The following is a 72,089-nucleotide window of genomic DNA, read 5'->3' as shown; positions in this document are numbered from 1 at the left end:
ATCCCTATCCAGCTGAATTCCTGGGACCAGACAAAATTTAGGTTTCCTACTCCCCTACCATCTTGCTCCTGCCCCCCTGCAGTCCTGCAGGCAATATTCTATTTCCTTGAGTATTGGTTCCAAAGTATCACTTTGAGATACTTCATCAAACTATACATGAATTATTTGACACCTTTATACATTTACATCATACTTCAGTAAAGATTTACTTAAAATAAAATAAATTCTAATTAAGACTTTCTTTGAGAATGAGCTTTGTGAAGTCCCTCCTTCTAAAGGAAGTATTTCTGGGAGCTCACTGAGATAACATTAACAAAGAGTACAAAATTGGAACTCAAGATACCAAGGTTCTAGCCCCACTCTGACATAAGTAGTTCTTTTACTAGAACAGTCATGTAACATGCCTGGTCTTTGTGTCTCCTTTGGTAAAAGAGGGTAATGAAGCTAATTTTTAACATTCCTCTGAATTCTAAAAGTCTCATGGTTCCAGTGATTTCCCCTAATCAGATGTATACTAGTTGCTAAGCCATATGAGGCATACTCTTTCCTTCTAACCTAGTTATAGTAAAATCCAGATTATAGAAGGGGAAATAATGTTAAGAAAAGCTTATTATACGGTATGTTGGCAAAGGACTCATTTACCAAAGCACAAGATATGTCTGAGACACATGAAATACAAAGATGAATTTTTTCTTCCTTCTCATATGACCTTTTAAAATCAGAAATATTATTTATAGGATGCCCCCTCCATGCTATTTATGTGCAACACATTCCTGACCTTTGCAAATGCAAGGCGTGGAACTCTGAATGTGACTTTTAAAAATCAATTAATAAAGACTACAAAGATATTTACCCATGTAGTTAAAAAGAAAAGTTTCTGGAAAAACTTTTTAAAGCAGCCAGATAAACAACCTAATAAATGGAAAAGGTCATGTTGACTATAGAACAGACTCCCTTTCTAATTTTTCTAAATAATCATTGCAGTCTGGCTGTTGTCTGATAAGAGAGTTAATTATCCCATATTTCATTTTTAAAAGCAACCTAAGATCTCAATTAAATGCTCAAGATGGGAAAAAAGTGCCATTTTTGTTATTTTCATCCATTTTCTTTGTGACATGAACATGACAATTTGGTGAGAGAAAAATACTTCCCCTCCTCGTTCCCTTCTGAAGTCCATGCCCCCTGCTGGGGTGCTCCTCTGAGCTCTAACTCTTGCTGGAGCCCTCACACAATTGGAGAAAAGAGCTAATTAATTTCACTACTGTCGTAAGTTTTCACAATGGGATTATTGTCTGTCACTGCAGTGTTCTGAAGACCAGGTTATTACTCCTCACACATACAGTGACTTGCCCTTTCAAATCTCAAATCTTTGAGCCAGTTTCTTGAGACCCAGTAATGGGTGTGAAATGAATTTTACACTTTGCCAACTTACCTCACACATTTGCTTTTCAGCCTAATTCCTCTAGAAATACTACTAATAAAGAGATATTCAAAGACGATTAGACTTTCAGCAACTGGCTTACCTCTCTCTCAGATTGTAGGACACAGAACATATTCACACAGTCCTAAATTCAAGAGAATGCAGCCCTTTTGTTCCTTTCTTTTCATACAAATCCCTCATTAATTTTCTGTTCCTCCCTCTTCTTCCTAATCCCATTTTTCTTTGCCTTATCAACATGTCCGGTCCTAAGTGTTTTCAGTCTAAATATTGCAAAAATGAGCCTAGACGGAAAAGACTTCTGCCACAGTTACTCCAAATTTCCCTTACTAGGGTCATTGCAACTAGAAGGCAATTTTGGCAATTTCTGCCATGGGGGTGCAGATTCCAATATTTAACATTGCAGTTTTCATTTCACTTTTTTTTTTTGGAGCCTGAATAGATTTGAAAACTGGGATGAACAATATTAAGCCAACAATAGGCAAATAAAATATCCAATGAGTGTCTGAGTAGGAATTTCTCAGGGCTTTCCATCTTATTTCTATGGGAAAAAAGACTCAGTGATACTGAATTTAAAAGAAGTGTTTCAGAAGTTTTATTGAAGTTCATATTGTCACACAATAGAAAAGCACTCTGGCCAAGAGTTTAATGCTGCTTTTAAAATATAACTTATTTACATACTATACAGTTGACTATATCCCTCTTTTGTTCTGAGGAGGCAAATTAATACTCAGAGACTGAGTGTGTCTCTGCCACCAATTTATTTAATGCAGATTCACTGCAAGAATTTCAAAAGCTAATAGCATACAGGATGTCTTTTAATAAGCCAATAAAGAAATAACATATTTCAAGTCGATGATAGATTAATCACACTATTGTTCCAGGAAAGAAGAGAGAAAAGGAACAAAGTCCAAATTTAGTTGAGGTGTACATTTACACTAGTTGGTACCTAGAGAGAAGGTTAGCCAATGAAGAGCTGATGTCCTGCTGCCTGTACAAAAATAAAAGTCCCCTGTTGCTAGAGCATGTTGTTAGGAAACAATGGGCAAGTTGACCTGGGGGCCCACTGAAAGGCTTTTGTCACTGCTGGTAAAAGATTCACCTTTGCTATGGCAGGAGCTAATGCCCCAAGATCTTTGGAGAGCTACTTTAGATCAGCAAAGTGCTGCCTGGACCAAATGGAACATTTTGTACAGTCTTCACAAACTCTCAGTAATTATGATCTAAATGTCCCCACATCAGAGTTGCTTCTTCATATGTTTTTATTGGTAAGCTCCAGGTGGGCCACCTTAGGAGCTGGGCTACTAAGTTCTTATCAGTGAAAACAGATGAGATGATGACATCCTGACACAATTTACTTCACTATTATATCAAAACAACTTTACTTCTAAAAACAACCTCATTTTTTTCTTTGTCATAAATCTGTAGATTAAAACAACTTCACTTAAGTCACAAACAAGTGGATTTGAAATCACATCAAGCCAATACACAGCAATCCCTATCTTAATTCTCATGCTAATGAGAAACGAAAGCAGATTTTACTTGAAATCCACAGACATCCATAGTTCCATAACCAATTATATGACTAGAAAATGTTAGCAAAATATAACACTAAGATAACTATAGATGATGTAACTTGTAATAAACTGGATTTTGAGGTTTTGAAAAACAAGCCAGTTTTTTGTCAAAGTTATATTTTGGTCAAGGACTATGACATTTATAGAAAAAAAAAAACTTCCAGGAAGAAATGGAAAACTACTGGTGGCCAAACCTTACACAGAACAAATCATTCAAGAATGTAAACCAATCCTTCCTTCACTGAAGCATGAAAAGTGAGTGAAGTCCAGTCTTTTTGTGCCCTTGAAGTCACTAGCTATATTGGTTCCTAGGATATCAGTGTGTCTGACAGGTTTCTACTAAATTTGAAGTTGCTTTAAGATGCCAAGTCCTAATAAGCAGATGTTGGAATGAGAACAGGTAAGTGAATCTGCATACAGACCAGGATGAGGCTAAAAGCTACATGGAGACCCATGCTCACTAGTCAAAGATCAAGACAATTAATTCCTCAAACATGCTTGATGGCCTGGGTGTCTGATAGAAATCACTGTAGTAATGAGTACCAATCAACTATTTCAAGAGTAAAATGAGTTGAAGTAGCTGACCAGCACTGTGTGAATTACAGTGAAATCAAATAGAGTATAATTCTGTCATTAAGATCCCCACAGCCAACCCCATGGGTTTTCTTTCATCCCTGAAGGTCTGTTTTATGTTACATAGGTACTGCCTGAGTTTGAGTTTCATCTTCTTTTATTTCCATTGTCCATCCTCTGAGAGAGGCACTAATGAGCTATAAAAATAGCCAAGAGGCAGACAAAAAAAGGGTGGAGAAATGAAGGACAAGAATAATCTGCAAACTAAAAAATTACTCCCACAAATCTCAAGAGTTGGTTAATGATTCAGTGAAATGATGAGATCATCTCCAAAAATAGTGTTTGTTTTCACATACTGAAGATTAGAAGGAATTCTTTAAGGTCTTTGCCCCCCAAAACTCCCGTGTTTTATATAACTTTGATTTTGGTTTCTCTTACAAAGGAAAGTTCTCCATAAAAGAAGGGCTAAGTCTAGCTTGAAAATCTGTCAGATTTTCTGACAGATCTAAATTGCCTAAGGATTAAAATGTGTAGGATATTGTGTACTAGACTGGAGATAAAGACATTACAAAGAGCTTAACTAAATGTTGACTGAAATATGGGAAACCTGAACAAGAAGAGTAAAAATTAGACTGGAAAAAGAATATTTTCAAGATTACATTATATAATTAGCCAATGTTGGGCACTGTCACAGATGTTATCTAATTCAATCTTCTAAACAATCTAGTGGGCTCACTGCTGTTGTTATCCTTACGCACTTGACAAATTGAAACTAAGTAAACAACCAATTTGCTCAACATCACAATTAAAATGTATTAGAAAGAGACATCTGACAACAGAGCCCCTACTCCTTTTATTTCAGAATTAAGAACAAATAAAGAAGGGTGTAGTTGAGGAGGAGGCAGACGGCAAAGGCAAGGTGAGTTTCCCTGTACATTTTAGTTATTTTGTCTAACAAAATAAACTGGAAAAATCCTTTGCACAGTGAATTAGTTTTTATTAAAATTAATTCACAAAAATTAAAAACCAGATTAAAAATGGGCTGACGACTTGAATAAATATTTCTTCAAAGAACACATACAGTGGCCAACCAATACATGAAAAATGCTCAACGTCACTAATTAGCAGGGAAATGCAAATCAAAACCACAATGCAATATCACACCTATTAGGATGGCTATTATCAAGAAAACCAAAAGATAACAAGTACTGATAAGCATATAGAGAAATTTGAAGGCTTGTACACTGTTGGTGGGAAGGAAAATGGTATAGCTGCTATGGGAAACACAATGAAAGTTCCTCAAAAAATTTTATAGATTTGAGGCACTTGGGTTGCTCAGTCAGTTGGGTGTCCAACTCTTGATTTCAGCTCAGGTTGTAATCTCAGGGTTGTGATCTCAGGGACGTGGAATTGAGCCCCATGTAGGGTTCCACTCTGAGCATGGAGCGTGCTTGGGATTCTCTCTCCCTCTCCCTCTGCCTCTCCCCCCTAGCTGGTGCATGCTTGCTCTCTCAAAAAAAAAAAAAAATTATAGAATTCCCATATGAACCTCTTCAGGGTATTTATCTAAAAGAACTGAAATTAAGATCTCAAAGAGATATTAGCACTCCTATCTCATTGCAGCATTATTTACAATAGCCAGGATTCATGAACAATTTAACTGTCCATTGACAGATGAATAAATAAAGAAAACAGGTATATTCATACAATAGACTATATATTTGTATATATTTAGCCTTAAAAAGAGTATTTAGTATTGGGGCTTCTGGGTGCTCAGTCTGTTAAGCCTTTGACTCTTGATTTTGGCTTGGGACATGATCTCAGGGTCATGGGATGGTGCCCTGCTTCAGGATCCACACTCAGCAGAGAGTGCTTGAGATTCTCTCCCTCTCCCTCTGCCTCTCCCCCCTGCTCACATGCACATGCTCTCTCTCTCTCTCTCTCTTTCTGTCTAAAATAAATAAATACGTCTTTAAAAAGAACAGAGAAAAAAAGAATATTTAGCCTCAAAAAAGAAGAAAATTCTGCAATATGGGACAGCATGGATGGAACTTTAGACATTATGCTGAGTAAAATAAGCCACAGAAAGACAAATACTGCACTATTCCACTTACATGAGGTATGTAAATTAGTCAAATTCATAGATTCATAGAGTGGAGTGGTGGTTACCAGGGGCTAAGGGAAGAGGAAAATGAGGAGTTACTAATCAACAAACATAAAGTTTCAGTTAAACAAGTTGAATAAACTCTAGAGATCTGATGCACAACATTGTACCTATAGTCAACAATAATGTACTGTTACACTTAAAAATTTAAGATAGTAAATTTCATATTGTGTTCTTACCATAACAAAACAAAATATGCTTACATTCAGAAAAAAAGCTTTCTGCAAGTGGAAATTACATTAAATTTTTGTTACACATGAGGAAGATTTTGTCATTTGTGTGTATTATCATTATTATTAATTATTACTATTATTATTAGGCTGCCTTGTAAAGTATCTGCACAAAGTATTTGCTAATTAATGAGAAGACAGAAACTAGGTAATGTCTGCAAGAAAAGATCTTTCTTAAAATCCCCTGAGGAATTAGCCAAATTACTCTTTATGTCATGGTACTCTGTCATGCTTAGAACTTCCACAGAATTCTGCTGACTTGCATTTTGGATAGGGCACCATAGCACTACTTTTCTTGTACTTCAAAAGCTCAGATTATTCTCAAAAGAAAGGACGCAACATGTAGGCATATTTGGCAGTGTAACATTCTGTTTAGAATGATTTTATATAAAAACAGTGTTTTATATCAATGAACTAGCACACATACCTTTCTTAATATAGAAATAAATTTCATGTTCTCACCTGTCTCAATCCCACTCCAAATTTTAGCTATATAACTAACACACTGAAATTAATTTTACTGCCCATTTAATGTAATGTAAAAGGCCATTTAATTTGGTATCATATAAGCCAAAGCCTAAATGATTCAATCGTTTTCATTTGAAATTCATTTCATTTGAATTCACTTGAATTCATTTTCATTCATTCATTCATTTGAATCATGTTCATTTAAAAATCATATTCATCTGAATAGATATATTGTTGTCAACAATGAGCTCTGAAATCTTTTCTGATCATGAACTCTTATCAATAAAAGTGTTTTGAACACATATAAATCTATGTATAACATTCACATACAAAGAGTCCTTTTCCAATGGCCTCCCAAATTGTTTAACTTCATGACCTAAACAAAGAAATCAAAGCACAAAAATCTAGAAGCTTTTCTCTAAGTAAACTAAAATTAAATGAATATTCTGGCTTCTGGGATTGTGATCTAGGCAACATGGTCCCAATATTGTCATTATTGTTTACCAAACACCTTAAAGTGATGCCTAACCAGCAAAAGACAAACTCAATATGCCAGCCTCAAACCAGCTTTTTGTTTTAATCATATACAGGACAACCAAGAAGTATTAAATGTTTAAGAAGCACCTTGAATATAAAAGAGGAATTTCAAACTTAAAAAAAAAAAGACTCAAAGAGACAGGGACAATTCAGGGAACCGAAGAGAACTTAAAAAAATCAATACCTCAGAGTCACTTAATAAGATAAAGTATAAATAGAATGAGAACAGCATGTTTGTTCAGTGAATAAGAAAAAAATTCTGGAAATTAAAATGATGATTGCAGAAATTAACATAAATCCAATAGTAAAATTGAAGATGAAGAAGAAATGCAAAATAATTATGGCTGTATATTACTTGACTGATTAAATTTAAAAAATATGAGGAAAAATAAAATACACACATAATTGAAATAGTCTACCTTCTGATTCTAGAAATTCTAGAAAGCAAGAATAAAGAAAATGTGGAAAAGGAAACCATAAAATAGATAATATAAGAGCATTTCCTAGAATCGAAAGACCCAAACCTTCATAATTAAAGGCCTACAACTACCCAGTTTAATGACCAAACAAACATACAAATACCAAGTAGAAGATATATAATTATAAAATTTCAGAATACTGATAATAAGAAGATCTGAAATGCTTCCAAAGAGGAAAGAAAAGAGTTTATTTAAAAGGAACAAACACTAGACTGCTATAAGTTTTCTCATCAACAATAAATGTTATAAGATAATGAAGACAATTTCTTTATCCATTCTTTTATTGATGGACATTTAGATTATTTCTATATTTTTGGCTATTATGAATAATGCTGCAAAGAATATGGGAGGGCATATATCTCTTTGAGATCCTGATTTTAACTTTTTTGGATATATACTTCTGTGGGATTGCTGGATCTTATGTTAATTCAATTTTTAAGTTTTTGAGGAACCACCAAACCTTTTTCCATAATGGCCCCACCATTTTACATTTTCACCAAAAGTATATAAGAGTTCAATCTCTCCACATCGTTGACAACACTTATCTTTTTTTAATAATAGCCATCATAACAGGTATGATATAATGGGATTTTGATTAACTCTCCCCCTGTTACTCCCTAGTGAACATTTTATCATATACCTGTAAACCCTAGGAGAAATGTCTATTCCCTTATCAGATAGACGGTTTGCAAATATTTTCTCCCATTCTGTAGGTTGCCTTTTAACTCTTTAATTGATTCCTTTTCTGTGCAGTGTGCAGAAGCTTTTTAATTTGATGTAGTCCCCCTGGTTTTTTGTATTTTTGCTTTTGTTCCTTGTGCTTTTGATGTAATAGTCAAGAAATCGTTTCCAAGACCAATGTCATGAAGCTTTTCCTTATGTTTTTCTTCTAGGAGTTTTACAGTTCCTCATGTTTAAATCTTTTCTGAGTTTATCTTTGTGTATGATGTATAAGGTAAGTTTCTAGTTTCATACTTTTGCATGTAGATATCCATTTTTCCCAGAATCAGTTGTTAGAGACTATCCTTCCCCTCTTTTGTATTCTTGACAGCTCTGTCCAAGATAAGTTGACCTTACATGTGTAGGCTTATCTTTGGACTCTCTACTTTGTTCCATTGAGCTATCTATCTGTTTTTATGCCAGTACAAAATAATTTTGATTATTATAACTATGTAATATATTTTGAAATCAGGAAGCATGATGCTCTAAGCTTTGTTCTTTCTATTCAAGATTGTTTTGACTAGTGGGGTCTTTTGTGGTTCCATGTGAATTTTAGGATAGTCTATCTATGTCTGTAAAGAATTCCATTGAGATTTTAATGGGGATTGTATTGAATCTGTAGATCTCTTTGTGTAGTATGGACATTTTAACAACTTCTTTTTGAATTTTTTATCACTGCTACTAAAGGCAGCCAAGTATTAATACACTTAATTTTTATACAGGTCAATTTATTGTCTGTTTCTTTGCCTTTTTTAAAAAAAAATTTTATTTATTTGAGAGAGAGTGATGAGAAAGGGAGCATAGGAGCAGGGGCAGAGGGAGAGGGAGAAGCAGACTCCCCTGCTGAGCAGGGAGACTGACTCAGGATCTATGACCTGAGCCGAAGGCAGAGGCTTAACTGGCTGAACCATTCAGGCACCCTCCTTCGCCTTTTATATATTGACTTAGTTTTAAGTTGTAATTAGATCATGTTCTGGATTCAGAGAAAGCAAAGTCATGGGAAGTAATGTGTTCAGTGCCTACAGTATGCCGTGCCCTCTGCTGCTTCTTTTACATCCATCCCTTATTTACTTCTTACAATCACTTTGAAAAGCTCATAATATTACCGACATTGTGTTAGTTTTATATTGCTGCACACAAGTGACTACAAAGCTAGCTGCTTAAAACAACATATACATTTATTATTTTATCATTCCTATGGATCAGATTTCTGGGCACAGCTTGACTGGGTCTTTGCTCTAGGCTCTTGCCACACTGCATATTTAGGTTCTGGCTAGGGGTGTGATCTCAACAGAGGCTTGACTGTGGAAGGATCTGCTTCTCAGCTTCTTTGGATTATTGGCAGAATTCATTTCCTTGTGTTTGCATGACAGAGATACTTCAGTTTATTGCTGGTGACAGCCCTTAACTCCTAGAGGCTACTCACAGTTCCTTGATACCTGAGTTTTTCCAAGATGGGCACTTATTCATGGCAGCTTTCTTCTTCAGAACCAGTGAGGGGCAGCCTCTTTAACATGTCTGCCAGCAAGACAAAGTCTTGTATATATCATAATGTAATCATAATAATGACATACCATTATCTTTGCCATAATCCACTGTTAGAAGAAAATAACAGGTTCTATCCATTCTCAAAGGAAAGGATTATACAAATAATACAATATATACTCTACCAAAATGTAAGCAGTTTGTGGGATGAACACATATCTATATTATCTTTTCTGTTTCACAAATAACATCTGTTATGAGCTAAATTGTGTCTGCCAAAAAAAAAAAAATGTTGAAATTCTAACCTCTGTTACTTGTGAATGTGATCTTATTTAGAAATAGGGTATTTGCAGATGTAATAAATTAAGATGAGATCATTAGGGTAGACCCTAATCCAATATGAGTGGTGTCCTTAGAAGATGAGCTAAAGACCATGGGAAGATTCAGATGCAGAGGGATAGCAACATGTGACAAACAACATAGGCAGAAACTGAAGTGGTACAGATGCAAGACAAGGAACTCCAAGGATTGACAGCACTACAAAGAGCAGGAAGAGGCAAGGAAGGACTCTCCCCTACAGGCTCCAGTGGGAGCATGGCCCTGCCAACACTTTGAATTTGGGCTTCTAGCCTCCAGAGCTGTAGGGCAATAGAGTTCTGTTGTTTTAAACTACCAACTTTGTAGTACTTTTGTGGCAGCCCTAGGAAACTAATTTAGCATTTAATTCATGTATTGTCTTACACATGGGAAGCAGCGAAACAATATATTTTGAAGAAATTAAAATCCTTTGCATTTAGTGGACAAACACAAAATACCTTATCTTTTATATCAATGAATCTAAAATGACACTGCTTGTATGATACATCATTATTTTATGCACTGTTTATTGGAAGAACTAACTAAATATTACCCGTTACCCTATGATACAATGCTTTCTTTTCACTTAAAAATGTTTTTCACATCATACTTTTTGAAATACCTCTTTCATCACATCAGCCTTTACTTGGAAATTTTAAGAATTCTAATCTGATGATTTTAACAATTTATCTTGCTTTCACAGTGAAAGATGCAATCATTCTGAAAATAGTTTGGTAACAAAATGTAACACAACTTAATCTTCTTGTGAGTCTCTAGTCTTGTGAGTTTCCACAAAGCATTTGTATTTACTTTCAAAGAAAATAATACAATTGTGACTATTATTGCAATGACAAATATTTGTTTCATTAATATCAAAATTAGTCCTCACTGTTTTATTTCCTTTGCTTTTATTTATAGCTTTTAGAAAAAAAAGGCCAAATCATAGATTAATATATTTTAGACATTTTAAGTCACAATTAAACTCAAAATGTGTACTATCAGCAATGCACATAAATCCAGTGAGAGTATGTAGAGTTATGACTAAATTCACGTACACACATGGGGCATCTGGCTGGCTCAGTCAATTAAGTAACGACTCTTGATTTCAACTTGGGTCACGATCTCAGTGTGGTGAGATTGAGCCCAGCATAGTTATGGCTCTTTGCTCAGTGGGTAGTCTGCTTGAGATTCTCGCTCCCTCTTCCTCTGCACCCCCCTCCTCTTCTCTAAAATAAGTAAATAGATCTTTAAAAAAATAAATTCATATACACAAGATGACAGCCACTGTATGATGAATGGAGCATCTCTATGACGGTGGCTACCAGACTCTACAGATTGTAAAATACATCTCAGTTTCAGAGATGTTGTGTGAAAAAAATATGTCTTAAAATAAATCAAATAAAGTAGTAGGGGTAATAATATGATAGCTTCCATAGGAATAAAAAGAGTTCTCAGCATGGGAATAAAGAGTTCTCTGTGGAAAACAGAATAAATCAAATGTGTACCTCCTGTATCTCCTGGGAGATACCCAGGAAAACCGAATAACTCCCTGAAATGGCCCAAGCCACCACCTTAAAAACCACCTCCAGTTAAAAACAAAAGATGTTGGGGTGGGGGGTTTGTGGGCAGAGCCCAGTTATGGGGGGCTACCAGAAAAAGCACAATAAACCAGGGTAAGATTGCTATGCATTAAGTAATTGCCTTCTCCATTGATAAGAGTTGTTTGAGATTTAGAGGCATACTCTTCTTTCCCATATAAAGAGAAAGACATCCTTACCAATGGAGATTTCCCTTGTAATATGATTTATAAAAGGGTAACCTACTTCTCCTGTGTCTGCTGTTTCTTAAAAATAATCAGCCTAAAATAATCCTTTTGCCAAAGAAGCAGATTTGAAGTGATACATTCTGCTTCCCTTCAACATTGAACGAATTTCATACGGCTCAACTTAATATAAAGTAGATTAAAATTGTTATAAAAGGTTGCAGCAATTAAGGGGAAACCACTTTGAAAGAGAGAGAGAAGGAAGGAAGGAAGGAAGGAAGGAAGGAAGGAAGGAAGGAAGGAAGGAAGGAAGGAAGGAAAAAAGAAAGAAACAGAAAGGGAAGGAGAGAGCTAGGAGGTTTAGAAATATTTAATAATACTAAGAAGTAGAGACATTATCATCTCCATTTTCCAAGTGGGTAAAGGAAGCAATGGGAGTTATGCAGTTTGTCCAGAGATGAATGACTTGGGAGGTACAGAGCTAAGATTTGCACTCAGGCAGCCTGGTTTCAGAGTTCACCCTCTTGGACCTCTATGTCAATCTGCCTTTCACTAGGGGAGGAGAGAGGAGGGTGGCACTTGTGTATTAATATCTAAGCAATGGTTCTTGCAAAAATTCTATCTACATTTATCCAAATGATAACAGGTTATCCCTATACACTTTTTTACCAATAATTGTTATTCTGAGGTAAGTAGCAAACAGAAATTTCAACCATTACCAAAATAATTCAAATTAGGCCTCACTGTTCTGTTCCTTTGCTTTTCTCCAAAACTTTTAATTTAATATCAACTCATCATTAGACATTTTGATTATGTGACTATGATTAATGCCAAATCATAGTAACAATGCTTAAAGTTATTGAAACTGTGGTTTTAATTTTTTAAATACTGGACACCTAGACAGATATTAAGGTCCTTATTTCCTTATCTAAAAATGAATTAAGAATGGTTTTGCCATTTTTATTCTGTTGAATCTTAAAAAATTGTCTTCATTCACTTACTCATTCTACCAACATTTATTGAAACTCTACTATGTGCCAGACATCGTGCCAAGTGATAAGCAAATAACAGGAAACAACACAGCCAGAATATTTGCCTTCATATAACTTACAATCTCATTTAGTAGTGAAGACAGACTTAAAACCCCACAAGTAAGGTACTCATGAAGGCAATGATTTTAAACATTACCTTTGCAGAGATTTAAACTCATAAAAGTAATACTGAAAAAACTAAAAGAATAAAGTTTCTCAATGAAGCTTTAAACAGATGGCTGTAACAAGTGCCATATCTTAGTTTTGATCTTATGGCAACTGCAAAGATATTGAATAACATCTGCAAGTGATTTCAAAGTAATAAAAGCTGTTCTTGCTTAAAGATCTTCCATAAATAGTTAAATTGCCTCCCCAAATTGACAATACCAAAAATTCTCTGTAGGATTACATTATTTTGTTTTTGAATTTTATGAAAGGATAAGATCTCTAAAAAGAAATTTATTAATTAGAGCCAAATCATTTTTGTAATACCTGCTACTAATACTCTTGGACTAATTGAATCTTAAGAATCTGATCTTTTTAATGAGGGAAACTCCTTGGAGGAATTTTGGTGCTTTTGCTTCTGGGAGTGAGGAAGAAGACCAGAAAAGAGAAGTTACAAAGGCACATACCTGAATGTAGAGAAAACTTTCTATTTTTAAAAAAATTTTAAGAGATTTATTTATTTATTTATTTATTTATTTATTTGAGAGAGAGAATGCGAGCAGGTGGGAGAGGCAGAGGGAGAGGGAGAAGCAGACTCCCCACTGAGCAGGGAACCCATGGAGCTCCATCCCAGGACTCTGAGATCATGACCTGAGCTGAAGGCAGGTGCCCCATCAACTGAGCCATCCAAGCACCCCTAGAGAAAATGTTTTAGAATGAAGAGGAGAATCTCTCACTCCAAAATATGTCTCTTTGGCAAAAGGATTATTTTAGGCTGATTATTTTTAAGAAACTGTAGACAGGAAAAGTTTTGACAACTAAATAGAAGTAAACCTTTTGTAAGAGACATTTACATTTGTAAGAGAAATCTCCAATTGGAAGGGTGCCTCCCTCTCTGTACCTGGAAGAGGAGGATGCCTCTAAATCTCAAGAAACTCTTATCAATGGAAAAGGCAATGACTTAATGCATAGCAGCCTTACCCTGGTTTATTGTGCTTTTCCTGGTAGCCCCCATAACTGATCTCTGCCCACCAGCCCTCCAACCCCCAACATCTTTTGTTTTTAACTAGAGATGGTATTTAAAGTGGTCGCTTGGGCCATTTCAGGGAGTTACTCGGTTTTCCTGGGTATCTCCAATGTATACAGGAGGTATACATATTATTCGGCTTGTTTGCTTTTCTCCTGTTAATCTGTCTTTTTATTCAGATCAGTCTCAGCCAAGAACCTAGAAGGATAGAGGGAAAATTATTTTTCCTTCCTTCCCAGAGCAAAGATGTCAGATATTCAATTTAAATTTTTATATGCTGCAAAGAAAAGCCTTTTTAATTTCCCAAACCTTTATTAATGTTGTTATTTATTTAGAGACTTGATGTGTGTATATGTGTGTATGGATGAGTGTATGTAATTGTCGGGGAGGAAAAATTTTATTCTACCTTTCAAAGACTCTTCTGGCTTATCTAAAAATTAGATTGAGGGCGCCTGGGTGGCTCAGATGGTTAAGTGTCTGCCTTCGGCTCAGGTCATGATCCCAGGATCCTCGGATCGAGTCCCACATCGGGCTCCCTGCTCCTTGGGAGCCTGCTTCTCCCTCTGCCTCTCTCTGTCTCTCATGAATAAATAAAAATGAAAAAAAAATCTTTAATAAATAAATAAATAAATAGATTGACATGAGACAGGTTAACAGAAGAAAATCTGATTTTGTATATATACAGGAACCCTTCATACATGAGAGCTTCAAAAGCAGAAAGGTAAAGCGAGGTACATGTGCCATCCTGAGCTAAGCAATGGGATAGGAGCCTGGGGCTTCAAAGTGAGGAGGGCAACTCACAGGGCAATAGGAAGAGCAGATGTTTGATAATTAGATGTTTGCCCACCATAGAGATGGGCCACTCAGATAAAATTTATCTCTAGTCATAACTCTAATTCTGGGAAAGAACTCCAACTTAGATTCTTCTAGAATTTGTTAAGGGAGGGAAAAATTTCTCTTGAGTCCACTGGGTCTCGATTGCCTTCAGCTCACAATAGTCTACAGAGTCTCCCCAGTGTGGCACATTTTGGAGAAACTTGTTCTGAACCCCCTTAAAATCAAAAGAGGGTCTGAATTTCATGTTTAGATTGACTCCAGGAAAAATAAAGGAAGTAACATTACCCATAAAATGAAAAGCAAGACCTCAATGGAGATAAAATCCCAGAGCATCAGATCCCAGAGAAATGCAACTGCATTACACAAACTACACAAACACCTCTCTCTCCCATCCTCCCTCCCTTCCTCTTTCTCTCTGTCTCTCTCTCAACCTCCACTCCCAGAAACTTACAGAAATTAAACATTGACCTTTTTCAAAGAAATGGATTCAAATCAAACTTATCCAGATCCATTTTAGCTCTTAAGGATTTAAGTTACACAAGGAATGGCTGAAGAGAATAAAAATAGTAGTTAAGAACAGTTGAGAGTATGGGTTGTTATTTAATCCTCAGAGATGTACAAGGTCAGTTGCTTTTTAACTACTTTATAGGCAAGGAAACTAAGATTTAAAAAGGTTTGTTAGGGGCGCCTGGGTGGCTCAGTCGGTTAAGGGTCTGCCTCCACCTGATCCTAGGGTCCTGGGAGGGAGCCCCACTTCTGGCTCTCTGCTCAGCAGGGAGTCTGCTTCTCCCTCTCCCTCTGCCCCTCCCCCTGCTGTGCTCTCTCTCTCTCTCTGTCAAATAAATAAATAAATAAATAAATAAATAAATAAATAAATAAAAATAAAAATGTTTGATAGTGTCACAAAACTAGGAAGAGGCAAAGAAGAATTTTATCTCAGCTGGGCTCCAAAACCTGTGTGTATAACTTGGCTTAGCCTAAGCAAGAAAAGACTGAGAATAGCAAAATAGTTTTCCTAAAGCTATTAGGACTTTTTTTTATTGTATAAAATGACATCAGTACACAAAAGGAACAAATCTTCTCTCCTATTCAGAGGCAAATCCAATAACAATTAGTGAGCATTTCATGGAGGAGTCTCATTGCCATAGAAGTGATTTCAGCAACTAGAAGTGTCCGAGACTAAAACTGTTGGTATATCAGGGCAGTGGCTGAGTGATCATATAACAAAAACACCACAGGAAATATGGGAGATGGTCTTTTACTGGGGTGGTGTGGGGGACTGAATGATGTCCAGGCTCTATTCAAGTGTAAGATGCTATGAACTAAACTCCATACAGAGTAAATTTTCCCTGTCCTTCCCCCCTACCCCAGTTTTGTGGAAACAAGACTAGAGTTCTGAGACTATTAAAAATTTGGTGGTAACCCAAATATCAACTTCTGATTTTCTCCAACTTGCAAATGGTTTTATTGAAATCTTACTTTATTATCTTAAGTCCAACAGGGAACAATTTTTGATGAATAATATACTCAAATTTTTTTACAAACAAAAGCAAAGACAGATCACCCAATCCCTAAATGTGTTCAATTTTGCATTTGTCCTTAGAATTTTAGGAAACATTCCCTATGGTTTTTTGAAAAGAATCAAATGCCTAAATATCCAATAGAAACTTTATCTGTCCTTATGGCATAAGAATTCTTCTTAAATAACTATGATCTGTGCAGTTGAAGGTGGCCTTAAAATTAATGAAGCATGGGATAGCTCCTGGAAGAAATCCCAGTCTCTCTTGGATTGTTGTAGAGGAACATAAAATTTTGCTCAACCATAAAATGATTATGCATAGATCCAACCTACTCAGACTTCCTTCTCAACCAAAAAAATTAAAAAATAAGGGAAAATTTCAGGATCATTAGAAGTATCAAGAAGGAGGCTAAGACCATGATTTTCTTTAAAATAAATATTTTCATCATTTTCAGTCATTTTTGAATGAAGAGTCATACACTGAAGGCCCTTCTCTATGTCTTTCTGGCAAAGCAACAGCCAAAATACATCCATGTACGTGCATATGTGCATGCATATGTATATTCCTTGTAAGGTTTTTATTGTGGATTCTATTAGCATTTAATGTATTTTCTGCTTTTTGCCTTTTATAAGCAGATCATAAATCCCACTGATAGATATGGAATTGAGTTCACCCTTGCTGCTCTGTGTAGCAAAGTCAGCCATACCCCGAGGGTCAGCTAATGCTGTTCTTCATGGCTTGTTCAGGAGAACTTTAAAATAAGACCTTCATCTCTCTGGAATGTCAACATTTTAAGCATAAAGGCTTACTATTTCATCACTGGCAAGGATAAAGCCTGGGAATGTTATGTCTTTTGCTAAGTACAGTAAACTCTTCATGGTCTACTGCATTTTTATGTGGCATCTTTTCCTAATAATATTTTCTGTAGGTCACCTATTCACTGCCTTCTGTAAATATTCAGAAAATAGCTGTCAGCAATCAACTGAGTCAACTGAAGTTTCTGATTAATGGGGAAAGTTGAGTCATCCATGACTGGTCTATTCATCTTTTACTGTTCTGCTAACAGAAAAGAAAAACAGCTTTAATACTAGATTCATTTTTTTGCTAGAATTATTGGAGTATTTTTGGTTGATAGTATTACTTGTGGACTTCAAATCATCTGATGATTTAACTATATATTGAACATTTAAAATATGTTAATCATTTTAATAAGCATTTGTTAATAATATTTTTATTAATAAACATATACATATAACATTTATTGAGCACATACTATATCCTGGCAAATAGTCTAAGAGGTTAGGGGCGCCTAGCTGGCTCAGTCGGTTGGGCGACTGCCTTCGGCTCAGGTCATGATCCTGGAGTCCTGGGATTGAGTCCCACATCGGGCTCCCTGCTCGGCAGGGAGTCTGCTTCTCCCTCTGACCCTCTTCCCTCTCATGCTCTCTATCTCTCATTCTCTCTCTCTCAAATAAATAAAATTTAAAAAAATCTTTAAAAAAATAGTCTAAAAGGTTAAAATGGTTTATGGGGTTTAGTCCTCATTACACTCTAGGAAAAAGTAGATGAATTATTTGAACCCACTATATAAATGAGAAAAAGGAGGCATAGTTAAGCTCTGAATTTACTCAAAGTCATATAGCTAGAAATTAACAGAAGACTTATAGCCATTTATGAGTATTTTCATATTACTTTTCCTAGTAAGTTGTGAATTTTAAACCCAACTTCTTACTAATGAGTAAGAAAAAAAATTAGCTATCAATAGGAATGAATAATGATATGCATACTTGCTGTTTTTGACAAGGCTAATGATAAAGACCACTTAGTCACAAGGAAAACATTCACATCAACATCAATTTTTTAGGCATGAGATATAAAAGGGTATGTGCAATGCAAATATAACTGTGCAAATTAGGTATTCATATAGAAAATAACTGGAAGAGAATATTAATAAGCAAAACTATATGGGTAACATTATTTTGATGACTATTTTTTTGAAATTTTTCTTAATATTTTTATTGCATTATTCATATAATGAAAATTATTCATGTTAAAATTAGTCAAATGCACCCCTCAAAATGAAATACTTAGGTACAAATATAACAGAAATATGTATAGCATCTATATGAAGAAAATTACAAAACTCTGATGAAAGAAATCATAGAAAAACTAAATAAATGGAGAGATATTCCATGTTCATTGACAGCAAAATTCAATACTGTCAAGATGTTAGTTCTTCCCAATCTGAAATATAGATTCAATGCAGTCCCAATCAAATATCAGCATGTTATCTTGGGGATATCAACAAACTGATTCTAAAGTTTATATGGAGAGGCAAAATACTCAGAATAGTCAACACAATATTGAAACAGAAGAACAAAGTTGGAGAACTGACATTACTTGACTTCAAGATGAACGGTAAAATAGTAATTCAGAGAATGTTGTATTGGTGAAATAATACAATGGGAGATAATAGAGAGCTCAAAAATAGACCCATATAAATATAGCCAACCGATCTTTGACAAAGGCAAAGGCAATACAATGTATAAAAGACAGTCTTTTCAATAAGTAGAGCTGGAACTGGGCATGAACATGCAAAAAAAAAAAAAAAATCTAGACACAGACTTCACACTCCTCACAAAAATTAACTCAAAATGTATCACATACCTAAATGCAAAGTACAAAACTATATAATTCCTAGAAGATAACATAAGAGAAAAATCTAAATGACCCTGGAAGGGGCAAAAACATTTTAGATACAACATTAAAGGCATGATCCATGAAAGGAAAAATTGATAAGCTGGACTTCATTTAAAACAAAAATTTCTCTTCTGTGAAGACACTGTTAAGAGAATAAGACAAGAAAAACACTGGGAGGGGCTCCTGGGTAGCTCAGTCGTTAAGCATCTGCTTTCAGCTCAGATCATGATCCCAGCGTCCTGGGATCGAGCCCCACATTGGGCTCCCTGCTCAGCGGGAACTTCTCCCTCTCCCTCTCCCTCTGCTTGTGTTCCCTCTCTCACTGTCTCTCTCTCTCTGTCAAATAAATAAATAAAATCTTAAAAAAAAAAGAAAGAAACTCACTGGGAGAAAATATTTGCAAAAGATATATCTGATAAAGAACTATTATCCAAAAAAAAAAACTTTTTTTAAAAATCCCCTAAAACTCAATAATAAGAAAACCAATGACCTAATTTAAAAATGGGGAAATTCCTGAACAGACATTACAACAAGGAAGACGTATAGATGACAAATAAATACATGAAAAAAATGTTCCATGTCCAATGTCATCAGGGAAATTCAAATTAAAATAAAAATGAGATACCACCACACACCCATTAGAGTGGCCAAAATCCAGAACACTGACAACACCAAATGCTGATGAGAATGTGGAGCAACAGGAATTCTCATTTGCTGCTGGTAGGAATGTAAAATAGTACAGCCACTTTGGAAGACAGTTGGGCAGTCTGAACACATTCTTACAATACAAAATCTAGCAATTTCTCTCCTTTGTATTTGCTCAAAGGAATTAACTTATGTTGACACAAAAACCTGCACATGGATGTTTATAGCAGCTTTATTCATAATTGCCAAAACTTGGAAGCCACCAAGATGTTCTTCAGTAGGTGAATGAATAAACTGTGGTACAACCAGACAAGGGAATATTATTCAGAGCTAAAAAGATATGAGCTATCAGGTTATGAGAAAACGTAGAAGAAACCTAAGCGCTTATTATTAAGTGAAAGAAGCCAATTTGAAAAGATTACATACTGTATGATTCCAACTACATGAAATTCTGGAAAAGCAAAATATTGAGGGCGTTAAAAGATCAGTAGGTTTTAGGGGAGAAGGAGGGATGAATAAATGAAGCACAGAGAATTTTCAGAGCAGTTGAACTACTTTGTATGATACCATAGTGGTGGATACATGTAATTCTAAGTTTGTCCAAACCCATAGAATGTACTAGACCAAGAACAGACCCCTTTAAAATATGAACTCTGGGAGATAATTATGTGTCAATATACATTCATTAATTTTAATAAATGTTCCACCCTGGTAAGGGATGTTGATAGTGGGGAAGGTTATGTGAGGGGGCAGGGGATATATGGGAAATCTCTGTACCTCCTACCCAATTTTGCTGTGAACCTACAAGTGTTTTAAAAAAATAAAATCTATTTTAAAAAATTACTGCAGTGAAAAATTACAATGCTTTATAATTGTTATCATATGATTAAAATTGTTATATATATTCAAATGTTTTCTATATATACATAGTATATATATTTCATATATTTATATATATTCCAATGTTTTTACATATACTATGTATATATATGTACATATATATATATATATACACACACATATATATTTCAACTATTTACATATATATGTGTGTGTGTGTGTGTGTATATACCTATGACACTATGGACTGAATTGTGTCCCCCCTCCCAGATTTATATGTTAAGTCCTAACTCAATGGAATGATATTTGGAGATGAGACCTTTGGAAGGTAGTTAGTGTAAGATGAGGTCATGAGGGTGGTCCCTCATGATGGGATTAATGGCTTTATAGGAAGAAGAAAAAAAGAGAGATCCCTCTCTCCACCATTTCAGGACACAGTGAGAAGGCAGCCACCTACAAGCCAGGAAGAGAGTTTTCACCAGGAACCAAAATGACTGGCACCTTGATCTTATACTTTCCAGCCTCCAGAACTGTGGTAAATAAATGTCTTAAATGTCTGCAGTTTAATGCACTCAGTCTATGCTATTTTGTTATAGCAGACAAATACTGAACAAATACTAAACACACACATGCACACATTCTGAAAGGATACACAACAAACAGTTAAGATTGGCTACTCAAGGAGTGTTAATGGGAATTTTGGAGGGAGGAAAGAGATCTTTACTTTTCACATACGTCAGTCTTGTGTTAATGTTTGAAATTTTAATGAAGTGAGTGTATTAATTTTTATTTTAAAACCCAAAGAAAATCAAATGTATTAATGAGGGGATAATGACTATCTCGTTTCCTTTTGTTGAGTAGTTATGATGTGATATTAACAATTTAAAACTTTTGACATATAGTAGGCATTCAAAAAATATTTCTGGACTGAACAGAAATATGTTGTTTTGAACAGAAATATGTTCTGATGTAGTGACTTATACCTATATAGGATTTCTGATGATTTTTTAATACATGACTTCATACATTGTATGCTGTATTCCCCTTGGCAAAACACATCTCAGGAAACATCCTGTCATTCCCTCATTTAATAAAATCAGACTACCTTTGCAGAAGAATGCCACCGTAAGACAAATGAGCTCCAGGATATAGAAAGATAGTTATAAGTAAGGCAGCCCTGCTGGAAAAAAAAATAAAATGTTGGTTCAAGTTATGCAATGAAAGGGTTTTCTCGTATAATTTCACATATATGAGCACACATGAATCAATGTAAATAGTATTTCTTAACTAAAAATAAGAAGAAAAAGGAAGACGAAAAAGAGAAGGACCACTAGAATTTGCACACATATGAATACATGAGCAAGAGTACATATATACATAAATAAAAACCAAAAAGTCATCAACAAATACACGCAACTGTATATATTTAAAATTCAGAGGTACACGGCCACTCAGCAAATGAATTAAGTAAAAAGACTTATGTCTGATTGCATGCTCTATGATGAACAAAGCTCAAATGCACAGAAATTGATCGATATGAGTCACAGTCACTACGCCCTTCCAAGCTGTCCAAGCTGTTTGCAGTTGAAGTAATGATGAAATATTGATAGTAATAATTTGCCTCTTTTTCCCTGTGAAGTACATAATAACTTCTCAAAATCAGTCCTTTCTGTTTTCTAGATTTGATAATACAAAAAAAAACAAAATCAAAAAAACAAAAACTTGATACCAGTATAACTTTGTTAAGCTTACAAAGTGTTTTCCTGCACACCTTCCATTTGGTGATTACAACAACCTCCTGAAGAAGTTTGTTATAGACCAAAACACCAAATCTAAGGGGAGTTAAAGGATGCCATTTTTGCACAACAGGCAAGTAGCAGGACTGTGGTATAAATGTAGATATGTGGACTTTAGACGCAACCTTTTAAAACTGTTATGCTGGAAATACCATAACTGTTTTAGAAAACTAGAGAATAAAGAGTCCAGGAAAAGGAGTATTTCCTGGGTCTTTTGCTGTTACATTCTTCAATTTCTCAACAGCTAGCCAACTGAAGCTGTAAATAGCTTTATTTTATTCTACAAAAGCAGAGTTTCATCTTTTTTTCTTAGTAGTTAGAAACTTCATATTTGAGCCAATTAACCCAATAAAAACCATTTCAGCATTAGTTTAAGTTCAGAAACCATAGGATAGTGTACTAACATCATTTTTTGCATGTTTAAAAGTTCATAGAATTGACTTTAAATGACCCAAATGAATCTCCTAGCACATAAAAATCTAGGAGAGCTCGTTAGAGCAGGCACATATAACAGTTACTGAAGCAACATTTTTTAATAGCTGAAGCTTATATGATTACAAGTCACTTTCTTTTTATTAAAATGACCAATTAGAAGGCGGTAGTCTATTTTACCAAGCTGGAAACATAGGCTGGATTTTTCCTTTTTAATGAAAAAGACAAGACGGTGCTTAAATTTCAGCTTAATGGTCTGCAAGTTCCCACCTTCATTTTGTAGCACTAAAATTGAGGCCAAGAAAGGATAGGTGTATTTGTAAAAACTGGTTTCACTCTCTTCATGCAACCAGAAGGCCCAGGGAGGATGAGCAATAATAGCAGTTCTCCAAAAAAAGACTGAAGTATGCTACAATTTCTCTTTAATTCTTACATTTCTAGTGAGAAATTGGAGATCAGAATGAAGGCCAAAAGCTTAAGGTGAACTTTAAAACTCTACAATGGCAGTTGGGTTCTGACTTCAGGAAATAAATGCTGAGACAGAGTTCGGAGTACAGAAAGTTTTCTGTGGAGTGACATTTATGAAATCAAAAGAGAAGAGGGAGGATCATGCTGGAGAAGCTGTGAGTGGCGACAGATCTAACAAAGTGTCTGCCTGCCCCAGGGGGGAGCACAGGAGCAAAGATTATCTGTTAAAGGAGTCGCATTTGGGTAGAAATGAGGCCCTTGTTCCATTGTCTTGCTCCATCTTGACTGCCTCACCTCAAGATTAGTATGACCTTGAGTCAAAAACAAAGGTGGACCCAAAGAGGTTAACAAGGAGGCTATCAGCTGACCAACCTCCTTTCTTGAAAGGGTATCTGGGTGGCAAATCTCCATGTTTGCCATATATGATTTACAGCTGTATTGGTTACTCAGATGGATATGGATATGTTATGCTTGATATTGATTATATGTTTTTTTATGTGCAATATACAAGGACAAAGTCTCCATGAATTGAAGAACGACAAGTGTCCATTCAGCTCATCATAAGAAATCACTTAATTTCTTATAATTATAAAAGATTATAAACATACAGTAACATGTATCTTGTTCTAAATATGACAAACTGCTTAAAAATGAAAACATCACAGAGAAAAAGAATTAGAATATATGTATTTAGTACTATGTCTAAATATACTCAATACATTATAGACAAAGTTAGAATTCAGTCTATATAAAGAATCACACAGTTAAAAGACTTGCAGGATAGGAAAGCTGACCCTTCTGAAAGCCCCACTGCAGTGGGTGGCATTTAACCTGTTCACATGCTTTGTGGATGACCCTGTTCCATGAACAGGAACCTCCTCAAACTCTCCTCTGGCACAAATATTATTCTGGTATTGGTCATTGTCAATTGCAAAGGACCCCATTGAAGTCATTTCTCAGGGGCTTTGGTATACTTTGTTATACAATACAAATTATTAAATGTGTAAAATAATAATCATTAACACTTGGTGGCTATCTAATGAACTGACTTGAAATGAAATTTTAATAAATGATATTTCAAGATGAGAACTCATTGGGTTCCTACTGGGAAGCTGAAAAAATGTTTTTAAAGCTAACTTTTAATCAACAAAGAATTAAAGAGGGCAGCAAAAAAAAAAAGTAAAGGGAAATTCAGGGGCAAGAGAAACATCGTTTGGGTTTAGGATACGTAGAAATATCTAAGGAGAGTTAAAGATCTGGCTTATAGCACAGACTCCTGGAATTCCGCTGAGAACAGAGTTTGTGTGGTAAAACTTTGAAATCAACATCATCCACGCTTCCATTTTTGTCCTTCATTGTCCCCCCTTCTTCTGACCACCTCACCACCCCAGACACTTAGTGTCTCTAAGCTACACACTGCAGCACCCTATTTACTCAAATTTGAATAGCCCAGCTCTTCCTTACCAAAACCCTCTCCCATTGCTTCCATGATTTGACACACTAACTGCATACCAGTGTATGAACACAAGGGAACAACTAGCTGTTTGAGAGCAGAAGAGCTTATTAAAAGGGCCCCTTCAATTATAACTACAGAGAAGTACCTAGACTGAGGATATCATATGACAATTGTAGGCAATATTCTGGGACTGAGTATACTTTCCAGGTAAGTCTATAGAGCAATATCTGAAATCATCTTTTCACAGCTCGTGCTGACACCGAACACCAGTACTATTTATATCTCAAAGTGCAAAATGATTACACATCTCTTCCTGCTCCCTCCTTTTAGTTCTAATATGTTAACATTAGAACATATCAGATGGATCAAGTGTTTTAAGCAAGAGGATCCATTGAAATAAGATTAGCAATGTATTTGGGGTGCCTGGGTGGCTCAGTCAGCTTTGACCCACTCTTGATTTCAGCTCAGGTCATGATCTCGGGGTTGTGTGATTGAGACCCTGTCAGAAAAGGTGTTCAGCCTGGAGTCGGCTTGTCCTTCTCTCTCCCTCCCTCCTCTCCCCTGACTGGTGCAAGTGCGCATGCTCTCTCTCTCTCCCTCTAATAAATAAATAAATAAAATGTTAAAAAAAAAAAAAGATTAGCAATGTATTTGAAAAAAAAAATCTATTCTTGGGGTGCCTGGCTGGCTCAGCAGTAAAATAGGTGACTCAGGGCTGTGAGTTCAAGCCCCACACTGGGCATAGAGCCTACTCAAAAAAAAATAAAGAATAAAAAGAAAAAAAATTTTCTTGATTCATTATTGTGCTAGAGTTAGCCACACTGAAAAGAATTTAAGCAGATGTATGTCCATGACACTTTGAAGAGAAAAAGATACCAATACACTGCACCCCTATACAAAAGTATTATCTTTATAATCTTCAGGTACAATAGACTAATATCCAAATATCCAGCATTATCAAGAAATGTAAGTATGTATATACATGTGTATAAATATAGGAAAATATATGAAATGTCTAAAAATAAAAGAAAAATAATGAAATCACTTGTGCAGTCAGTACGATATTTAAAAATACCCAGTAGTTTTACTGAATCTTCAATCTTCATCCAGATATTTAGTTTATGTAGCTCTATCCACAATCTGACAATTTAAAAAAATAATTTATAATTTTATTTATAATTTTTATGACGTTTTAATTTTAATTCCAGTTAGTTAACATACAATGTGGTATTAGTTTCAGGTGTACAATGTAGTGATTCAACAATTCCATACATCACCCAGTGCTCATCATGACAAGGCCACTCCTTAATCTCCATCCCCTCTTTCACCCACCCCTCTTCCCACCTCCCCTCTGGTAACCATCAGTTTGTTCTCTACAGTCAAGAGTTTGCTTCTTGGTTTGTCTCTCTTTTTTTTTTCCCTTGTTCATTTGTTTTGTTTCCTAAATTCCACATATGAGTGACTATAATTTTTTAAAGGACAATCAAGTAATTAAGATACATCAAAAACGTATGTACAAGTGTTCAAAATGGGGGTCAAAATTACAATCAACTTAAATCTTTATAGAGATTATTTTCTCTTTTGAGTGGCAAAGCATCATAGCAAGACTAACACAGCTCTGGTTCCGGATCCTCTCCTTTCTACCTACGGTAAATTAGGCAGGTTGTGAGATGGAAATATGAATGTTTCTAATGCATAAAGTTATTGTGAGAATTAGATAGGTTAACACATGTAAAGCACTTAGAACAATGGGTCATTATTTATTCAGGAAAATAAACTACACAATCTAGATATAGGAAATGGCCCATTTATAGATACATATTGATTTTTCAAAAATAGGGTTAATTATCCATGGTTAATAGAGACTGGAAATTTTATAATGTATTTTTTCAAAGCTTCTCTGGCATCATTTTTTTTAAAGTACCTGGGCAATTTGACTTGTTTGTAGAAATAGCACCCCTCTTCTTTCGGTACCTAATTTGTTTTTGTTTTGTTTTTAAGATTTTATTTATTTGACAGAGAGAGACACAGCGAGAGAGGGAACACAAGCAGGGGGAGTGGGAGAGGGAGAAGCAGGCTTCCCCCAGAGCAGGGAGCCCAATACGGGACTCAATCCCAGGACCCCGAGATCATTACCTGAGCCAAAGGCAGACACTTAATGACTGAGCCACCCAGGCACCCCTCGGTACCTAATTTGTATACTTTAATACACATGGAGGAGATTATTTTGTAATGCAGGAGGAGGGAGTAGCTTGGTTAGGTCAAGGCTCCCTAGGGAGGAAAGGAAAAAGGATAATTAAGTAAATTTATTATATCTATTACCGTTTAGGCTCCCTTAGACCAGTTTGAATCACGCTGATTTGAGAAGTAAAGTCTGGAAGCTGGTGGAACTATCTTTCATAAAATACTTGAGATTCTGTGTGAAGAATGAATGCCAGAAATTGACCTATTTTAATAATGACTTTGGGAGAAATTCCAAGCACATTCTCTATAGAAACCAACACTGTGCTTAAGAATCATGAGATGATGCTCTTGGCAAGGACTGTGATGTTTTCACCATGAATGCCATCAGCCATATCAGCAGAGTGGTTTCATGGAGTGACTTTATATACAATGGATGTCAAAAATGGTGGACACTCTATGATGAATGGAAGGTGATTCATTGGAATAGGATTGGTTTATAGGCATTATGAGACATGCCTTTGGGGGTTCCCAGAAATAGCTGAGAAATGCTTTGAGACACTCCTTGAACATGAAGGGTATTGTTGAGAATCATCAGAGTTGTTGAGAATCAACAGAATCATATGTGATTTCACTTGTGTCCCAAATCTAGTATTTCCCTGAGAACTTTAGAATTACATATGGTTACACACAATTGATCGAGGCATCTTGTTTAGGGAATATAACTATATATTATCAATCAGATCATAAATCAATAGCTTTAGTGGTTTAGAATATAAGGAATATGATTAGTACCTAAAGGAAAACTTACTAATAAAAATAATACAATTAATTAAATTTTTTAATTAATGAAATTCTTAAAATACAGAATTACAAATATGAAGCAGGAAAAAATAGCATTATCTTCAATTCTTCAATTAATAACAAATACTATAATGCTAAAACAGAAAGTCACAGTTACCTAATGAGGCAAATAACTGCCAATTGCAATCTTCCTAACAATTCACTTAAGGTATGACAGTCAAGAATTGATGTATTGGAAAAACATATTAAAACTGATTTTACTTTTAAGGGAAATTGCATTATGGTATAATCTAACCTGATGTACTAGATATAAAATTAGATCACAAGAAAATCTCCTCCCACATCCCATCAAAACCTCTGCCCCAGAATTTCTACTTTCATTCATTAAGGAGTAACCAAGACTAGACACATCCTCCCACTTAAAAGACTAGACAAAATATATGAACCAACAGGCAGCATTGAGAGAGAGAATTGAAACAAAGTGAGACCTAAATATGCCCCAGCTTACTGCCAGGAGAGAGTTTTCAATTTGCAGTGCAGGGAGGGGGAACCCAAACAGAGCCCAGTGGTTTTCTTAAGTTGAGAAGACAGAGCTCAGAGTTCAGGAATGCCAAGGTAACTAGAATTGTTAAGGCAAAGAAAGAAGAGGAGAGAGTTACACAGAAAGAGAGAATTGTGGAGATGTGCAAAGGGTCCTCATTGCGTCTTCACCTGATTACTGATCAGTACATGCCATGAGAAAACCACTACCTCTGGGGAAGAACCACTCAAAAGGAGCAGAAATCCCTAGAGCTTAAAAAGGACCAAGAATAGTTCATGTTCTAACCAGTCACAGTAGATAGACTTTATAACACATGAAGCATCAAGGAGAGTCTTCAGAAGAATATTGTGCCATGGTGGTGATATACAATTAGTCCAAGATTAAATGCTGTCCTGGACCATCTAACAAAACTTATAAGCAAGACTTGAAAGGATCAAACAGTTGCCAAGTTGCTTAATTTACCCCAGAACAAAGCCAAAAAATATTTAAAGAAATCCAAAACAAAATCTCTGGCACCCAATAGGTAAAATTTGCAATGTCTAGTTTAGTATCCAATCAGAGAATAACAGATATGCAAAAAGCAGGAAACTACAATGTACAATGAGTGAATAACAATAGAATGAGATGCAAAAATGATACAGATGATGAATTAATAAACAAGAATGCTGAAATAGCTGTTATAAACATGCTCCATATGTTCAAGAAGGTAGAGGAAAGTATGAGGCTAATAAGAGACATGGGAGACAGGTAAAAGACCCAGATCAAACTTCTGGATATAAAAAGGAAATTCATGGGGGAAAAATACACTGGATGAAATTAACAGTAGATTAAACACTGCATAAGAAAATATTAATGATTATGAAGACATTGCAGTAGAAACTATCCAAAATGAAGCACAGAAAGAAATAAGACTAAGAAAAAGAATGAACTGTGACATGAGCTATGGAATGAGAAAGAAAGAGCTTTGGAAGTTGGAATGAAGAGCAGAATAAAAGTTGGAAGAAGTAATGGCTGATATCTTCCCAAATTTGATGAAAATTTTAAGCCCCCAGATGCAGAATCTCAACAACCCTCAAGCACAAGGTATATAAAAAATGCTACATCAAGACACATCATAAACACATTTTTACAAACCAGTGATAAAGAAAAGTAATCTTAAAAGTACTCTTTCTGCCTCCCAAAAAACACATTATAAGGACAGGAATAAAAGTGAGTAAGACAACTGAATTTTTGTCAGAAACAATGCCAATCACCTTTCAAGCACTGAAAGAAAAAAAGAATCAATCTAGAATTCAATGCACAGGTAGTATATCTTTTAAGAGAACAGGATATAAAAACTGCTCTTTGACATGCAAAAGTTGAGAAAATATGTCACTAGCACACCAGCACTACAAGAAATATAAAAAAGGAAGTCCTTCTGAGAGAAGGAAAATGATACCAGATAGATATTTGGATTCACACAAAGAAATAAAGAGCCATAAAAATTCACCTAGAACGGTGTCTAGAAAATAGTAAGCCCTCAATAGTGACCTGATAAATGAATGAACCAAACTTCTTGACAACAGTACTGGAAACTAAAATACAATGGAAAAATAACTTTTAAACTCTGAAGAAAAATTATTTTCAAACTTGGGTTCTATACCAAGCCAAGAAGTCAATCTAACATGAAGATAGAATAAAGACATTTTCAGACATACAAGGAATGAAAAATTATACTTCACCTTTACCTTTTTCAGGATAACACCGAAAGGTATATTTTTCCCCAAAGAAAGATTGAATCAAGAAAGAGAAATACAGGCAATCCAAATGCAGGAGATTCAATTCAGGAGAATAACCAAGGGCAAGTGGAAAGAAAACCCATGTAGCAATAAATTGGGTAACAAAGAAGACATGATAAATTCCTAGAAACATACAACCTATCAAGACAGAATCATAAAGAAGTAAGTTTGAACAGACCAATAATGAGTAAGGAGATTGAATTAGTAATCCAAAACCTCCCAACAAAGAAAAACCCATAACTAGCCCATAGTTTCCCTGGTGAATTCTTCCAAATATTTAAAGAAGAATTAACCCAATTCTACTCAAAATCCTCCCAAAAATTGAAGAGGAAAGAATACTTCAAAACTCATTTTACAAGGCCAGCATTATCCTGATACTAAAGCCTGATAAGGGTAGTACAAAAAAGGAAAACTACAAGCCAATATCCCTGATGAGTATAGATACAAAAACCCTTAGCAAAATACTAACAACTTGAATTTAGCAGAATATTAAAAGGATCCATGATCCATCACCAAGGCAGATTTATCCCTGGGGTGCAAGAATGGTTCAACATATGCAAATCAATGAATGTGATACACCACATTAACCAATTAAAGATAAAAATCATATGATCATCTCAATAGATGCAAAAAAAAAAACATTTGATGAGGTTCAACACCCTTTCATGATAAAAAATGTTAACAAACTGGATATAGGAGAAATGTACTGTAACATAATAAAGGCCATATTTGGGACACCTGGGTGCAGCCAGTTAAGTGTCAACCTCTTGGTTTCAGCTCAAGTCGTGATCTCAAGGTCATGAGTTCAAGTCCCGTGTCATGCTCTGTGCTCAGTGCAGAGTCTGCTTAAGACTCTCTCTCCCTCTCCCTCTGCGCCTCCTCCCCCACGCTTGCTCTCTCTCTCTCTCAAATAAATAAATATTTTAAAAAGTAAAAAAAAAAACAAAGGCCATATTTGACAGCTAAAGTCATACTCAATGGTGAAAAGCTTTTTCTGTGATTTTCACAGAAAAATACTTTTTCTCAAAGACCAGGAACAAAACAAGAATGCCCACTCTCATCACTTCTATTCAGTGGTATGCTGGAAGTTTTAGGAGAGCACTATATCAAGAAAAAAAAAGGCATCTAGATCAGAAAGGAAGTAGTAAAATTGTCTCTGCAGATAACATGATCTTATATATAGAAAATCCTAAAGTCTCCATCAAAAAAACTGTTAGAACAAATAAATGAATTTAGTAAAGTTCAGGAAACAACATGAACATACAAAAAGCAGTTGCATTTTTATACACTAAAAATAAACAATCCAAAAAAAATTAAGAAAACAACCCCATTGAAAATCCATAAAATAAAATAAAATAAAATAAAATAAAATAAAATACTTAGGAATAGATTTAATCAAGGAGGTAAAATGTCTGCACATTGAAAACTATAAAACATTGATTAAAGTAATTAAAAGTGGACATAAATAAATGCAAAGATATGTCAGTAGATTAGAAGACTTAATATTGTTAAAATGTTCTTACTACTCCAAGCAATCTGCAGATTCAAAGCAATTCCTATCAAAATTCCAATGGCATTTTTCACAGGAATAGAGAAAACAATCTTAAAACTCATATGGAACCATAAAAAACTGTAAATAGCCAAAATGATCTTGAACAACAGCAACGAAAAATTTGAGGACATCACAGTGTCTGATTTCAAAATACAGTACAAAGCTATAGCAATCAAGCAAAGGCTACCAGCATAAAAACAAACATAGAGACCGATGAAATAGAATAGAAAGCCCAGAAATAAATCCATGTATTTATGGTCAATTGATCCTCAACAAAGATGCCAAGAACCCACAATGGCTAAAGGGCAGTCTCTTCAATAATAGTTCTGGGAAAACTGGTTTCCTACTTGCAGAAGAATGAAATTTGAACCTTATCTCACTTTTTATATACAAAAATCAACTCAAAATGGATTAAAGACTTAAAGACCTAAAGCCATAAAAATATTGGAAGAAGACAGGAAAAAAAAACTTGACGTTGGTCTGGAAATGTTTATAATAACTAATAAGAGAAAATCTATGGAATGGGAGAAAATATTTGCAAACTATACATTTGATAAGGAGTTAACATCCATAATACATACAACTCAAAGAACTCCATAGTAGAAAACAACCTAATTTAAAACTGGGCAAAGGCCATGAGTAGACATTTCTCAAAAGAAGACCTACAAATGGCCAAGAGGTATATGAAAAAAATGCTTATTATCACTAATCACCAAGAAAATGTAAATCAAAACTATAGACAAATATCACCTCAGACTTGTTAGAATGGTTATCATCTGAAAGAGAAAGGATAACAAATGTTGGTAAGGATGTCAAGAAGAGGGAACCTCTGTACACTTTTGGTGGGAATGTAAATTGGTACAGCCACTATGGAAAATAGTATAAAAGCTCTTCAAAACATTAAAAATAGAATTACTGTATGATCCAGCAATCCCACTTCTGGGAATATATCTAAAAGAAATGAAATCAGCATCTTGCAGAAATATCTGCACTCCCATGTCCACTGTAGCATTATTTACAATAGCCAAGATGTGGAAAAAACCCAAGTGTCTGTCAACAGAGGAACAGATAAAGAAAATGTCCATATACATATACACACAATGGAATATTATTCAGGCATGAGAAAAAAAGGAAATCCTGCCATTTGTGACAACATGAACCTAGAGGACATTATGCTAAGTGAAATAAGCCAGACAGAGAAAGAAAGTACTGTATGATCTTTCTTATGTGTGGAACGTATTAAAAAAAAAAAAAGTCAAACTCATAGAAGCAGAGAGTTAAACAATGGCTATAAGGGGCTGTTTGTGGGGGTAAGAATGGGAGATGTTGGTCAAAGGGTACAAAGTTGCAATTCTGTAGGGGAATAAGTCTAGAGATCTAATGTATAGCGTGGTGACCATAATCAATAATGCTGTATTGAATACTGGAAATAGCTAAGGAGGTAGATTTCAGGTGCTCTTATCACACACACAAAATGGTACAAGGAGATATGTTAATTAGCTTGATGTAGTAATCATTTCACTACGTATATGTATGTCAAGTTAACATGTTGTACACCTTAAACACATACCTTAAAAATAAATACGCCATCCAAGAGAGAGAAAATCAGATGTAAAAAGGCCTTTTATGATCTAGCCTCAAAAGTCACATATCGGGGGGCAGAGCGAGATGGCGGAGGAGTAGGAGACCTGGATTTCGTCTGGTCACAGGAATTCAGCTGACTAGGGATCAAATCATTCTGAACACCTACGAACTCAATAGGAGATCGAAGATAAGAAGAGTAACAACATTCTGAACAGAAAAGCAACCACTTTCTGGAAGGCAGGACGTGCGGAGAAGTGAATCTGAGGCGATATTCGGGAGGATAGACCGCGGGGGAGGGTGCCTCCATTGGCCGCTTCTGGCAAGTGATAGAGCCGCGGAGCACAAAATCGGAATTTTTAGAAGCCGGCTCCGCTGAGGGACGTCGCTCCAGTGGCTAAGCGGGAGGTGGAACCCTCACAGGACAGTGTGGTCTCAGGACCCTCGGGGTCACAGAAAGACCAGGGGTGCCTGAGTGTGGCAGAGCTCCCAGGTATCGGAGCGGGGAAGCCGGCTGCAGAGACGGAGCTGAGGCTCGGGCTCTCAGCTCGGGGTTGCCATAAACTGTGATCCGCGGCCCAGTTGGGCTACTGCTCCTCCAGCAGGGACCCAACAAGCAGCAGAGCTGGGGAGACTCCCCTTCCTCCCCCGGAAGGAGCGGCGCGGGAGCGCACCGCAGGGATCTGCTGGGTTTGGAGACTCCACACGGGGTCAGGTGCCAGAGATAGAAACGCTCGATCACAGGCCGGGTGAGCACGGAGTGCGGCCGAGACCGGGGAGACGGGAGTGACTGCTTTTCTCTGGGGGTGCACTGAGGAGCGGAGCCCCGAGTTCTCAGCTCCTCCGGGCAGAGATTGGTAGGCCACCATTTTCACCCTGGTCCTCCAAAGCTGTATCGAGAGCTTGCAGGGAACAAAAGCTCCTAGGCAAACCCGAGCAGCTTGCTTAGCCCGGACACACAAGGGCGGGGCAATTCAGCCTCCGGCAAAGACATTTGGAAACCACGACAACAGGCTCCTCCTCCAGAAGATCAGCATGAACAGCCAGCAAGCCAAGACCAAGTTTACCGGTCAAGGAGAACAGGAGAACTCCAGCGCTAGGGGAATACTGTACATAGAACTCATGGCTTTTTTACCATGATTCATTAGTTTTTCAAAGTTAATTTTTTAACTGTTTTTTTTTTTAATTTTTCTTTTTCCTCTTTTCAAACAACATCTTATCAATCCCTTTTTAAAAAAAAAACATTTTTATTTTTCATTTTTAGAGTCATATTTTTATCCCTTCATAGTAGTTACCCTTATTTTTGGCATATATATATAAGTTGTTCTCTCTTTAAAATTTTGAGACACAGTTTCTTCTAACAGATCAAAATATACCCTAAATCACTAGTGTATGGCTTTGTTCTAGTCTCCTGCCTGATGACATTCTCTCCCTTTTTCTTTCTTTTTTTTCGTTTTTCTTTTTCTTTTTAAATCTTCTTCTTTCTTTTTAAAAACAACTTCTTATCTTATCAATTCCTTCTATAAAATCTTTTATAATTTTCATCTTTACAGTCATCTGCCATCCCTTCATTGTATCCACCCTTATTTTGTACATATATAAGTCTTTTTTTCCTTTAAAATTTTAGCAGGCACTTTCTTCTAACAGACCAAAATATGCCCAAAAGCTAGTGTGTGGCACTGATCTATGCACTAGCCTGATCTTATTTGATCATATTCTGTTTTTTTTGTTTTGGTTTGTTCTGTTTTGGTTTGTTTTTATCTTTTTCTTTTTCCTTTTTTTTTTTCTCCTCTTTCTTTCCCTTTCTTGTCCCCTGGTTTCAGGTCTTTTCTGATTTCTAAAGAGTATATTTGCTGGAGACGTTGTTAACCTGTTAGCATTCTGTTCTCTCATTCATCTGTTCTCCTCTGTACAAAATGACAAGACAAAAACAATCACCTCAGCAAAAAGAACAAGAGGTAGTACCGTCTGCCAGGGACCTACTCAATACTGACATTAGTATGACGTCGGACCTAGAGTTCAGAATCATGACTTTAAAGATACTAGCTAGGCTTGAAAAAAGCATGGAAGTTATTAGAGAAACCCTTTCTGGAGAAATAAAAGAACTAAAATCTAACCAAGTCGAAATCAAAAAAGCTATTAATGAGGTGCAATCAAAAATGGGGGCACTAACTGCTAGGATAAATGAGGCAGAAGAAAGAATCAGTGATATAGGGGTCCAAATGATGGAAAATAAAGATGCTGAGAAAAAGAGAGATAAACAACTACAGGATCACGAGGGCAGAATTCGAGAGATAAGCGATACGATAAGACGAAACAACATTAGAATAATTGGGATCCCAGAAGAAGAAGAAAGAGAGAGAGGGGCAGAAGGTATATTGGAGCAAATAATAGCAGAGAACTTCCCTAATGTGGGGAAGGAAACAGGCATCAAAATCGAGGAGGCACAGAGAACCCCTCTCAAAATCAATAAAAATAGGTCAACACCCCTACATCTAATAGTAAAACTTACGAGTCTCAGAGGCAAAGAGAAAATCCTGAAAGCAGCTTGGGAGAAGAGATATGTACCCTACGATGGTAGAAACATTAGATTGGCAACAGACCTATCCACAGAGACCTGGCAGGCCAGAAAGGACTGGCATGATGTCTTCAGAGCACTAAATGAGAAAAATATGCAGCCAAGAATACTATATCCAGCTAAGCTATCATTGAAAATAGAAGGAGAGATAAAAAGCTTCCGCGACAAACAAAAACTAAAGGAATTTGCAAACACAAAACCAGCCCTACAAGAAATATTGAAAGAGGCCCTCTAAGCAAAAAGAGAGCCTAAAAGCAGCATAGATCAGAAAGGAGCACAGACAATATACAGTAACAGTCACCTTACAGGCAATACAATGGCACTAAATTCATACCTTTCAATAGTTACCCTGAATGTAAATGGGCTAAAGGCCCCAATCAAAAGACACAGGCTATCCGATTGGATTAAAAAACAAGACCCATCAATATGCTGTCTGCAAGAGACTCATTTTAGACCCAAAGACAACCCCAGACTGAAAGTGCGGGGGTGGAAAACCATTTACCATGCTAATGGACACCAAAAGAAAGCTGGGGTGACAATCCTTATATCAGACAAATTAGATTTTAAAACAAAGACTGTAATAAGAGATGAAGAAGGACACTATATCATACCTAAAGGGTCTATCCAACAAGAAGATCTAACAATTGTAAATATCTATGCCCCTATCATGGGAGCAGCCGATTATATAAGGCAATTAATAATAAAAACAAAGAAACACATTGACAACAATACAATAATAGAGGGGGACTTTAACACCCCCCTGACTGAAATGGACAGATCATCTAAGCAAAAGATCAACAAGGAAATAAAGACTTTAAATGAAACACTGGACCAAATGGACTTTACAGACATATTCCAAACATGCCAACCCAAAGCAACAGAATACACATTCTTCTCTAGTGCCCATGGAACATTCTTCAGAATTGATCACATCCTAGGTCACAAATCAGGTCTCAACCGGTACCAAAAGATTGGGATCATTCCCTGCATATTTTCAGACCACAATGCTTTGAAACTAGAACTCAATCACAAGAGGAAAGTTGGAAAGAACTCAAATACATTCAGGCTAAAGAGCATCCTACTAAGGAATGAATGGGTCAACCAGGAAATTCAAGAAGAATTAAAAAAATTCATGGAAACCAATGAAAATGAAAACAAAACTGGTCAAAAATCTTTGGGATACAGCAAAGGCAGTCCTGAGAGGAAAGTATATAGCAATACAAGCCTTTCTCAAGAAACAAGAAAGGTCTCAAATACACAAGCTAACCCTACACCTAAAGGAGCTGGAGAAAGAACAGCAAATAAAGCCTAAACCCAGCAGGAGAAGAGAAATCATAAAGATCAGAGCAGAAATCAATGAACTAGAAACCAAAAGAACAGTAGAACAGATCAACGAAACTAGGAGCTGGTTCTTTGAAAGAATTAACAAGATTGATAAACCCCTGGCCAGACTTATCAAAAAGAAACGAGAAATGACCCAAATCAACAAAATCATGAATGAAAGAGGAGAGATCACAACCAACACTAAAGAAATACAAACAATTCTAAGAACATATTATGAGCAACTCTATGCCAGCAAATTAGATAATCTGGAAGAAATGGGTGCATTCCTAGAGATGTATCAACTACCAAAATTGAACCAAGAAGAAATAGAAAACCTGAACAGACCTATAACCACTAAGGAAATTGAAGCAGTCATCAAAAATCTCCCAAGAAACAAAAGCCCAGGGCCAGATGGCTTCCCAGGGGAATTCTATCAGACATTTAAAGAAGAATTAATACCTATTCTTCTGAAACTGTTCCAAAAAATAGAAATGGAAGGAAAACTTCCAAACTCAGTTTATGAGGCCAGAATTACCTTGATCCCAAAACCAGACAAAGACCCCATCAAAAAGGAGAATTACAGACCAATATCCTTGATGAACATGGAGGCAAAACTTCTCACCAAAATACTAGCCAATAGGATCCAACAGTACATTAAAAGGATTATTCACCATGACCAAGTGGGATTTATCCCTGGGCTGCAAGACTGGTTCAACATCCGCAAATCAATCAACATGATACAATACATTAACAAAAGAAAGAACAAAAATCATATGATCCTCTCTAGATGCAGAAAAAGCATTGACAAAGTACAGCATTCTTTCTTGATCAAAACTCTTCAGAGTATAGGCATAGAGGGTACATACCTCAATATCATAAAAGCCATCTATGAAAAACCCACAGCCAATATCATTCTCAATGGGGAAAAGCTGAGAGCTTTTCCCCTAAGGTCAGGAATGCGGCAGGGATGTCCACTCTCACCACTGCTATTCAACATAGTATTAGAAGTCCTAGCCACAGACAACAAAAAGAAATCAAAGGCATCCAAATCGGCAAAGAGGAAGTCAAACTCTCACTCTTTGCAGATGATATGATACTGTATATGGAAAACCCAAAAGACTCCACCCCAAAACTGCTAGAACTCATACAGGAATTCAGTCAAGTAGCAGGATATAAAATCAATGCACAGAAATCGGTGGCATTCCTATACACCAACAACAAGACAGAAGAGAGACAAATCAAGGAGTCGATCCCATTTACAATTGCATCCAAAACCATAAGATACCTAGGAATAAATTTAACCAAAGAGGCAAAGGATCTGTACTCAGAAAACTATAAAATCCTCATGAAAGAAATTGAAGAAGACACAAAGAAATGGAAAAACGTTCCATGCTCGTGGATTGGAAGAACAAACACTGTGAAGATGTCAGTGCTACCTAGAGCAATCTACACATTCAATGCAATCCCCATCAAAATACCATCCACTTTTTTCAAGGAAATGGAACAAGTAATCCTAAAATTTGTATGGAACCAGAAGAGACCCCGAATAGCCAGAGGAATGTTGCAAAAGAAAAGCAAAGCTGGCGGCATCACAATTCTGGATTTCCAGCTCTATTACAAAGCTGTCATCATCAAGACAGTATGGTACTGGCACAAAAGCAGACACATAGATCAATGGAACAGAATCGAGAGCCCAGAAATGGACCCTCAACTCTAGGGTCAACTCATCTTTGACAAAGCAGGAAAGAATGTCCAATGGCAAAAAGACAGTCTCTTCAACAAATGGTGTTGGGAAAATTGGACAGCCACATGCAGAAGAAGGAAACTGGACCATTTCCTTACACCACACACAAAAGTAGACTCCAAATGTTTGAAAGACTGAAACGTGAGACAGGAGTCCATCAAAATCCTAAAGGAGAACACAGGCAGCAACCTCTTCCACCTCAGCCACAGCAACTTCTTCCTAGAAACATCACCAAAGGCAAGGGAAGCCAGGGCAAAAGTGAACTATTGGGATTTCATCAAGATAAAAAGCTTTTGCACAGCAAAAGAAACAGTCCACAAAGCCAAAAGACAACGGACAGAATGGGAGAAGATATTTGCAAATGACATATCAGATAAAGGGCTAGTATCCAAAATCTATAAAGAACTTATCAAACTCAACACGCAAAGAACAAATAATCCAATCAAGAAATGGGCAGAAGACATGAACAGACATTTTTCCAAAGAAGACATCCAGATGGCCAACAGACACATGAAAAAGTGGTCAACATCGCTCAGCATCAGGGAAATCCAAATCAAAACCTGAATGAGATACCACCTCACATCAGTCAGAATGGCTAAAATTAACAAGTCAGGAAACGACAGATGTTGGCGGGGATGTGGAGAAAGGGGAACCCTTCTACACTGTTGGTGAGAATGCAAGCTGGTGCAACCACTCTGGAAAACAGTATGGAGGTTCCTCAAACAGTTGAAAATAGAGCTACCCTATGATCTAGCAATTGCACTACTGGGTATTTACCACAAAGATACAAATGTAGGAATCCGAAGGGGTATGTGCACCCCGATGTTTATAGCAGCAATGTCCGCAATAGCCAAACTGTGGAAAGAGCCAAGATGTCCATCAACAGATGAATGGATAAAGAAGCTGTGGTATATATACACAATGGAATATTGTGCAGCCATCAAAAGCAATGAGATCTTGCCATTTGCAACAATGTGGATGGAACTGGAGGGTGTTATGCTGAGTGAAATAAGTCAATCAGAGAAAGCCCTGTATCATATGACCTCACTGATATGAGGAATTCTTAATCTCAGGAAACAAACAGGGTTGCTGGAGTGGTGGGGGGTGGGAGGGATTGGGTGGCTGGGTAATAGACATTGGGGAGGGTATGTGCTATGGTGAGCACTGTGAATTGTACAAGACTGATGAATCACGCATCTGTACTTCTGAAACAAATAATGCAATATATGTTAAGAAAAAAAAAGAAGAAGATAGCAGGAGGGGAAGAATGAAGGGGAGTAAGTCGGAGGGGGAGACGAACCATGAGAGACAATGGACTCTGAAAAACAAACTGAGGGTTCTAGAGCAGAGGGGGGGTGGGGGGATGGGTTAGCCTGGTGATGGGTATTAAAGAGGGCACATTCTGCGTGGAGCACTGGGTGTTATGCACAAACAATGAATCATGGAACACTACATCAAAAACTAATGATGTAATGTATGGTGATTAACATAACAATAAAAAATTATTTAAAAAAGTCACATATCATTATTTCTTACACATTCTATGGGTCACACAGATCAGTCAGTATTTATTCACTGTGGCAGGCAACTAAACAAAGGGACTGAATACCAGAATGAGGACATCTTGCAGGTTGGCCACCACACTTTGCCTTTTCTAGAATCAGAAGATGATTAAATCAAGTTTTACATGCCTGCTTATGATGTTCATATTTTAACAAAAACTTTATTAATTTTCTACTCATTGAACCTATAATAAACTTATTTAAGCTCTCAAGCATATTGGTTCTATTATTTTCATGATACACTATAACTTCATTCTTGATTCTAACACCTCCTCAGCCCTTATCAGTCTGGTTATGTAAGTTATAAAAACACAAGTACAGTGTATCTAGAAACAATACTCTCATAGCTTCCACTCCCTGAATGGAGACTAAAAACCAAATAAAATATTCATAAAAATAATATGTAGAATACATCAAATTTTTCCTATATTTGATTTTTTTTTAATTTGGCAGGCTGCCTGGTTTTCCTCAAGCAACTTTCTTGGCCAGTGCTTATTTACTTACTCAGTGGTATTATAAATTCTTAGCAGCAAATTCAGATAACAAAACATATGTCTCAAAAATAGGAATTATCATTAGTTTTTTTTTTCAAGATCTAAGAGGTCAATTCTAATGGCAAGTTACCCTTCTGTCGGCCAAAATACAAACGAGAGTATCAATAACTGGAGAAGTTCTCACAACACAAGCTAATTCTTAAATTAATGGGCTGGATAATTCATTCTGTTTAGTAGACTTCCAGACTGTAGTGATCTAAATTGATTATTTCTATCTTTTGTCATTGACAAATCAGTTACATTTATTTTGTAATCTCTGTAAGAGTTAGTTTTATACTCCCTTATAATTTGTTAAATGAAGAGAATAATGGTAGATTGTTTTTTCTTTTCCTTCCTACCAACTAACCTTAATATATCTTCACATATCCCATGTATTGAAATAAAGTTACAAAGAGCTGTTTTTGTAAAACTCATTCCATGGAATCCTTCTCCCAGGAGTTTAGCAAAAAGACTTTTATGGCTTAGGGATTTTTTTTAGGAAGAATTTTCTCACTCTCAATATGCTACTATAACTACAACTCATCGGCCAAATCCAACCCACCACTTGATTTTGTGGGTAAAATTGTACTGGAATACAGTTGTACTTATTCATTTGCCTACTTCACGTGGCTACTTTTGCACCATAATAGCAGAGTTGAGTGGTTGTGACAGAGACCCCATGGCCCGTAAAACCCAAAGTATTTACTATGTTGCTCTTTATAGTAAAAGTTTGCCAACCCCTACACATCACAAAGTAAAAAGGGAGAACGGTTATCCAGCTGAGGTAAGATATGGGTACCCAGTTTCAAAATCTGGGTGAATTCTCATTGTAATCTACCAAATGAAAACACCAAGGTGAGGAATTGAGAAGAAAATGTCCCACCGAAACTTACTCATTAAAATTTTTTTCTAGATTTAAAAACCACAAAAATATTGCCAACAAAAATATTTGAAGGTTTCCCAACCACTGATTCCTTGATAATATATTACTTTAGCCTTTATGCTTCTAACTGTGATCAGAATCTTATTAAATAATAAGTATGGATTCATAGTTACTGGGCATACAAGTCACTAAAAATGGCAAGTTGTAGTAAGACAGCAACTGAGATCTGCAGTTTGCCCTGAGGATGTCAAGGCCAAATTCTGGTTCCCAATAAGCAGTTCCTATAAGAACTTCTCTTTATTGAGAAGGCAAAGTGTAAGTTCAGTATCATTCCTTGCTAACCAACTTCTATGGGCTAGATTTGTCTCAGTCTATCTGACAAGGCAAGTTTGAATTCAAGTTCTATCAAATAATGGGTTTGTGATTTCAGGGAAAATCCAGGCTGGAATCCTTGACAGTAGCACTTACCCACTGAGCTTCAAGTGACCATGGGCTAGTACATAATTTTGGTGTGCACCTCAGAACTCTTTAAGTGTGTTTAAAATCCACTGACATCTGCATTGTTACTGAAACAATTCACTCACAAGACGCTGACTTCTGACCAAATGCATTTCTTGTTTCATTTTAAATACGCTAACCTCAAAAAAAGATGTTTAAATCACTGCTCAATCTTCTTGGGGTTTCTATACAGTGTAGTATCTGTGGAAATGTGAAAGATGATCAAACTATGGAAATTAGTAACCAGTCACATCCGAGTGGAGAACGTAGAGTCACAACTTTGGCCCTAGTTCAGCTCATCATTTCCCTAATAAAACTTTTTAAACCACTTTCCGTTGTATTTTTTTTAATGGAAATACTGACAGCTTGTGTACTGTTGTTGGCATTCACACTGGAAGCAGGTAAAGTTTATAAAGAATGAAAATGTTTTAATTTATTTAAAAGCAGCAGGTGTTAACTTAAGCTTCCAAAATCATTTGGAAAACATGTCCTGTGGAAGTCCCACAGAGTCCTGAAAATCACAGTGTAATCCTTTTATACTTACTTCTCACAATTAAAACAAATTCTGGTGCCTCAGTGGTGCTGTGAGTGCACTGAATGAAGAACCAGGAAATCTTCGCTTTAGCCTCTGCTCCAATACTATCTGTCTTCGTGACTTGAGGCAAATCACTTTAGCTCTCTGAGTCTCAGGTCTGTTGTTGGTTGATTGCTAAGGTACATTTCAACTATCAAATGTTACATTTGCATTTGTATTTATACAAAGTGAGTGTGGGATTTGAAAAATACAAATCTGGTGTCATCTCTGTTCCCCTTCCACAGAGCAAAACAAGGCAGAGACAATGAGTTTGTAACTACCTCACTCCACGTGATAAGTGTGGAGTGACAAGCCACATGAAATTATCTGGCCAATGAAAAAGATTAGGAGAATCTCTAATCATGTATTTAAAACTTCACCATTTTAATTGTCAATTTCTATTGAAAATATTTTGGAGAACAACTTCACAGGCAGCAGAGTATGTGGAGAAGGTTATAAAGAACATAGTAACTAACATTTAGAATAGGCTGGCTAAGAACCTTGAGTAATGAAATTTTCTTTCTTTTTTTTTTTAAGATTTAATTTATTTATCTGACAGAGAGCACAAGCAGCAAGGTGAGGAGTAGAGGGAGAAGCAGACTTCCCTGCTGAGCAAGGAGCCCGATGCAGGGCTGGATCCTGGGACTCCGGGATCATGACCTGAGCTGAAGGCAGATGCTTAAGTTCTATAACCACTAAATATGCAGGTCATGTTTATGACTTGATATTGGATCCAAAGTAAGTAAATGATTTCCAAATAATCTCACAACTACTACTTCAATTTCCAACAGTTTTTTTAATTAATTTATTTATTTTAGAGGTTGAGGAGGGACAGAGGGAGAGGGAGAGAGAAACCCCAGACTCCATGCTGAGAGGGAGCCCAACGGCGCTGGATCTCAGGACCCTGAGATCATGACCTGAGACAAAACCAGGAGTGGTATGCTTAACTGATTGTTCCACCCAGGTGGCCCTCCAACAGTTTTTTAAAGAAGAAAAATATTTGTGTGTTGTCTAGAATTAAGTTTAATCTGACATTGGAGTAAGAATGTTTTTCTCAAACTCAGCAGACTTTTACTTGAATCGTTTTCTAGAATTATATCTAATCTTTAATTCTCTTTTCCAGTTTATGAAATTACTTCTCCCTGAGTGTGATGTGTAGGCTGTGACTCGATCTAAAATAGCAAGTAGATGGATTATCAGTAAGTAAATTTGATGAGTCAACTCACCAGTGTAAGCCATTATACTCTGCTATATTCAGGAAGAACAGGCTAACCACAGTTGTTTCCAATTATTCTTACTCTTTCTGCCCATTTCATTTACCTTCTTGATACTTTTTATCTTGCAGCAACATGGAAACTTACGAGGCAGAGACTGTAGGTAGATATTTTTAAATTAGCCTGTCAAACTTACTTTTGAAGAAGAGCTTAAAAACGGCTAAGCCTTATTGATATGCAACCATGTCAAACTGCGTGGTTTTAATTTTTTTTCTTACACTATGAATACTAACAAAGCATCTAGTGCTATTATAACATATTGGGCTGCCCATAACTATAATTAGAAGAATATTAGCATTTTCACTCCTAGCTTCTAACAAAAATAATTGTTTCTTCAGTTATCAGTACAGTAATATTGAAAATTGGGGAATACAATGGACTATTTGCTTTTTTCAAACCCTTATCCTTCTCATATTCCCTAGGTAAAACTTTCCATGTAATTTGAAGTAATTCACACATCTGGCCTCAAGTAATGTTTCTTTTGTAGGTAGATGTGGAATTTAAAATGGTTGTCTTTTTCTTTAGAAAGTTATAAATTTAAACCTTATTGAGATTGAATGATAATTAGAAATCTAGTTCATATAGTTCTTTCTTAGTATGATATAAATGACTATGGCAAAAGAGTGATTCAAACTACTATTTTAAATATCACATTTTAACTCTTTCAAGTTGAACTAAAGAATGCATTTTTTATTCCATATCTATTTTAATTATATTTATGATCCTCACCGTAAGATTGGTTTAAACTATGGCTGCGATCATTTGAGAATTTTTCCAAGAGTGAACTTAACAGCTTGAATTAACAAGCTTTAATGTCACCACAATAATGAATAAAATATTGCTTCATGAGCACACAAGTAGGCTCACAGAGCAAAAATGTATGAGGGGAACATTCCAGACAAAAAGAGGAAATAAAGTAGTTATTCCCTTTATTAGGTAACTATGTGCAGTTCACATTGTAGCAACTGCCCTGCAAGGCTCTGCCAGAACATGGGTTTTGGATAACTCCGGTTCCTGAATCTACACTCCTCTCCCCAGCCTCTTGATGATCATGGCTCTTTTGAAGGAGTGGGAGAAAACAATCTTCAGTAGCACACAGTTCTTTACCTAGGAAGAGAAGACATAAAATCTACTTTGGGATATTTTTCCTGCAGGGAGGAATTAGAGACATACAGACTACACACAAGGCCAATCCAAAATAACATTCTCCCCAGTTTCCAGATGCCTTTTCTCTTCATTTTTAGATTTTAAGTGAGATTAACCCAGGGTCATATTCTCAGACATACACCATTGTTATGTAACAATATTTCTGTAAGCCAGAACATTCTAGTTATTATCTCCTCCTTGCCCCGTCCTGTCTCACCTCCACACTTTCACAAGCAAAATATCCCTAGAAAATCCCTGAAGAGATTCCAACCAGTAGTTCCTTTGGGCCTCAAGAGATGGGGGCAGGCAGTCTGGCCTAGCAGATTGGAGACTTGTGCTCCTGGAGCCTGCTCACCCGGACACTAGAAGAGCCTCTTATCACGACACAAAGAAGACTTGGATCTACAGGGTCAGTGTTTCGATTCGCACCACATCAAATTATTTTAGCTAAGATTCCAGACACCTGAAAATAGAACTGCCTTTTTAAAATCATGTACAAGAATATGATCATTCAAGCAATAACATGAAAAGTCTGATGACATACTAAGCATGAGTACTAAAGAAATGCCCTGGGACTCTTTCTTGACTTAGTGCCCAGGCACAATCTGGACAGAAGGGAAGAGCCCATAGCCTCTTAGCCAGGCCATTCTGGAATGGGTTTTTGCTAGCTTGCCCAGTATCCCTTCAGCTTCTCATGTTTTGCCGAGATCCAAATATTCTGCCAACTTCAAAGGAAGTTTCAAGACAAAATAGCAGGCGGAAAAAAGGGTGAATCTTGAATTGAACCCCTGAGAATAAAATCTTTTCAGCAAGATACAAGATAATGGATTTTTTTTTCATTTGAGAGGATTGGCATTTTTTTCTTTGTTTATTCTCACCAACATAAAGCACAATCTCTGTTCCTACGGTGAAGAGTCTTGAATATGTCTCTTTTCTAAATAAGCACAGCAAAAGGTTGTGGTTTCCCTAGCAACAGATGACTTCTTTCTATTTTTCTTTTTTGGGAAAAAAATGTGCTTTGGCTTTATAAAGAGCCTTTCATCATTGATATCAAAGCATTCTATGGTCAAATTGTCACCCTGCCCCAGCAAAGTAGATAAATAATATCCTCTCCACTTAAATGGCGGAGAAAAAATGGCAGCTGGAACCAGCAGCTGCAGCAGGAACTTTCTCTCTTGTGCTCTGGGCCATGCCTTTCTAACCTTCAGCAGCAGCCCTGTGAGAATTTTGGTAAAGGAGTATGGCTGAAACACCCTCATGGGACCCCCAATAGACCTCCCCTTTAGAATCCCCTCCCCTTGAGTGTGGTTCGGACTTGTGCCTTGCTTCTAATCAATGGACTATGACAAAGGTGTGGGATATGACTCTTCTAATTATGTAAAGCTTATAAGCCTCCATCATAGCACACTGCAGAAAAAGAGTCTCTTGCCGCTCTTTAAGAAGCAACAGCCATATTTTGCCAGTGCAGGTGGGGAGGCCTCGAGGAGAGGAGGGTGACCCCCAGTCAACCACCAGTAAAACCTGAGCTGTCAGCCATACAGTTGCAAAGAAATGGATCTTTCCAACAGCTTGGAAGAAGTCACCAAGCTGCAGAAAGTTACAAAGCCTAGCTGATACCTTGCTTGCCTTTTTTGAGACCTTGAGCAAAGAAGCCAGCTAAGTCATGGCCAGCCTTCTGACCAATGGAAACTGAGATAATAAATGTGTGTTGCTTCAAGTCACTAAGCTTGCTACGCTGCAAGAGATAACTAACACAGGGAACTCTGAAAATGGACAGTTGCTAGGTTGAGGTGAGTAGTTGGATGGCAATAAAAAGAAAGACAGTGAAATACAGGTTTGGAAATCAGACACATCCAGATTTTTCACTTACTGTCTAACCTTAACCCCTCTTGACCACAACTTCATTTGCAGAATGGAGATAACGTTTACCTCTGCACACAGCAATAAGGATTAAAAATAATGACTCTAGAAGTATCTAGCAAGGTGCTTCTCACATAATAGGTGTGCAATAAGAGATAGTTAGCTGGAGATACAGTCATAATAGAAAAAGAGTTTTGACCCTGTTCCCAGAGCTCTAGTAATTGCAACATGGACAGAGGGCATTCTGTAAGCTAGCATCCCCCTAGTGAGAAACCTGGTTGACGGGATGGGGTCAATGGAGAAAATCAGCTCACCTTCCACCCCACTGGAATCTCACAGAACTTGGAGCAAAGGTGGTAGAATCTCAGAGCTTAATCTATCTGGTGCTTGGTAGGGGTTGTTTGGTGGCTTTCCTTGTGTTCTATTTGTCTCATTCTATTGCAAGGGATACATTGAGGACATTGTCAAAGACACTATGAGGCAATGGTATGACTGAAGATTGAGTCAGTGAAGGGCCACTTATCCTGGAAGATGCCCAAGTGGATTATTCATCTGCAGGAGCTTCTGTGAGGAGGCAGGGAAGAGGGAAAAGTAAAGGAGAAGAAGAGAATCAAACCAAGTGAATCCAAACACCAAGGTATAGTGAATAGGTCCAGAGGCAGATCAGAGATGGGGTGTAAAATCCTCCAATCAGGGCAGAACAATAGAAGATGCAGAATGAGAACAAGGAAGGCATTAATTTTATGGGTAAAGTGTGCCTTACATGAATGAATCTAGCTGCTTTGAATGTGAGATGTGAACACAGACAGACATACCTCTGGGTTGTAGAAAACTAAAGAGATATGGCCCAGCAAATAAGAGGACCACCTGCATTTGAACAGTTCCATGGTCAATCAGGAGCCTATTGCCATTAAAGGATAAATTCTTTTGGTTTTCTCTGCACTTGAGATAGATTTCTAAACAGGATGCCCAGCAAAATAAGCTCACAGTTTTGACAGGAAGTGGTCTGACCTCCTCTAATACAAAGAAAATACCAGAGCCTCCCACACCTCCCTGAACCAGAATTTGCTCCTAGAGTGGCCGTGTGCAAAACCACTGCAGTAGGCATCACCACCTAGCAACTCACCAATGCTCTTCTTTTTGAAGATTCATTTATAGTTATGAGATTTTCACATAGTTAAATTTGTTAATTCTACAGTTTATATATGTTTTTCCTTTCATGGATCCACAGAGGTATGCAGTTTTGAGTGAAAAACAGGAGTTTGCAATAGGTTCCCTTTCTTACTGCCTATGTTTGATTAAGACATATAGAGTAACTAAGCACTCAAGAGATTATGTGTCCTGCCCCATGTAATTCAAAATAAAAGCAATACAAAACTCGTTTAAAAAGTCAAAATTCTGGGGGCACCTGGGTGGCTCAGTTGGTTAAGCATCTGCCTTTGGCTCAGGTCATGATCCCAGGGTCCTGGGAGTGAGTCCTGGCATCGGGCTCCCTGCTTGGCAGGGAGTCTGCTTCTCTCTCTGCTCCTCCCTCCCCACCCACCACTTGTGTTCTCTCTCTCTCTCTCTCTCACAAAAAATAAATAAATAAAATCTTGGGGAAAAAAGTCAAAATTCTGATTTTCTCCATGATGAGTGCTTCAGTGCTATTTTTTTTTAATTTAAAATACCAATTTTTCTGCAAAAAGTGTCCCTCCTCTCTTCCAGGTCCCATGCTTTGCTGGTTCCCAAAGCTGATGTTCAGAGCCTTTAGCCAAGTCCCCTAGAAGCAAGAGTCTAAGGGTGCATTCTTTTTTTATTATTATTATTGCTATGTTATGTTAATCACCATACATTACATCATTAGTTTTTGAGGTAGTGTTCCATGATTCATTGTTTGCGTATAACACCCAGTGCTCCATGCAGTACATGCCCTCTTTAATACCCATCACCAGGCTAACCCATCCCCCCACCCCCCTCCCCTCTAGAACCCTCAGTTTGTTTCTCAGAGTCCATCGTCTCTCATGGTTCGTCTCCTAAGGGTGCCTTCTTGTGCAACTGATTTAGAGGCAGTGTTCTCAGGGTTACTCTAGAAGGAAGTGAAGGAAACAGAATAGGAATAGGTAGTATCCTAGGCAAAGAGTCAGCTGAAACCAGCTTCAGGCTCTGAGTTTATGAGGAGTTCAGGAGCCTGAATGGTAACCCTCAGAAGTCCTAGCTTTAGGTGAGGTGTCTGGGATTTTGTACTGTGTCTCAGTCAGCCATTGCCCATGGCTGTGGGTTGTCCCAGAGGTGGGCATAACTGCCCAGAAATTTTCAAGCTAAGTGGCTTCAATTGGTGAATGGGAATTCTTTTGCGAGGGTGCAGCTGTGAACCATTAGCCGCTAACACTGTACGCAACTGGGGAATGATTCTACCAGAACGGCTGAGCAGTCATAATGGGAAACCAGGAGCTTCCATTACATTTGGTACACTTATCAGGAATCCAGCACCATCTACTTCATAATGAGACTTTCTTTAAAGACTCCCAGACAAATAGAGTGTGTAATTACCTATATAATGCGGTTGAGAGAACATGCTACCTATCCATCCCAGGAACCTGGATAGTCAACTCTTATTACTTTGGGTTGAATATTAGCTCTTTTCATATGGTACTCATATATAATGGAAATAAGATATAACATAAATGTAGCCCCACCCCAGTAGACTCTAAGCCAAGAAAAGACCTGGAGACAGAAATCGAGACATAGGTTTATGGGGGAAGTTACATACAGGGAGTTGAGGAGCGACCAACTGGACAAAGCATCTGGTCAGGGATCTATGTGCAGCCAGTTTTTGTATCATAGCAACTTAACCTAGCAGTTATGGCCCTTCCCCTCCCTGCACTGTCAGTGTTTTCAAGGATATCAAGGCTTGCCTTCCAGGCATTTTTCGTGAGATGCTCCTAGTTGGCCATCTACGGAGCCCCTGACCTTGAACACTGAACAAACATTCTTCTGTATTTTCTGCTTTATGGGAATATAGAGGGAGGATGGGATCTCTACATTCTTGACAGTGATTAACAGAGGCATTCAGGATGTGCTTGCACAAGCTAGCGAACCAGCGTGTACTGTGCAACATGAGATCGTTAACTCCCAAATGGAAAATTAGCTTCTAGGAGACCGAAGGATCTTCAAGCAGAAGAGCACTGGCTGGGGGAATGGAAAAGGAGGAGCACAGCTTCAAGAATTGGATGGGTAGGCATCCAAGAGGAAGGGCAAAGGGCACCATAACACCATTGCCTGATTTCCTCAATTCGCCCAGTTGAGCAGCTACTCCAGCTGCCTCTCCTCAGGTCTGGCCGGCTGACTTACACCAATACCCACCTAGGATGACTGCAATTGCAAAGTGAGCAGTTGATCTTTGTAAGATCAACTATTAATAAGGCTGAAAAACAAAGAACGTGGGACAAAAGCAAAGCAACAGAATAATACTTTTTCATACCCAAAGCAGCAAAATTATCTACACATGGAATGAACTCCCAGGTGACATGACAGTCTGTTGCGGGGGGGCGGGGAGATCCAAGGGTGTTTATAATAAAAGATGGTAAATTCGAACCATCTTGAAATACATGGAAAGTCAGAAGAGTTGTCTGAGAAAAGAGATGATTTATTAAGGAATCTGATTATAGAGTTGCTGACAATTTATAATTTAAAAAAAAGCTTTGACAGAATTCACAATTAATGAAGAAAGGGAGAACATCATCACTGTCAGAGGAAAAACTGCTGATCTCTGAACTTTGGCCTTCAGTTGTTAGATCAGCTTGTGGGCAGCGGGAGCCGGGCAGTAAAAGGTCCTGCAATGAAATAGGCACAAGGAAGGAAGGCAAGGCTGTAACCTTGTGTATTCATGAATGATTTATTTGGCAGAAGGCCAAATCCTCCTGGGAACCACATATCTTTCATAACTTTTCTGGTTGTAATGAACTTCTCCATTTGAACTAAGTGTGAATAATGTAACTCTGCTGCTGCCTAAGATTTTATGAGATGGGCCTTTATTTTATACTGATTTTCCAGCAGTGGCAGAAGGGAGAGAGAAAGATGAAGAACAAATTTTAGCTTTAAATGGGAGCAAGCTACTTTTCCTGATCAGATTTGAGGAATTGAGCTTTTTCTAGCCACTGGGAAAGAAAGAGTTGTATCTCTAAAAGTGCCAAAGAAAGCAATGTAAAAGAAATTTTTTTCCCAGTATATTTACTTTGGGATAGGTACATAAATGTGTTTCGCTTCACAAAGGTTCTATTTGAATGAGAACATCCGACAATCTACTAGGAAGCTCTTAACCACATCATGTGTGCTATTTTTCATGATCCCATAAAATGTTTCTTATCATTCTTATACAAGCTATAAAACAGGAGTCATTTTTTTCAATACCACTTTAAGTAATTACTTGAATATTAATAACAACAAAATAATAGGATTTAGTATTCAATGAATGTTAGGTGCCATTTCCAAAATGTTTCACGTGTATTAAATCATTTACTGCTTGGAACATTCTTTTGAGAGGGTACGTATGATGGTTAATTTTACATGTCAACCGGACTAGAAGTCGTGGCACCCAGATATTTGATCAAACATTATTCTGGATGTTTCTGTGAAAGTTTTTTTTTTTTTCATTTGATGAGATTAACATTTAAATAAGTGAGTAAAGCAGATTGCCCTCTCCTGTGGACAGGCCTCATCCAACCAGTTGAAGACCTTCATAGAAAGACTGGCCTCCCCCAGCAAGAAGGAATCCTGCCACTAACTACCTCTGGGCTCAGATTGGCAGCTCTTTTTTCAACACATCCTGTTGGTTTTATTTCTCCGGAGCACACTGCCTAATACAGATAGGTACTGTTATTATTTATGCTTAGATGAGGAAATGGAAGATTTTTAGCCAAAGTTATCTCGAACCAACTTGCAAACCCTGACTCAGTTTTCACAATTTCCTAAACTCATTTTTTATTCTACTCTACAGCAACTGAACCACAAGGCACTTAAATAATCAGGCACACAACATAGCTGAGAGCACCAATAAGATATGAGTTTGTTTACTCCATGGACAAGAAATTTACTAAGAGCAACCCAAACCTAAAGCAGCTGTCAGTTTGATTTCTGCGACATCATGAATACCTAGGTTCTACAAATCTTTTCCTTTCTTTTACCAGAATTGTCCCTAAAATGGTCCTCTCCCAAATGCACCAAGATTAAAACATCCTGTTAAGTATTTGAATTATACAATTCAAAATTGTACAGTTTTGAGTAAAAAAAGACTTTGCTTTAGAGTTCCACTGACAAAACTTCATTTATTCAAGTAAAAGATTTCCACAAGAAATTTAAGAGTGACTTTCTTATTTAGATTCATGTTCAGGTAAAAGGCAGAAAAAGTCTTATCTTCATCTTACTTTTTATTAGAAAATAGATATATTAAACAGTATAGTAAATTTAATATATGTGAAAATTTTTTATTTTTTTATATTTTTAAAGATTTTTATTTATTTATTTGACACAGAGAGAGAGAGAGAGAGAGCACAAGCAGGGGGAGCAGAAGGCAGAGGGAGAGGGAGAAGCAGGCTCCCAGCTGAGCAGGGAGCCCTATGTGGGACTTGATCCCAGGACCCTGGAATCATGACCCGAGCAGAAGACAGTCGCTTAACCAACTGAGCCACCCAGGCGCCCTACATGAAAAAATTTTAAATGATTCCAAGTACTAACCATGGCTTTGATTTTATTAAAATTTATTAAAATTCTATTAACTTTTTCCTATCTGTATAATTTTTACAGATTATTTCTCCTCATCCTATAAATAAAATGAGAGAGAGAGGCCTAGACAAATTACTTAGGATCAGCAAGCCTATTCAGAAATAAAGACAGGTTGTATTAATAGATTTTTAAAGTACATTTTCTCCCTGTTCCCTTAGGGATTCAGACTAACTCAGAGATATTATTTGATCATCAGTAATAGCATTTCCAAAAAGAAGGTAAGATGCTGTTCTAGCAGTTCTGTCAAGAGAAGAAAAAAAAATATTGCTAAAATAAAATGTGTCCCAGGACACGTAGTGCCACATTAGAATTCGTATTGTGCCCGAGAATGCCCCTTGGGCTCTTCGGTGCCTTTGGGTGATCCAGAAGGGCGGTTCCCTTCCTCTGGGGAGGCCGATGTGACCCATCCATGGGAATGCAGCTTGGAGGCTGGCTCCAGCATGAGAGTTAACAGAGACCAATGTTTCATTCTTGAGTTTTCTCCCTGCCCGCTTGTTGCCCTTGGGCTAATTAGTTAGCCTTTCTGAGCTTCGGATTTGTTCACCTGCACCAGGGGGCTATCCATCCCCGCCTCATCGTTTCTGTCGTCCGTTCTCCCACTTCTGCTGCACGGCTCCACAGCACACCCTGCCATTCCTCGCCGTGGTCTCCTAACTTGCCTTCCCACTCCACTTTTTACCACTTTAATTCTTCCTCGGTTCTGCTCCAGGGAGTTATTTTTTTAATTGGGGGGGGAGAAGAACCCACCCAAAAACAAAAGTGAAGGGAGACCAGTCAGCCAACAGGAAACCCCTCAATAGCTTTCCCACTGGTTCTGATTATAAGAGCGCCACACTGCAGTCCTTGCTTTTGCTCCCCATTCCCACAGCTTACCTCAGGTCAGCTCAGCGGGACTCCCCGCTCTCCAGTTCTTCCATCTTCCCAACCCCCCCTGCTGCCCCCTCCCTCCCGAGCCATACACCAAGACAGCTAAATTGCCTGCTCTTTTGCCAAACACATCACGTTTTTTGATTCCTCCATACTTTTGCACATGTTGTTTTTTTATTTGGGATGTTCTGTTTCAGGGCCCCCCACCCCCCTTGCACACACGCACATACACACACACGTACCACACACGGTAAACTCATCAAAATCAGTCAGTGTCTCCTTTTTTAGAAATCTACGCTGACCTCTCTGGTCCCTTTTTTAGCATTATTGCTGACCTTTTTAAAAAAAAAAAAAAAACCTACTTCTGTTAAAACACATATCCCAGTTTATTGCAGCTCTTTCCAGACACAGTTATCCCTCTATTACTTTGTGGTTGCTTGCGGGCAATGGCAGTGCTATATTTATCTTTATCTTTAAATTCCCATTGCCTATCAAGTATTCAACCAATGTTTGTTGTTTGGAAGAACCCACATAAAATAGCTGACGCAGGGCTCACAGTCAGTAAGCACTGGTTTGTATCCTGATCCCATGAGAAGGAAAGTAGAATGGAAGAATAAAAAGTATACAACTAGGAGACATTCAGAATACCTGAGCCCCAAGTCCTGCTCTAATTATTCCTGAGCTATTGCTTTTTCCTCCAGTTTCTCCTGTTTCTGTGTCTTTGTTTCTTTAGTCATAATACAAAGAGAGTAGATCACCTCTTTAAAGGTTCTTTACTTAAATGCTTAACTAGGTTCATGCATAATTGGTTTCTGGCTGCTTGGATGGTTCTACACAATGCCAAATATAGGGAAAAAAAATAAAAGATCAATTGCCCAGATGCTCTGATACATGGTTCCAGACAATTCCAATGCGGAAATGATAATGCGTAAAATGTAAAGTATCTTATTTTCACGTAGTTTATAAAATTTATAGTTTTTAACATACTGTCAGAGGCATTAGTTCATTCTGATGATCACAACATTCTTGAATTATTATTTTCTTCTTATATATGAGGAATCTGAGGTTTGGAGATGTCAAGCAACTTGCTCAAGATTACACAGGCAGCAGAACACTAGTTCACAGGGATACATTCACCCCTATGTGTGTAGCAGCATTATTTACAGTAGCCAAGATATGGAAGCAACCCAAGTGTCCATCACTTGATGCATGTGGCATAAAAAAATGAAATCTTGCTATGTGTAACAACATGGATGGAGCTAGAGAGTATAAGTGAAATAAGTCAATAAAAGAAGGACAAATACCATATGATTTCATTCATATGTGGAATTTAAGAAACAAAATAAACAAACAAAAGGAACAAATAAGACAGAGAGAGAGACAAAGCAAGAAACAGAATTGTAATTATAGAGAAAAATCTGATGGTGACCAGAGGGCAGGTGGGTGGGGGGATGGGTGAAATAGGTGATGGGGATGAAGGAGGGCCACTTGCTGTGATGAGCAGGGTGAGATGTATCAAACTGTTGGATTACTCTATTATACACCTGAAACTAATACAACACTGTATGTTAACTAACGAATTAAAATAAAACTTAAATTAAAAACAGTTACACAGGTAGCAAGGAGAAGCTAGAATGAAAATGCCAATTTTCTAAAAAGATGATTCTACTTTCAGAGATATCAACTATAATCAAGATATTTAGGTCAAAGATTGACTTTGTCACTTTTTATGGCTAATATGGAATCAAAATAGGAAGTTCTGTAGTATCCATTATAGTTATCTTTATCAGGATTTTATTTTTGCATTTTCAAAATGAAGGAAGAAAGGAGGGGGGCGAGGGGAGGAGCAAGGTATTTAAAATTATTAGGTAAAACATAGTTGACTATGTATTTTAGAAAATACTTTTTAGGATATTAAAAATGTTATTTTTTCCAAAATCCACTTCTAGGCAGTCTGTTCTAAACTTAAATGTCAAGAATTTTACTTCTTATTCATACATAAATTGTTCATGCCAAAGTTCTCCTACGTTATTATTCAGTCCATTGGCAATTTCTCCTCTTCCAGGTTGTCAAGTTCATTTATTTTTGGTTATTACAATCTGTTCATATTTTTCTAATTCATCCTTTTATTAAATGAGAAAAGCTATCAAATAAATCTATGTGGGAAATGAGCAGCTAGTCCAAAAGAAGCATCTGTAATGCTTCATAATACTGTTCCTGTTCAAAAGTGTTTTTATGTCCTGCTGTTCATTCAAAGCGCTGTATGAATTTACAAATTTGAACATAGGACAATACATCATTTTTTTATCAATTTTAAAACATGTGCTTTCAGAACTCAAACATTTTTCTGATTAGTTCTAGAGAAGAAAATATCACCTTATGGGGGAAAAAAGTAGAGCGAAGCCAATCCAAAAGGACTAGCAAATGAATAATTCTCTACAAACTTTTAAATATCTTCCCTGCCATTCCCTCTTAACACACGTTTAATTCTCTTTTCCTTTCCTGGTTTCTGCTTATGAATTTATTTTAGCAAGTGCTCTCTGTAGGTATTTTAGAGAACAATACTGTATAAAAAGAACCCTTCTAAGGAAGTCAATAAAATTTTTCTATACTTAAAAACCTAGATTATAAATTACAATACCTTGAAGACATATGGCTGTTATAGGAAAGGTTAGCATTTCCATAGGTTCTCTGTTTGATCTCTTTTGATACTTATAACCATGTTGGAAACTAGTATAGATTTCCTCCCTTTTACAGATAAGAGAACAAACAGACACAGAGAAAGTGAGTACGTCAGAGAGAGGAGGTCACAGACAGTAAAAGGGAGAAAGTTCTTCAGATACGCCTAAGGTTACAGCACCGAGTTCATACAAGGCGACACCTGTCATCCTTGGAGCCGGGAGAGACAAAGGAACAGACAGATGGGATTTGAGTTCACTCCTACCTGGTGTCCTCCCAGGGACAGGGCCTCAGACAAGAATGAGAAAGCAAGATTGAGCGAAATTAGGGAAAAGGGTGGGAAGATATGGGATGGGCACTATTGAAAGTAGGACGGAGAGTTGCCAAGTAAAGTGCCAATAAAAACACTTAGATGCCTATTGACTTACAACAGGACTTGATCTCTATTTTTTTTTTTTTTAAGATTTTTTTCATTTATCGGTGGGGGGAAGCACAATCGGCGGGCGGAGTGGCAGGCAGAGGGAGAAGCAGGCTCCCCGCTGAGCAAGTAGCCTGGTGCGGGACCCAATCCCCGGACCCCGGGATCATGACCTGAGCCGAAGGCAGACTCTTCACCAACTGAGCCACCCAGGCGTCCCTTGATCTCTATTTTTTAAAAAATAAATGAGCACTTCTGCTACCAGGTTTTCTTCATTAATGAGGTGGGCCAGAAAAAACTGTCCACTGGAAAAAATGAAGACAGAAGAGTAAACATTTTTAGAGTGACCTATGTTACGATATAGCCAATATTTTAATTTATCCCCTGAAGATTGTTATTCTTATGCCTAAATTTTATCTTCATTTTGTTTTATAAAATATTTCATATGGAAAAATTATAGAATAATATACTTACCACAAGCTCTGTCAACCTTAATATTACACTATATATTCTTTTTAGGAAATTAGACATTTCAGAAACAGAGCCTACTGTATACCTTTTCTGTTTTCCATTCTCCTTCTTTTCCCACACATAACTTCCATCCTGAATTTGTCATTTATCATTCTTGCGCATAATTTCACAGTTTTGCTACATGTACATGCATCCATAACAATATTTTATAGTTACTATACATATTTTTACCTCTAAAATGGTATCAAACTGTACCTATTCTTTCTCAACTCACACTTCTGATTCTCTGTGTTCTGTATAGCATTGTCAATGTTGATACATACAGAGCTATTCCTTCATTTTAACTGCCTCCTAGTATTCTACTATATGAAAATACCACAGCTTATACATCTGTTATCCAACTCACGAATATTTAAGTTGTTTCCAGTTTTTTCCTCTCTTAAAACAATGCTTCACTGAAGGTCTGTGCCATGTATTTCCTTATGCATATGTACCCAGAAGTGAGATTTCTGGGTTGAAAGCTAGAGCATCCTGTAAATGTGAGCAAGTAATTTTCCAGCATGGTTGTACTGAGTTACACTCTCCCCTTCATCCTATGTATGAGAGTTCCTGTTCTTCTACATCTTCAGTGGCATTAAGTATTTTCAGATTTTTAAAAAATTCCAGTCTGATGACCATAAAATATTTCATCTGTATTTTAACTTGCATTCCCCTGGCTAATAATGATGCCATATCATATTTGTATTGCCCGTTTGGGCTCACCCATCTATGGGCTCACCCTTCTATGAATCGTGTATGATGTCTTTTCTTATTGCTTTGCAGTTCTTTAAGCATTCTGGATACTAATCTTTTGTTGGAAACATTTTTTTCTTAAGACATGACTTCGATTATTGTGTCTTTTGAAATGCAGACATTTATAGTTTTGATGTAAACCAAATGATCAATTATTTTAACTTTTGGCTTGGGCTTTTGCATCTTATTTAAGAAAGCTTCCTCTATGCTGACACAATATTTTCTCTGATATTTTTGCTAGATTTTTGGAAGTGTTGCTTTTTCACATTTAGGTCTTTAATCTGTCTGAAATTAATTTATGCATACTGTGAGATAAGAATTTAATTTTATTGTCCCAATTGTCTCAGCACTGTGTATTGAACAGACCATCTGTCCTTCCTGGAATTGTAATGACACCTCTGTGTAATTTACAAAGCGGCTTCATACAAATGAGTCTCAGTCTTAGCTGTTGGTCGCATTACTTTCATCTGGTATTTGAACCCTGCATCGTTTTGTCACTTTTTAAATTTTTACGGCTTCATCGTAATTCTTCATACCTGCCACAGTGGATCCATACTGTCTGCACTTTTTAGATTTTTAGGGTTATTCTTGACCCTTTACTGACAGATGAGAATGTTTGAATTGCCTTTTAAATTTCTATTAAAAAAATCACAAAAACCCTATTGGGACTTTAGATGGGATTGTAATAAAAATAAAAGTAATTAGGAGCTAAGTGACATATTTGTTCTTTTGAATTTTCCAAACCGTAAACTTTCTTTGATTCGGGTATATCTTTCCATGGAGTTCTATGTTTTTCTCTGTTAAAGTCTAAAACTTCATTTATTAGCTTTTACCTAAGTACTTAACATTTCTTCTATCTTTGAAAAACTGCATTTTCAATTCTTTAAAAAAATGTTGCTGCTGTATAAAGTTTCAATTAACTTTTGTATATTTACTGTGCAATCGCAGCGTGCTGAGTTCTCTTAGTTTTAATAATTTGCCTGTAGATTCTCTTGGACCATCTTTTTATATAGAGTGAAAGATATTTATTTTTCTTTTATTTCATATTCCCACCTACTGAGATGATTAAAGCTCCTAGTACAATTTGATTAGTACTAGAGGTTGTGGGCATCTTTCCATTGTTCCTGACATGAATTGGAATGCTCCTAATGATAAATATGAAGTTTAGTTTTGATATTTCGTAGATAAATATGATGTTTAGTCTTGATATTTGGTAGGAATATAAGTTATCCCTACTTTTCGATTTCTAGTTTTCTATGAGTTTCTCTCTCTCTCTCTCTTTTTTTTTTTTCTGAGAGAGTGCAGGTGCACAAGCTAGGGGGAGGGGCAGAGGGAGAGGGAGACGGAGAATCTTAAGCAGGCTCCATGCCCAGCGCAGAACCCAACCTGCGCTCGATCTCACAACCCTGAGATCATGACCTGAGCCAAAATCAAGAGTCAGATACTTAACTGACTAAGCCACCTGGGAGCCCCATCTGTGAGTTTTTCTCTTAAATAGATAGGGTGAATTTAATCAGATGCATCTTCTATTTGATATAACAATATATTTTTTCTTTGTGTCTTTTGATTAACTACATTACCAGATTTCCTAAGGTTAAGAAAATCCAGGGTGCCTGAGTGGCTTAGTCATTAAGCATCTGCCATCGGCTCCGGTGATGATCCCAGGGTCCTGGGATAGAGCCCCACATCGGGCTCCCTGCTCCGCGGGAAGCCTGCTTCTCCCTCTCCTACTCCCCCTGCTTGTGTTCTCTCTCTTGCTGTGTCTCTCTCCGTCAAATAAGTAAATAAAATCTTAAAAAAAAAAAGAAAATCCTTACATTTCTGGTATAAATTCAACTTAAGATGTTTATTTTTAAATATTTTAATGTAAATAATTTAATATAAATAATAGAAAATAAATTGCTTAATATGGTTTCCTAATGTCTGTGAAAAAACAAATTCTTAACTATAGAGAACAAACTGGTGGTTACCAGAAGGGCGGTGGGTGGGGGGATGGGTGAAATAGGTGATGGGGATGAAGGAGGGCACTTGGGATGAGCCCCAGGTGATGTATGGAAATGTCAAATCACTATATTCTGCACCCGAAACTAATGTAACACCGTGTGTAAACTATACTGGACTTAAAATAAAAAGTTAATAAAAAATAAAAATAATAGTAAATTAGCAGAAATGTAAAAAAAAAAAAAATTCTGTATCCCAAGCAGGAGATTATAAGAAGCTTGTCTATAGGGTTGCCAGATAAAATACAAGATGCTCAATTAAATTTGAATTTCAGGTAGAGAATGAATAATTATTCATGTAAGTATATTCCCATGTGATAATTGGACCATATTTATACTACAAAATTACTCTTTGCTTAAACGAAATAATTGAGCTCCTTATATTTTTATTTGCTAAAAATATAGGCATTTGCTAAAAATAGGCAACCTACTTGTTTGAAGAATCTGACCAGCCTAAAGATATTAACATTCAGGGTCCCCCTAACAGTCTAAACTTTAAAAGCCCCATCCATGTGCAAAAAGCTGCCAATCGACTTTTTAGTGTCCCACTTTTTAAAAAATACTTTAATAAATGAAATACCCCTTTATTCATGAACAGCAACTGTTAATACTTTGAGTCCATATGACCCCAGCTACACTGTATGGAGAGTGTACACCTTATAGAGCAAATCTCTAAATATCAATGCTCTGTGCTCTTATTTCTCTACCATGCAAATCCAATATTTCTCACCATAGAATTTTTTTTCCTAGAAACCTAAGGAAACAGAGACTGTTATGGAAGAATGTGGAGTGACGTCATGCCACCCTGTTGACTTTATTATTATTGTGCTCTTCAGGGTTGCTGCTAATCCTGCTGCTAATTGCCGCCTTTTTTTTTTTTTTGAGATGAAATTCACATGAAAATAAAATTAACCATGTTAAAGTGAACAATTCAGTGGCAGTTTGTGCATCACAATGTGTGCAACTTTTATCTAATTCTAACTTTGCATTATAACGGAATACAGCTTCATTAATTATTTTGCGGCTCTCATTGTTCCATGGCCACTGGGAGCTCTTTCAGTTGGCTTCTGGTTTTCTTTGTTGTGCTCCTTTGATATAACCCATCAATGTGTGTGTTTTTAACTAATTCTATTTTTGACTGACATTTGAGTTGTTCTTGATTATTGTTATAACAAATTGTGCTGCTCGGTACATTTTTATACATCTCTGGTCTAGAAGTTTACCTAGAAAATTCATTTTAAATGGGAATATCTGTATCATATGATAATGCCAAATATTTTTCCAATCTGTTAGCACTAATTTATGCTACTACCAAGAGGGTAGTTAAGTTGTCCTATTGAGTCAGTCATATTCTCTACGACACTTGATATTAACAGGCTTCAAGTTTTGCAAATCTAGTAGCTGTAAACAATATAACATTTCATTTATCTATTTATTGGTCAGGTTGGGCATATTTTAAAATGCTTATTTGTCATTCATGTTTTCTTCCTATGAAAGGCTTATTCACAAATTTTGTCCATTTTTCCATTTTGATGTTGTGTCTATTTTCTTATTGATTTATAGGAATTCTTTGGCAGTTGTACGTATCACAAATATTTTTTATCTTTCCATCTTGTCACTTTCTATCAAGTATCTTTAATAAAGAAATAAGTCCTTAACTTCAATGTAGTAACATTATCTTTTGATATTCCCATTAGTAAAATCATGAAGATTTTTCTCTCAGTAGTATTCCTCAATAAGAAGGTGTTAGAAAGGACTTATTATAGGATTTACACTTGTGTTAGAGGGTTTAAGGAAGAGGGATTTGTTTTGGATGGGGGTATTTCTGTGACTGGTTATCTTAATAAATTTTATCTAGAAGGAGAAAAGACTACTTACAGTAAGGCTGGTACAGAAGAAACAGTCATTTATAGTAGCCAGGATATGGGGATGTTTGGCCATTTTGTGGTTTGGGAAATATTTACATTCTATCTGTGGTCAAACCTGAACCCAGCCAGTTCATAACAACATCAAGGCCTATGTAGTAATACCAAACCAACTCCTGGATCGGGAGCTATTTTCCCTTACTCAGGATATTTGCATGATTTTACAGTATCTCTTACTCAAGATACTAATTTCAAACATAAAATATAGTAAATCTACAGTGGAAAAACTTAGCAAATGACACTTCAACCAAGTGGTCTAAGTTAACATCACCAGTAAAGGGCAATGAATATTATATGCCTCCTGATATAAGTCACAGATTCAGGCACAGCATCACACTCATAGTATTCCAGCCCCAAATGCATAACTTGAATCTAATCATGAAGAAACATCCGATAAATCCAAGTTGAGGGACAAAATGAATAACTTGTCCTCTTAAAAAATATCAAGTTCAGGAGCACCTGGGTGGCTCAGTAGTCGGTTGAGTGCTGACTCTTGATTTCAGCTCAGGTCATGATCTCTGGGTTGTGAGATTAAGCCCCACATCAGGCTCCTCACTGGGTGTGGACTCTGCTTGAGATTCTCTGTCTTCCTCTCCCTCTGCCCCTCCCCCTGCTTGCTTGAGTATGCTCTCTCTTCAAATAAATAAATAAAATCTTAAAAAAAAAATAACAAGATCAGGGGCACCTGGGTGGCTCAGTTGGTTAAGCCTCTACCTCCAGCTCAGGTCATAATCCCAGGGTCCTGGGATCAAGCCCCACATCAGGCTCCCTGCTCAGCAAGGAGTCTGCTTCTCCTTCTCCCTCTGTCTCTCCCCATCATTCATGCTCTCTCACTCTCTCTGTCTAAAATAAATAAATAAAATCTTTTAAAAAAGAGCAGGATCATAAGAGACAAAGACTGTGAAACTATTCCATTAAAGGACACTAGAAAGACATGACATAAATGCAATGCATGATTCTAGATAGACTCTGAATTATTATTTTTCTTTGCTCTAATTTGTGGGGCAGACTAATAATGTCCATACAGTTTAGTACTATTATGGTTTTGTACTATAATTTTCCTGATTCTGATTACTATGGTTATGTAAGAAAATGTCCATCTTTAAGAAATTTACACCAAAACATTTAGGGTAAAATATCATAGTCTGCAACTTATTCTCAAATCTCTCAGAAAAAAATAGTAATAGTAATAGTAACAAAAAAATTATATAAGAAGAGAAAGAGAATGATGAAGCAAATATGGTATAATATTAATATTTAGGGAATCTGGATAAATTGTGTACAGGAATTCTTTGGATTATTTTCACAACTTTCCTATAAATCTGAAATTATCTCTAAAGAAAATTTTTTTAAAACACTCAATAAGAGTTATGTGCACAATATTCACTGATACGTTATTTGTAATAGTGAAAATTTGGAAGCTCTCTCAGTGTTCTATGACAAAGTAAGTTATGGTGTATATGGTTAAGGAATATTACTCAGACATTAAAATTAGCCTAAAACTTAGGTAAAAAGTAACAAACTAACTAACTAACTAAATAAATAAATAAATAAAACCTATGAACAGCTTGACTTGCCCTCAGAAAACCACAAAATATAACTCTTGATAATTTTGGCATGTCAATGTTGTTTTAAGTATTTTATAAGAAAGAAAAATTTTCATTTCAGTTTAAATGCTTGATTCTTTGATCTGCCCTAATCACTTCTGAAAACTAGCAGAAGCAAGACTAGAATTCAGTGCTATGGCAGAGTATTCTGACATGTAAAATAGCTTTTCAGCTTTGTGTTTATCTTTCTATAAAATCCTTTCATTATCTCTACTCACATGTTGAAAGGGTTTTTCTAGGTCATTGTAATGGTCAATGTTATGTGTCAACTTGGCTAGGCTACAGTACTCAATTATTCAATTGAGTACTAATCTAGTTGTTGCTATGAAGGTATTTTGTAGATGTGATTAAAGTCAATAATCAGTTGACTTTTAAGTAAGGGAGATTATCCTAGATAATCTGGATGGGCCAGAGTCAGTTTCAAATGATTTAAGAGCAGGGCTGAAGCTTCTTTGACTAGTAAATCCCACCTGTGGAATGCCACTTGAGCCCACACAAAGAGTTTCAGCCTGCCCTTCCTGAAGCCCTGTGCTATGAATTTCAGACTTGCCTAGCTAGCCCCCACAATCATATAAGCTAATTACTTGAAATAAATCTCTGTAATGTGTAGCTCCTACTGGCTCTGCTTTTCTGGTTAAACGTTGACTGATACAATCATCATCCATATGAGTAACTCCCAGCCACTGATCTTTCATTAACTTTAAAAAGTCATTGTTCTAAAAGCCATTGAATTGTATACTTTAGATGAGAGAGTCTTACCGCCATCTTGGAACCTGTGGAGCCCACTGGGAACAGGAATCCTAAAACAACAAATATTCCTGAAAGGCTGTGTTCCAAGGCCATTTTTGATGGCTATAAGTGGGGTCTCTGGAACCAAAGGGAGCACACAGTTCTTCTTAAAATTGAAGGTGTTTATGCTTGAGATGAAACTGAATTCTATCTAGGCAAGAGATGTGCTTCTACTAGGTATTTATGCAAAGGACACAAACAGTGATTCAAAGGGGCACATGCACCCCAATGTTTATAGCAACAATATCCACAATAACCAAAGTATGGAAAGAGCCCAGATGTCTATCGACAGATGAATGGATAAAGATGTGGTGTGTGTGTGTGTGTGCGTGTGTGTGTGTGTGTGTGTGTGTAAAATGGAACATTACTCAGCCACCAAAAAGAATGAAATCTTGCCATTTACAATGATGTGGATGGACTTAGAGGGTATTATGCCAAGTGAAATAAGTCAGAGAAAGACAAATACCATATGATTTCACTCATGTGGAATTTAAGAAACAAAACAGATGAACATACAGGAAGGGAAGGAAAAATAAAATAAGATGAAAACAGAGAGGGAGACAAACCATAAGAGATGCTGAGCTCTAGGAAACAAACTGAGGGTTGCTAGCGGGGAGAAGGGTGGGGGGAAGGGATAAGTGGGTGATGGGCATTAAGGAGGGCACTTGATGTATGTGCACTGGGTGTTGTATGCAACTGATGAATCATTAAATTCTACCTCTGAAACTAATACACTATATGTTAACTAAATTGAATTTAAATATAAAAATAAAAGAGATGTGCTTATGTGTACAAAGCAGAACAACACAGAGACTCCTGGAGGCAGACCCAAGAAAACCAGACTAATCCGGGGAAAAATAACTTGTGCTCATGGAAACAGTAGCTTGGTTTGAGCCAAATTCCAAAGCAACCTTCCTGCTAAGGCTGCTGGCCACAGAAGCTGTATGATGCCATACCCTGCAAGGATCTAAATTAATTGAAAAGTAAATAAATAAACGTATAGACTTTTTCTCTTGTTAAAAAAAAAGATGAGAGTTTCATAGTACATGAATTATATCTCAATAAAATTGTTACCAAAAAGAAAGGAAGGAAGGAAGGAAGGAAGGAAGGAAGGAAGGAAGGAAGGAAGGAAGGAAGACAGGGAGGGAGGGAGGGAGGGAGGGAGGGAGGAAGGAAGGAAGGAAGGAAGGAAGGAAGGAGCAAAAGGCAATTGCTCATGTTGACATTTGGCAGATAAAGATGGTCTTTGCCTCCAAACCTCTGGCCTCCATTTGGCAGCTTTAGCAGCTACTTCTCACCACCAGCTGGACAACTGGAAGATCCATAAGTTGGATCCATATAAGATTGCTGATTTTTGACAGTTTGGACCAACAAAAACAGCAGTTTTATATGATTCACCTAATGTTTTCAACCTTTTCTTGTTTTTGTGAACTGCAGAAGTTTTTGCTGTGTTAAAACAAGAAAATGTAAGTAAAACAAAAACTTCTCAAATTGCCAAGGAATAGCTAACTATACATAATACTTTGGGAGCAACTTTCATTGTTTCATTTTGATTAAGAAAAAGAGTAATTCATATTATCAGAGCTAAAGAGTATACTAATATTGGCTTTCTTTGATATCTCATCAAGACTAATGTTTAGGTAGTAGGAAGATATGATGATAGGATTCTTGAAATCTTTTTCCTAAATTTAAAAACTAAAATTTAAACATACTAAATAAATCAAGCTGCATTTATATGAATCAGAAAAAGACAATCAGCACACTCTTTTAAATTGTGGATAGACATATTTACTTTCCAATCCAATACATTTAAGGAACACTAAAGTTCTGAGAGTTCTTTCTCCTTTGCATGTTCCCAGATACTACATCTTAGAGCCAATTGCCATGAAGTAGTATAATAATTACAGGTTATATTAAAGAGTCCTTAGCAAAAAAGAGTTATAGATACTACCAAAAACAACTTATTGAAGTATAAGCATATAAAATCTTTTAAGTGGAAATTTTTGCTTTATGTCTTATTGAATACAAATTCTATATTTTGATAATGTAAGACAACACAATGTTCTATATTCTGAATGAGAATAAATAGCATGACATAATAGGGCTTAAGCTCTATCATACATTAGATCACGAATAATTTCTAATGCTACAATACCAAATGTGGTCCCGTCTTAAAAGTATCTTGTACACTTTTTTTAAAAGACTTTATTTATTTGTCAGAGAGAGCACAAGCAGGGAGAGTGGCAGGCAGAGGGAGAAGCAGGCTCCCTGCTGAGCAGGGAACCTGATGCGGGGCTCAATCCCAGGACCCCGGGATCACGACCTGAGCCGAAGGCAGATGCTTAACTGAGCCACCCAGGCATCCCTCTTGTACACTTTTAATTAGGCAATTCTTGTTATTCATTGGTCATTATGTTACATAAAGTCACCATGAACACTGAATACTTAGATTCCTACAAGCCTCTGGTCACATTTCCATCAACTCATCATCACATGACATTGTTTTGTATGTGTTTCTGTTTTAAAGACATCTTATTTAATATATATTGTTGATTCATTACTACTGAAATCACCGCCAAAGGCACTGTAACTCATGCCCAAAGAAAACTTACCTAATATAATCTATTTTCTCCATAACACACGTCACAGCCCGTCTTGAGCTCAGAAACACCAGACAGCACCTCGGCACTATGCTTGGAGGCCATTTAAAACAGGGAAACCACCAACAAGAAGTCTAAGTGGGAAACGTGGCACTAAACAGATCGTGAAAAGTACAACTGTTTACAGTATGGAAGCTAAAACAAGAAGGTAGAGCATTACCTTCTTCCACCTCAGCTGGAAATAGGCACAAGCACCCCAAATTTGCCTCTCAGAAGGCATCTGCAAAAGACCACAAAAGCTAATTTTAGCAAGTAAATGAATTCACAAATGTGGAATCCACAAATAATGAAAATTGACTATGCTTTATCAATGTCTACCTTCCTTCATAAAATTATAAGACTAATAAAAACAGTGAATTACTTCCTCTGTATCCTTAATATTTAGCACAGATTGTAGGTTCTTAAAAAAAATTTGTTAAACAAATGAATTAAAGAAATACTCTGGAATAATTCTTATGCAAAAGAGCATGGAACATTTAAATAGTAAGTCCTAAGTCAGGTTATCAATTAAGTCATTTATTTATTAAAAAAAAGTATCAAAATTTATTTTGTAGCTGATTTCATTTTTAAATTAGAGATGTTGGGCACTTTTTGTAACAGAATTCTTTAATTGGAAGTAGGGAAAACAATAATAAGCTGACAGTGAATAAAATTGTAGGGTCATCCATTTATTTTTTATTTTTTTAATTATTTAAATTCAATTTAGTTAACATACACTGTATTATTAATTTCAGAGGTAGACTTTAGTGATTCATCAGTTGCATATAACACCCAGTGCTCATTACATAAAGTGCCCTCCCTAATGCCCATCATTAATCATCCAGTTACCCCATCCCCCCACCCACATCTCCTCCCTCTCTATTTTCATCTTATTTTATTTTTCCTTCCCTTCCCCTATGTTTATATGTTTTAATTCTTAAATTCCACATATTAATGAAATCATATGGTATTTGTCTTTCTCTGACTGACTTATTTCTCATTGGTGGGGTCATCCATTTATAAAAGCCTTATTTAATAGTAAAAAGTTTCAGTTTATACTACTTAACTGAAGAAAATTTTTCAGCTCCTCTAATTATAACACATTCTCATTTTAACATAATTTACCTTTTTCACCAAATTGCTACTATTCCCAACAAAATTTTTTTAAATTTTAATACTTTACAACTTATTTAGTATTACTCAGCAGTTATATAAGAGTTCCTCAAAATGAATTTGAAATTTAAATTTCTGCTTTGAACCTGCTTGATCAAAGAGTACAGTACATCACTACCATGCAAGGTGAAACAAAGAATGGAATAAAAAAAAGTGATATCTATATAGTCAGCAAATTAGCAGACAAGACATTTTAAATATGTCACATTTCTACTTAGCACAAGTAAGAATAAATTGGTTCCAAGGGACCACGATACATGGCATTTTTACTGCAAGCTTTAAGTTACAGAGTTAGTCTTCTCTAGCAAGTCATCTCTAAAAAAATGGCAGTGTTTCTAAGTACCAAGACTGTTGTTATATCCAGTAGATGGTATTCTACATTTTAAGATAAAGGAATTCTTTATAAATTCTTTATAAAATTTAGTTGAAAAAATAAAGAATGTTGGGTTTCCTGGGTGACTCAGTCGGTTAAGCATCTGACTCTTAATTTTGGCTCAGGTCATGATCTCAGAGTTGTGAGATCGAGCCCCGTGTGGGGTTCCACATTCAGGAGGCTGCTTAAGAGTCTCTCTCTCCCTCTCCCTCTGCCCCACTCACACACTCTCTCTATCTCAGAAAAAAAAAGAATTAATTAAATAAAATGAAAGAAAGTCAATAATTACTAATGTCTCAAAGGCTAAAATCAGAAAACACAGAAAATAGAAGTATTCACTCATAATATTATTGGCTTCAAGAAAGCCAGAAATGATTCTATTCCAACAAATTAACAATAATGATAAAAGATGTGATGTATCTCAATAGCCAAACTATGGAAAGAGCTTAGATGTCCATCAACAGATGAATGGATAAAGATGTGTGGGGTGTGTGTGTGTGTGCGTGTGTGTGTGTGTGTGTGTGTGTGTACAATGGAATATTATGCAGCCATTAAAAAAACTGAAATCTTGCCATTTGCAATGACGTGGATGGAACTAGAGGGTATTACGCTAAGCAAAATAAGTCAATCAGAGAAGGACAATTATTATATGATCTCACTGATAGTGGAATTTGAGAAACAAGACAGAGGATCATAGGGGAAGGGAGGGAAAAATGAAACAAGACAAACCATAATAGACTCTTAATCTCAGGAAACAGACTGAGGGCTGCTGTAGAGGAAGGGGGAGAGATGGGGTGGCTGGGTGATGGACATCGGGGAGGGTATGTGCTATGGTGAGCACTGTGAACTGTGTATGACTGATGAATCACAGACCCGTACCCCTGAAACAAATAATGCATTATATGTTAATAAAAAATAAAAACAAAAAAGATGCAATTAATCTACTGTATCTCTTTGAAGGCAAAGCACATTTTTCACCTCAGAAAGGATAGGGATGACTTTTTCATTATTAATTTTCTTCATCCAGAACAGGATCCTGTTATAAACCATTATTTGAATAGAATACTTAATCTAAAGTCATTTTTCTCCATACAATGTTTTCATGTTGGTATATAAACTTCAAAATGGCAAATGATTAAGTCAGTGATAAAGAATTTGTAACATAAAAAAATGCTAACATACAATGTCTGTCAACAGACCTGAACCGACTTCTACTCGCAAGCTTAAAAGTCACTACAGTACTGAAGGTAGAACAAGCATGATATTTCTGTATGGTTGGACTTCATTTACCAAATTATACTTTCCTAAAATCCAAAGAAGAATCTCAGTGGGTCCTTCCAGAGCTTCTTAATTTGCCAAATGATTTTGTTCTGGTGGCAGAGCCTGTGTGTTCCTTCAACTCTGTCTTGGTTGTTTAGCTTTTGCAGTATTTACTTGATGTTTTTGTTTCGTCCTTTGCTCTTTTCCTCTGGCCTCTGTCTTCTGGGCCAGTTTCTGGGGCAGCTCACACTGGCGAGGCACGGACAGAAGGGCTGGAGGAAGCCATGCGGGTCTTCCACAGTTCATTCCATAACATACTCAGCTAACCTTTCCACCAAACATCTCTGTAGCCACATTAGGAAAACTGAGGCTTGAGTAGGCCCTAGTTTTGTCCTGGGATTATTGGTCAGCCAATCACAACTTCAGATGACCCTTGGTTGGTTATCTTCTCCCTTTTCAAAGGGGCCTGGGGGTCTAGATCTCGGGCCCAGACATATGTGTTGCCTGTAGCTACAGCGGGTGGCACTTCACCACCGTCGGCACCTCCTCCTTCATGTGTCCTTCCCTTGCTCACTCTTAATTTCTTACCCCAACTGGGCCACCGGCCCAGGGGAGCCATGTTCACTGCTGACTCCCAGGCCATGGCAAGCACAGGCTCCTCATCCTGCCCTGGCCCTGCAGGGCTGGCAGAGCCAAGGGTCCTCAGGAAGCCTGGGCTGCCCACCACACCTTGCATGGCCTGCAGGTGGCTGCTTCCATGGGGCATTGGGCAAAACCACCACAGTAGCCTCTACCCATCCCCCCCATGTCACTCCCAAGACCAGGTGCTAGGACTCCCACTCCCAACTCACTGAGTCATTTACTTTTTGTCCCAGACACTGCAGTCAGGAGAACATTTAGTAATGGGAGACTAACATGTCCACTGTTGGCTTTCTTTAAATCCCAAAATAGGAAGTTCCTTCAAAAATTTGTCAAAAAAACAAACAAAAAATACTGAACATGCCATTTTCAGGGAAAATTCTAAAGGCCAGATTGGACAATCCCAGAAAACACCTTATGTAATGCACTCCAGTAGGACTGATACCTCTTTGGGCCATAAACATTAACTAAGCATTGAATTAACCATGATTTATATGGTCCATCAGTTATATTAGGAAGCAGAGGCTGATGGCATATCCTCCCTTAATGAATTTCCTTGCTGCGAGCAAGGGGCAATTCAAATTCATTCCAGAAACCTTGAAGCTACATCAAATAGTAGGTGTTTAAAGATATGTCTGTGATGTTTCTTACCATGAAAAACATCTTTCAAATGTAATAGCTGACCCTTTCAACCTCCCTTAGCACCTCAGTTTACTCTGAAATGCAGGTGTACTATCTGACCAACATAGCAGCACCAAGACACAGTGTCACTATTAAATCACTCTTCCTTGTCCTTGGAGGCTGGTGGGATTTTCTCAATATTGTTCTGCCAAAAACATTTTGATAGTACCATCAAGCATTTGCTATAGAAAATGCTGCTTATAGAAATCAAATGCAAATCCAAAAGTCCTGCACCTGTCTCCCTGATTTGCTCACTTCTCCCCAGGTTTGGCATTTCCATACTCTTTTACACAGTAATACTCTTGTTTTAAATAAACAATAATAAAAGATAAATTGTTTCTACATAAGTGTATAGAGTAAAATGCAAAGCAGAAGACAAAATATTTGTTACTAGATACTCTTATTTCATTATGAAGTTTTAAAAATAACTACCAGAACTTTATAACATAATTTTTGCTCTTTCCTCTTTTCTGCCCCCATAACTGGCAGTTTCCAACTTCTCTACTTTCTACTACCAAAATGTCTCTCCATCTGTTCCCACTCTCCCTAAATACTGGCAACAATCTACTCCAGACCTCAAACAGTGGTCTCCACTCTTTGAACGTGAGAAAATTTAAAATGTCATTAAAATTGTGTCCTCCTCCTACAAAAAAGAACTTATATTTTTAGTGTCTAAAGTTTGAGAAAATCTATAATGGCAAAAGCTACCATTGATTTATTGACACATTTAAATGGATTTCTACTTTATTAATCATAGTAATATCTAAATATACTTCCCAAATATTGTGTGTATGTGTTGTGGTTTCTGCCTGCCTAGCTCCTCTCCCTTATTTAGGAAAGAGGCTTCCCTCTTTCAATTCTGGTTGTGTTTTCTTTACCACAGTGATTGGCCTT

This window comes from Eumetopias jubatus, unplaced genomic scaffold (genome assembly GCF_037043125.1).
Source record: "Eumetopias jubatus isolate StellerSeaLion01/CBP00866 unplaced genomic scaffold, mEumJub1_p1.0 scaffold_2, whole genome shotgun sequence".
NCBI classification, from domain to species: Eukaryota; Metazoa; Chordata; class Mammalia; order Carnivora; family Otariidae; genus Eumetopias; species Eumetopias jubatus.
The sequence above is the reverse complement of the archived record's forward strand: the minus strand, read 5'-3'. Positions refer to the sequence as shown.